General features: G+C 41.8%; 2 protein-coding genes and 1 long non-coding RNA gene across 4 annotated transcripts; 2 read left to right on the plus strand and 1 right to left on the minus strand.

Moving 5' to 3' along the window:
* Window positions 1-8,678: 8,678 nt before the first annotated feature.
* Window positions 8,679-34,763, minus strand: LOC112841980 (uncharacterized). The gene is made up of 2 exons (XR_003213495.1): window positions 34,291-34,763; window positions 8,679-8,937 (listed from the first exon to the last, which is right to left on the minus strand). It is a non-coding gene; the product is annotated as an uncharacterized LOC112841980 (long non-coding RNA).
* A 220-nt stretch (window positions 34,764-34,983) lies between these two features.
* LOC100697471 (leucine-rich repeat-containing protein 27) lies at window positions 34,984-45,023 on the plus strand. 2 transcript variants are annotated; one of them, XM_005463826.4, is made up of 11 exons: window positions 34,984-36,065; window positions 36,209-36,503; window positions 36,621-36,751; window positions 37,182-37,240; window positions 38,204-38,356; window positions 39,139-39,334; window positions 43,206-43,346; window positions 43,441-43,546; window positions 44,040-44,119; window positions 44,596-44,716; window positions 44,806-45,022. In XM_005463826.4, exons 2-11 carry the CDS (start codon window positions 36,291-36,293, stop codon window positions 44,917-44,919), a joined length of 1,314 nt encoding a protein of 437 aa, XP_005463883.1. In that variant the 5' UTR covers window positions 34,984-36,065; window positions 36,209-36,290; the 3' UTR covers window positions 44,920-45,022. The 2 variants fall into 2 exon arrangements, with proteins under 2 accessions (XP_005463883.1, XP_025753358.1); XM_025897573.1 differs by lacking the exon at window positions 34,984-36,065 and adding an exon at window positions 36,083-36,128 and having other exon boundaries at window positions 44,806-45,023.
* A 366-nt stretch (window positions 45,024-45,389) lies between these two features.
* On the plus strand, window positions 45,390-53,551 carry pwwp2b (PWWP domain containing 2B). The gene is made up of 4 exons (XM_005463822.4): window positions 45,390-45,702; window positions 45,823-46,067; window positions 48,235-49,963; window positions 51,660-53,551. Exons 2-3 carry the CDS (start codon window positions 45,928-45,930, stop codon window positions 49,961-49,963), a joined length of 1,869 nt encoding a protein of 622 aa, XP_005463879.1. The 5' UTR covers window positions 45,390-45,702; window positions 45,823-45,927; the 3' UTR covers window positions 51,660-53,551.
* The last annotated feature ends 18,538 nt before the right edge of the window (window positions 53,552-72,089 follow it).

Raw genomic sequence — 72,089 nt, forward strand, 5'->3', positions numbered from 1 at the left:
ATTTTGAACTCCTCGATCAAAGCCTGTGGGACTACATAGGGGGCTGGAATAACCAGGGTCTCCCAATAAGAGAACTCAGGCCAATTTTGCATCAGATCGCAAATGCTCTGTTCCACCTGGGTTCTGTGGGAATAGTGCATGCTGACCTCAAACCTGCCAACATAATGGTTGTGAATCGCCATGAGTCTCCCATCAAAGTCAAACTTATAGACTTTGGCCTCGCATGTCCCGCTTCTGCACTGATTCCTGGTTATCGTGTGGGGACGGTTGGTTATTGTGCACCCGAGGTTATGCTTGGCATTCCATATGATGAAGCAATTGACATGTGGGCTCTGGGGCTGGTAGCTGTGGAGCTTGCTACAGGGGTGCCTCTCTATCCTGGGAGAGACGATTATGATGTTTTGAAATTCATAATTGAAACTCAGGGTCAGCTACCAGATCATCTTCTAGAGTCTGGCTTGTACACTCATTACTATTTCATCGAAGATAACTACTACGAACAGCGCTGGACATTTAAGACCAAAGAACAATTTCAATACGAGACAAATTATCAATCCCAGGAAACTCGATATATAAAACTTAAGTGTCTCGATGACCTCGAACAACTACTGAAGGTAAGGCGAGGACCTGAAAATGGCCAACAATTATTTGTCAGGCTAATCAAACAGATGTTGGCCTTGGATGCAAATCAGCGCATAACACCTTTGGAGGTTCTGAAGCATCCCTTTTTTCAACCCTGGCCTCTCTAGGAGACCACCCTGCACTGACATGAATAGCACAGGGGTATGAAACCTTGTGCTTTCTCAGCAATCATCTGATTGTTGGGGTTGCCAAAACTCTAGGGAAGCTAGCAATTCTTTTTTTTAAAAAAGCCCAAAATAATAACAACAAAAACAACCAATGAATATGGTCTTAAAATTAGGCACAATTTGGCTTAAATTCCATTGATTAATCTGCGGAGCAGCAGTCAACTTACCATCACATCAGTCCTTCAATCAGACCTACAACAACTGTCTTCCTTCTCTCACCCCAACCGGTCGCAGCAGATGGCCGCCCCTCCCTGAGCCTGGTTCTGCTGGAGGTTTCTTCCTATTAAAAGGGAGTTTTTCCTCCCCACTGTCGCCAAAGTGCTTGCTCATAGGGGGTCATATGATTGTAGGGTTCTCTGTATGTATTATTGTAGGGTCTACCTTACAATAATACATACGGGGGTCATATGATTGTTGGGTTCTCTGTATGTATTATTATAGGGTCTACCTTACAATAATACATACAGCCTTGAAGTGACTGGTGGTGTGATTTGCTGCTATATCAATAAAATTTAATTTAATTGAATTCAAATATTGTTGTTTGTAATTCTTTATAAATATATATAAATATAGTGCTACTCTTCTACTGTTTAAATTGATACTGTTTAAAACTGACTCGTTTATTCATACACTTGAGCATAAAAACACACACACACACACACACACACACACACACACACTGTACAGTACCAGTCAGTGCTTACATACTAGTTCTTCCCCCTACTTTTTCATGCTCACTGGTACAAATGCTTGTTACTAGAGCTAAATGCTATCAATGTACTCTCACAGTTATTGAACTGTACAAATGCATATAAAATAACGCTCACGTAAACATAACTGTGCACTAGTTTGCCCTTATTGCTGCAGTGTGTTTCAAATCACTTTGAATAAAGCTCAGCTTCTCTCAAGATCTCTTTCACACACACACACACACACACACACACACACAGTGTAACGTTTCAGCATCTTGTCTTGTCAACTTTTAACCTGTCAGTCAAACCTGTTTTGAAGATGAATAGGTGTGCCACTTTCTTCTGTCCAGCAATGCATATTCCAAACTTAAAGTCTGAATTGCTCCTCCTCTTTCTAGGTTCTAACAATATCTCTTCTTAAGATCTTGATTAAGACCAGAGTAAACTAAATGGATGAATGGAAACTAGGAACAACTATTTAAACGACGTGGTGTCTGTTTTGTAAATCATCAACCTTTTACAGCTGAGAGGGAACAGTCAGCTGGAGGCTTCAGAAAGAGTCATCCCTACAGCTGCAACCCCCAATACCAGTATACCTGGGACTTCTGATCCTCTCCAGATACACAGGGAAGTACCTGATGCAGCTCATTTTGGGTACTACGATCACCAAGCATTTAAAAAAATCTATTAGAGGATAATAAAGTGTTTTCATCATCTTGACCAAGCAGAAAAACATATTTTAGCATATAAATTAGCAGTCTCTTCTCAAAACGTCCTTTAGCATGCTGATGTTAAAAATATAATAAAAAGCATTTATCAAATTGTTAAAAGTACTAATTACAGTGTATTTTAATTGTTTCTAGTACTTTAATTCAAGCGTATCACTGCATTGAGAAATGGGTGGTTATCTGTTGGATAATGGGATTAAGCAGTGTTTTTGTTGACGTTCATAAAAGATAAAATATGTAAAACAATTAATAATGAACGAGTCTGTTTAAACACTTTACGAAAGAGAAAAATTATCCAGCTGTAACTATAGCATGCATCAGCTCAGTAGTTGAGATCACAGCTCACTGCGAGGAAAGTCTTTATGCTCGTACACAAATGAGCCTCGAAACTGCAACTAAACTGTCACTGCGAGGCAGAGCTGTGGTGCTAATAAGGATAATGACAAGCACAATGAAACCTCTGCACAAGCATTTTCTTGACAAGAACAGATCCATTATTACTATTATTATAAGATTAGTTCATGTATCACAGATTATCATCACATATTACTCTTACTTCCTACATCCACCTTTGAAAGTACTAAAGAAGAAGCTGAAGGCTCCAAGATAAGCTCTTTGTCTATAGAAAGGATGTAGCCCTGAATTTATGAGACAGGTAAAGATACCAAAATACAATAACAGATATAAAAAACTGCACGAAAATGTAAATGTAACATATATATAAAATTATTTTAAAAAAATAAAAAAGTAAATAAACATAAAGATTCATAAAAATATGTACAAAAAACAAAATATGTAGCCAAAATACCAAAACCACAGAACAAAAGAGATATACGCACTTTTCTAAACTTTGTACACTGCCAGGTTTCCTGTTCAAGGTTAAGCCTGCATGTGCAGACTCCAGCTGTGGTAATGTGGGCGGATGAAGACGGTCACTGATGGACCTCCACCCCTGCCTTCTGGTCATCTGTGTTACTGATTAAGACTTACCTCTGCTCTGTGCATGTGCATGTGTGTGTGTGTGCATGTGTAACAGTGCCCCAAGCAGATTAGGGCACAGCAGGCGTGATGCCAACTCATGCAGCTTCTCCTTATAAGTCACTCAGCACCCTCTCCGTGTAGACAAAGAGCAATAATGGGAGAAAAAAGACACAGACTGGGCTCCTCCAGGCAGACCCATTGCTAACCAGCCTCTGAGTGCTGAATGAGAAGGCAGACCCCCGCCATGCCAGGTGATTTCAAAGACAAGGGTGTGTTTTCTGTAGTTTGTCTGGGAGACAGTTTGATACGCTCCCTCTGTACATGGCTAATCCCTTCATATGGCACGGCTCCGACTGCACCTCAGGGCCAAAACACAGAGGCACTGTAGCATGAATGTAGCTCTGTGCAATATTAAAAAGGATACAGAAAATGAAATAAAAATTAAATCTAGCGCAGTGTTTTCATAGATTCACCAGGTCTTTCTCCCAGCGAGAGCGATGATTCAGCTTCTCCTCTGGGTCCTGTGCCAGTATAGCATATACTAGCAGATGGATAAACAGGTTTGGAAATCCCCTCCCCGTACTAAGGTTTGTGACATCAGAAGTGAGGGGGATGTCTGGCAATTTTTGTGCCTTTACCAAAGTGACGTTCCAATATTCACACCTGCTTCACGGACTCATGGTCCAGGCCTGCAGAGGTGACAAAGTAAGTTGTGCTTGAACTTTTCTTTCGAGGTCTCTTCTTTGATTCTCAAACTTTTTCCTCCACACACATTCACGTGGCAACACAATGAGTGGCTTCCAGGAGAGACTCGCCCTTTCAAACTAATGATTCATCAATAATGTTTAGCCAGAATTGAAGCATCTGAATACACAGCATGTCTGTGCTCTGGCACTCCTTGAGTCAAAAGATCTAACAGCTCCAACCAGATGTTTTGGCTGTGCTCCAGTTGTTGTTTGTTGGGTAAAAACTGGTTAATTAAAGTTCATTATGAGTTTGTTTTGCTTTGTAGTTTTAATTGGCATGTTTATCTCTGTTTACTTCATACAGCGCATATCTTCTTAATAATAGTATGCAGGTTGAACGCCACAACTGGTTGTCTTAAGGTCGACTTAAAATAAAGAATACAAACCAAACTGTGAATGTTGGGAGTTAAATTAACTTTAAGGTGATTAGCTGATGACCAATGCACATCATAGTTTGGAACCATTTGCATGTGTATATGTCAGTATGACTGTATGGTTGATTTGAAAATGTAAAGTTATTTTTAACGCGTGGTTTTTATTCAAACTCTGAAGCACTTTGTAACTCTGCGTTTGGATTTGGTCTACAAATAAAAGTCCATCAAGTTATGAATCCATCAGCACATCCATGATTCCTATATCACCTTCCAAAGGTGCTCTATTAGACTGAGATCTGCTGACTACAGTGGCCATTAGAGTACACTGAACTCACTGTCATATTCAAGAAAACAGTTTAAGATGATCTAAGATTTGTGACATGGCACGCTGTTCTGCTGGAATCGGCCATCAGAGGAGAGGTACACTGTTCTCATAAAGAGATGGACATGTTCAGTATGTTAATACTAGTATTATTGCTACTCGGTTGGTACTAAGGGGCCCACACAGTGACACCACCACCGCTAGTCTGCACAGCTGGCATAAGGCAGGATGGATCCATCCTTTCATGCTATTTATGCCAAATTCTGACCATCTGCATGTCAGAGCAGAAATCGAGACTCATCAGACCAGTCAACATTTTTCCAACCTTCTCATGTCAGATTTTGAGAACTGTAGCTCCAGTTTCCTGTTCTTAGCTGACCGGCATGGCACATGGTGTGGTCTTCTGCTGCTGTAACGCATCTGCTTCAAGGTTCAACATGTTGTGCAAGATGCTCTTCTGCATTCTTTGGTTGTAACAAATGGTTGTATGAGTTACGATTGCCTTCCTATCAGACATTTTTTTCTGACCTTTGACATCAATAAGGCAGTTTTCCCAAGAGAACTGCTGTTCACTGGATATTTTCTCTTTTTGTCACCGAAAAGTCAACAGATCAGTTGTTTCTGAAATACTCAGTCAGCCCAGCATCAACAGCTATGCCATCTTTCTCGCCTATTCTGATGCTTGGTTTAAACTTCATCATGTCTACATGCCTAAATACACCAAGTTGCTCCCATGTGATTGGCTGATTAGATATTTGTCTTAACAAGCAGCTCCGTACATGTATCTAACAAAGTGGCTGGTAAATTTACCTTGTGTTATGGCTCCACACTAGTAAACTTGGGCTTTTTTCCAATTTAACATCAGTCATTAAATATGAAGGGGTATGAAAAGATTAAATCAACTGTGAACTTCTCCTCACAGGGTTCATGCTTTCACCGAAGACTTGAGTAAACCCTGAATATGCCTCCAATAAAAGGAGGCCAACCTTCACACAACACTGAGACACGCTGCTGGCGTGATGTGTCAGATGCTATTCACAAATGAAACCTAACAAATGTTCATTCAGCATCTTAAGAAATGATTTTACGCAGTTCACCATGACACAATCAAAATCATCCACCTCCACTGTTTTTCTTTTTAAGTTTGTTTTTTGGTAACCATCGATCTATGTACCCAGTATCACAGCACTTCCTCGAAGTATGAGTCACTGGGTAATGGGAAACGAAACAAAAGTCCCCCCTCCTCCTCCTTTTATCCAGCCTGGTGAAAGGAGCTGCTCTTTAGATAAAGGGGTAGGACTACAGGCCTTGCTCTATGCTGAGGGGCTAATTATTGTGGACATAGCCATTCCTGTAACCATCCCTTCATGCACAAGGCTGAGAGAAAAGAATTGTAGAAGCTATATAAGTCACTGAGGCTTTAAATCACAACATATAGAGGGCCACCACTACGCTGGCTAAGGTAAAGTGCCTGCAGTTCAGTCAATAAATGGCTATAGTATAAATATCCACCTTAACATTCATCAGGGAGCTTTTTATTTACTTGTGAAATGTAATCAAATTCTGTGTAACCAACTATTCTAATGTGATTTCAATGAAAGGACTTTCATACTACTCACAGTGAGTGTCCTGCACTTTTCTATGCACTCTTCAAGTGTTTGATTTCTACACAGCTCCCTCAGCGGGTGTTGAAGCAGATGATTAAAGGACAGAGGGCATCCATTCATTAAACAAACAAGGGAACTCTTCATGGTACATCCACACGAAACAAGAAAGGCTTCAATTACCTTCATCTACTCTATGATGACGCTTGTGAAAATTATCTTAAAATCGATAGAAGACTGCTGGTTGTATTTTCAATTTGTGCCACATCACAAGTGGTACAAGTGGTACTCCAGAGAAACAAGCAAGATGATGGTGAATGAGGCTGGATTTCTTTTTTTAAAGTATCTGCAGCAAACAGCATGCTGCCTCTATCTACTGCACTCAGTTTTCACTGGATGCTGCACAAAAGACAACGGCCCAACGCTGCAGTCTACACTGTTAGTGAATGGAATTACTATGGAGGTAATGGGAGAATGACAACATCTATTCCTCCTATGGGGGCTGTAAGCTCCTGAAACACAAGGATAATATGCTGAGCAGGCTCCACAGGGGTCCTCGATGGGGGGATTGGCTCCTGTGGAGGTGTTGATGTTGGCATAAAGCCCATGTCAGGTGACAGAGAAACTGAGAGTGTGTGGGTGTGTGTGGTCATATATACTACCATGCAAAGGTTTGGGATAGTTTTCCATCTCTCATGGAAAGTCATACTTTTATTAATGAGATTAAAAGTGACTAGAAAAATCAACATCAATAATTTCATTAGGTTTTTCTGCAAAAATCTCACTTTATATTCTGTAGTGCTTATACTTTGATCATATCAGCTGCCCCCTTGTCACAAGGAAGTCCCCACAGCAGACAGCGCCACATGTTTGATTTGGCAAAGTTTTATTTTGTACTGCTTGCACATGTTTTGCAAATTTGCCTTTGTACACTATCACAGTGGATTTTAATTCAACGCCTGTTTTGCATGAACTGATAAAGAATTGGAGCCATTTTCATACAAAGTCACGAATTTTCAGACAGGATGCCAGTTTCACAGGAAGGTGAGGCCTCCGGCATCGTCATTTCCAGACAAATTAAGCAGGTAAATGTAGCTGCTCAGTAAACTCTGAGAAAGTGAAGGCTGAAAGAACGAAACCTATCAATGACATAGAAATCTGATACATTTCAAAAAAGAAAGAAAGTACTGCCAATGAAAGAGAAGCTACCCGTGAAAAGAAAGGCTAGATTAATCTAAAAGTCTGGAAAAAAAATATTATTTGAGCAGATGAAACCAAGAAAAACTTGTACCACAATGGCGAGAAGAGTCTGGAGGAGGGAAAACAGGTCATGATCTGTCAAAGACTGGATGAAACGCTATGGCATGAGCACATATGGCTGCCAGTCTTAGTTTATCACTAGTGTTTTTTTGATGATGTGGCTGCTGATAGAAGTAGCAGGATGAAGGGTTTGCGTGTACAAAAAATGGCTGCAATTCTCTAAACAGTTAATGTAGCACTTTTGTTAAATCCCTGGAGTTACAGCTGAAAGCCTGCACGTCAATCACGTCCTAATTATTTGATCTCAAATTCACTGTTGATACGTACAGAGGCAAAATACCAAAAATGCGTCACTGTCCAAATACTTATGGAGCTAACTGCATATATGACAGGAAATAAGAAGCAGCATTATAGAAGCACTTTAAGATGCAGACTTTTCAGTTTAATGTCACAGTTAAACAGCATAACCCAGCTTCCACCACCTGTTAGCGGTGGACCTAATATAACTCTAAACTCTGCTAATGGATGTTTTTGGCAAATGCACCCTGACTCTTATGCTTTTATGCATCTAAGCTTGAAGCAGGCATTTTCTAACGCCGTTTTCTTTGCTTGTTTTCTTCTTAGCCCAAGCTGTGAAAGTGCTCCATCAGTCACCTCACGCTATATAAGGAGAAAATGAATATGATTTCAGCCTCCAGAACCAGAGCCGCTCCATATAGCTCATCTCAGTCCAGAAACACCATCTAATCATCCGTGAGCGTGTCTTTGCCTTTCCATCACAACTGATAACATTCAGAGAAACGCTGTATCGCTTACTACTCTGCAACAGGGAGCGTGGATCTGTTCTCGCACCTTTGTTGCTCTGGAGCAACTTCAAAACAAAAATGAACAGAAAAAAAAAATCCAATAACCTTGATGGTAGTAGCTCGGGGAGCTTCATACAAGCTCATGAAAGACTGCATTTGTTTCTATGATGCCTGCACTCAATAGAATCAACTGTAACACAGAGGATGATAAAAGCAAAAAGAGGGAAGGTGAAAAAGGTAAAAACGAGAAGGGCACCTTCCTGACCATGATGAAAAATACATTATGCAATTAGATCATTAACCTTGCTAATAACACACCGGGAAATAATGAATTAAAGAGACAACTTTCAAAACCATTTTCTTTAACTAGGGTTTTATTAAAGGGAAATCCAAAGCAAACTGAAGCTCAGTTAAATGCATAGTTTGTATTTAACACAGGAGAGGAGGAGGAATATGCTGAGGACCGCAAACATTTCTGTAAGAGCTAATATGACTTTAGTTTGCAACACGAAGGTTTTATAGTCATATTTGGACATTAATTATGAATCCTGAGATAATGTAATCTTCATCAGAGGTTCTTTATTCTTTATTAGTCACCATCACAGCTGCTGCTCCCTGCATGAAAGAAAGAAAAAAAAAAAGTTGTTGAGAGAAGGAGTGGTGGCAATCGATCCACAGTGATCAATTATGAGTTCCACTCATATGTAAGTAACCACAGATAAGAGACCTTTGACAGAATCAAGTACAAACAGATGCTGGGGGCTGTTTATCATGAAGGACGCGAGTTTGTGTTATTTATGAAATATTCTCTACTTGAGAAACATTAGCTGGGCTGGTTTCGTAGTTTCATCCTGGCATAGAAGTGTAATTTAAAAATGGGAAGACCTCCCTTGTTTTAGTCAAAAATTCCTGTTGTTTCATGTCTGTAATTATGAAAATGTTGAATAAATGATTATCTCCTCTAACCTTACACCCCAAGCTTTCTTCTGAGAAGCACTGTTAAATAGTAGAGAGAATAACTGAATCAGAGTTTGGCTCAAGGTACAACCACTGAGAGGACTGTTAGGTACCACTTAGGGTTTGTGTGTCCCATCATTTGTGTCTTGGATGCTGTTCAATATAACCCCAGTACCCCCAAAAAGTTGAGACTCTGGTAAAAAAAAAAATGTAAATAAAAGCTGAATGCAATGAATTGTGAAGGTAGAACATAGAAGACTTATCAAATGTTTAAACTGAGACAATGTATCATTTTAACAAAAAAATGAGGTTATTTTGAAATTGATGGAAATACACCTCAAAAATTGGGGACGGGGCCAACACGAGGCTAAAAAAGTAAATGGACTGATTCTTATATAGCGCTTTTCTACTCTCCCGGAGTACTCAAAGCGCTGTATACAACATGCCACATTCACCCAATCATTCCCATTCTCACAAGCACTTTCTCTATACTGAGTGCTTTCTAACTACATTCACACTCTGATGGATGCATCGGAGAGCAACTTGGGGTTAAGGTGTCGCGGATAAATGCAACAAAATAAAACCAGTACCGGTACCAAAAAAAATAAATAAAATTTATTCATAACACACGGAAAAAGACACAGGGAAACTGAGGTAACGATAAAAACAATAAATATTAACGATAAAAGCGAATAAAAACCCTGAAAACCATCAATTTCACACCTGAACCTCAACACTCACGGCCCGGTACCAAACGACTCACGGACCATGGCCCGGGGGTTGGGGACCGCTGCTCTAGGCTAAAAAGAAGAGGGACCATCCAGTTTGTTATCAGCACTCACTTTATAAGCCTACATTGTTGGTGTGGACATGCCTATTAATGCCTAAGGAACTGACAGCTTGCACCATCAGTGCTGAACGATATCTACAGGTTTTAGAGCAACTGGTCAGGGAAGGGCCCTAACTTTTTGGGGGTTTTTTTTGTTAGTGCCATCAAATCATTTTTTTTCTTAAATTGCTAGATTTTGTCTGCTTAAAGATTTCATGTGTTTTTTAGGTTTCCTTCTGAATAAACTGGGTTTATGATTTGCAACTCTCATAGTGCATTTTACAGAGCATCAGAACTTTTTTGGAATTGAAGTTGTACATTTTTATGGTTGAATTTTTACTTTTTAAAAGACCGTTCAGACTTTTTTCCCCCTGCTCCATGCAGGGAATAAATGTTTTTTAAAAAGAAATAAATAAAACACTGGTATCGACTTTGGTCAAAATGGGTATTTTAAAAATCTGTATCAGTATCCACTACAATTTCACAACTACTGCATTCCTTGAATAGATACATTCATCTGCACATATAAACACCAGATCTCATCTTTTACTATGAGGCCTCAGATTTCACCACGACTTCCCCAAAGAGGATATACCAAAGTGGAAGAGAATTATCACATAATCAATAAACTGGACTGTGATACTGTTCGACTATCATGGATCCAGCTGGGGTTGAATGTTACCAAGAACTGTGAAGGAGGCGAAGCACTACACTAATGGGGATGCAACATAATATATCTGATATCAGTAAAACTTGAACACATGAACACCAATGAAGGACAATCTCAGAGAGGGATTTACAATGGTCAGAGTGATCGCCAACAGCCTGGCGATCAAGCTCACTTTTCAGAATGTTTGCCCATTAATTCATCAAATCAGATTCAAATTTAATTGAATTAGCCTTACTACAGTTTCACGATAAAACTGTGGAGAAGACTATCCAACTCTAGACTCATCTATGTACCGCCACTTAATGCAAAGACGCTGAGCTGGTAATACTAGATCTCACTAAGAGTCAGTCATTTAGAATCTGTATCAGGAGGCATCATTCCCTTTCTAAACTACTACTTATTAGTTATTTAGGATAACTAGGGTTGGGGTCGGAGTTGGGTGGTTGCCTGTTTTTGTAGGGGTTTTGTTGCTAATTGTTGCTCACAAACTCTTAGGATTGAAAATTTTGTTCATTAAAAGCCTTTTAAACATCCCACATTACATAGTATCGAGGAATGCTCTCAGCAGGATTCAATACTGATTTCTCATTTTGGATACCACTGTGTTTGTAATCAAGCAGGAAAACTCAGAGGTGATTCACGTTGTGATAAATGACTGCCCAGTTTGCATGCCGATGTACCAGACATTCCCTCTGCTTAATAATGCAATATACTGATGGACAGTTTGCAGTTGCCCCGGGGTTTGTGCAAACAAATAAATCAAAATGGGAAAATGAGTTGTGAAATATCTGTAATAATGAACAAATATCAAGGTACGGCCGAGTCCCTTTTAGGATGTAAAGCAGCTCGCTGCAGAAAGTGAACCCTGAAATGTTAATACAGAACACATTTAGAGTATGACCCAGCCATCAAATCACACTGAGTGAATGCACGCTGTGTGGACAAGCCCATTGGAGTGGGATCAAAAAACCTCCTAGCATCGATCCCTTCCTGTTACATCTTTTGAGAATATGCTTCTGCTCCTAATCCAATCCTATGCTGTCTGCTCTGTGCTATGTTATCAGTGCATGTACAAGCCATTTCTCAGAGCTTTGCTGACAGGTTTCCATTTGCATAGACAGCGCACAGAACCAATATGCCATATGCTTGGAAGGTTTATTGCGCCTGCAGCACACACTGTTGGATGATGAAGGCTACGTGCTTTGTGCGACTTGTCATTGTGGTAGAAGAATCAGAGTGTGAGTGCATGTGACTCTTCGCTGTGCATGTGACACTACACAGTGCAACCAAGTAAGACCTGCTTGCTTCACAGCAGCTTCTTCTCCCACATGATTACTGAATATTTTATGGCAGTAGTAAGCCATATTTCACGGTCTGTAGTAGTAGAAGCTGCTGCTGGGACAACCCTACACTCTTTGATATTGAGCATCAAATTGAATGGAATTGAGAGGCCACAGGAGAAGACTGTACTACACAATTTCAGCACATTTTGAATCCGGGATTTCTCGAGCAATCTTGATCTTCCACTGATTTTCTTTATTGATGGGACTCTTTTGAACAGCAGAGGAAAAGCTGCATGTTATGAAAGGGCGATCGTTAAAGTTTGCTGCACGATTCATATCAAGGAGTTCCAGTTATTAGTCCGTGCTCAAAAGACGCCTTTGCACAACTTGAAGCGTATTTGGTAGTCTGTGAGAAATATGGGTCACAGATACATTACTTGTTTATACAGATGAGACTACTGCCTCTGAAAGGAGCTCCTTAAAGCTCGGTGTTTTCCTGTTTACTTAGGAGACTTGTATGCAGCAAAAGTTTACTCTAAAAGTACTGACACAAAAAGCAAGTGATCGCCTCCTTCAATTTCAAACTGACACGACAGGGAAGTGCATCCGCAGCCTGCTGAAGGCCACATTTGATGAATCTGTTTACTTAAATCACTATCATCACTGAGCAGCCATCATCATCATTTTCTCCTTGTACACTGGAGTGCTAATACAGCCTAATTGGAGGCTCTCTAAACAGAGCACCTTATGAATATTCACAAGCACAAAGGAGCTCATTGTCTTCACAGGCGTGACAATTTTAGCCATGGGTCTCAACTGATAATTGGACAAGGATATGGAGGTACATGCTGAGGGCGTGTCCGTGCAACCATGCACTGAATGGCCGCGTTAAGTCAATGCTTCCTGTGGGCATGAGTATCATTTGCTTATCATTTGAGTCTCCTCACATGTGCATTAATTTGTCGCGCTTTTCTGATCTTCATCTGCTGAACAGCTTTTATAACAACACAAAAGAGTCACACTGCTGGAAAATTAATGCAGCCATTAAGGCTTTTTTTTTTTTTTTTTTTCTTAACTCTGTGTGTGCGCATGCTTCGCTAATGTGATGAACCTCTATTCAAAAACAACTCCTAGAGCATGTGACTCATACACCATACCTAGTTCCTAAGGTTACTCATCAAATTAAAATGGAATTGACCAGCTGGTACGCTAAAGGAGATCAATGGAGGGAAAGATCAGGGATGTGCCTGTCAACTGCCAAAGTTTCACTGAGTGTTTCATTATCAGCTGATAGAAACTACTGTTTCGCTCCCTAAGCAGCCATGCCTGCTTATTTCTACATCCATTATTCACCTCCTACATTCTTCTCCCTGACTGGAGAGACTGGTCCGTACAGCTGGTGTACCACGTCTACCTCCTGAATGTGTCCAGACTTCTGTTCGTTCTGTTTCTCTTTTTTTGCTTTCTTTGCCTTGTAATTGCCTTCACATGAATGAGGCAATTACTCCGAAACCTGCGCATCTTATTCACATTTTCCTCTGAAGAGGGAAAAAACACAGTAATCTGGTAAATTGTTTCTGTCTAGCCTGCTTTTTGCAGAACAGTCCAATCAATATCCCGTTTACCAGTAGGGATGCTGTGATTCAAGTTTTTCTCCATTGATTTTGACTGTGGAAAGTTTGAAAGTGACATCAGTGTTTCCCACAGATTTATGGGCTATTTGTGGTATTAGTGGCGGGTGTGTGCCAAGAAAAATGTACACACTTCCCTAAATGAATTATTTAAAATGTCTGCAGATATTTTATCTGCCTAACAATTTATGACAATAATAACTGAGCAAACTGATCAGCTGCCGCTCTAGTAAGTTTTTTTGGTGAAGACAGTCTCCAGTGTTGACTGTTTGATGGAAGTACTGGTTCTGGCCTGTAGCCTCTGAAGTGTCATTTAAATATGACCGCAAAAGAAAGTCCATGCCTATAAACTGCTATGTTAAACTGCCCAATTTTACAGTATTAAAAGACATACATGCTGCCAGGTATAGAAAATGTAGGTGTCTTATGCTAGGCAGCATTCACTACTTTGAGCCATTAGTGCTAGTGTGTGTGTGTGTGTGTGTGTGTGTGTGTGTGTGTGTGTGTGTGTGTGTGTGTGTGTGTGTGTGTGTGTGTGTGTATTATTGGAGCCTTTGGAGCATTTTTAAGTTGATGATCTGACTAACATTACAGCTTACTGTGTGGTGCAAATCATCCCAGAGGTTTGTGGATTCTAGTGTCTTATATTAATCGATTAGCACTAATTAGCTAACATGCGTATCTCTGCATGGTACGCGTACAGTTAATGAAGCAACTTGCTAACCAGGCTAGCTAGCATTAGCACATACCTTAGCACTCCACCCTTTCATCCATGTAAAGATAATATTGTTTTAAAAAAAACACCAAAAAAACCCAAACAAAACTAAGCAACAACTAGCCAACCAATGAGTGGCTTCACAGTTGCTATGTTCATGTTTCACAGTCCAGTCTATAGATATGGTCTAAAGGTCTGTGAAGGTGCGATATAACTGAGAGATAAGATTCTTTCTGAGGGAGCAAATGAACAATATTAAGGTCTGCCACAACAACAAAAACCCAGAAAGCTGGTGAGCAGCAAATTAGCTTTCTTAACAAGAATGAACAGGCTATGCACTACTTGACTGATTGTGAAGGTCTCAGAGAAGAAGAAAAAGAAGAATAGATTTACTCAAATCTGTGAAGGACAATCAGAGAGAAAAAAAATATATAGTTGTTAAAAAAGAAAATTTTAATTACAGCAAATTAATAAAATCTTGGACAACTTGAGCAAAAACCACGCATGGAACAATCACTACAAATGGTTACAGCTTACAGAACAAGACAGAAAACTGTATTTAACCCGCAGCCAGCAAATTAGGTCACTGTTCTGTACCATTACAGATCCAGCTCTATTATCAAAGACAATGCAGTGGTAATGCAACTGTAGCATTTACACTACTTCTCTTATACAAAGGTGCATCTACAAGAGCTTTAATTTGAATGTGATATGAAGAACCCGCACAGATGTCGAGTAAATCTTTGTAAACAGGGAGCCATGCTGCAGAGAATGAAAAAGGAGATGTGAATTTGGACTCCCTGCATGAGGCTGCATCATACATCTTAAGGCAGTCAAGACGAAGAGGGTGCAAGATGAGAACACTTCAGATGATAATTCTGCACTGCAGCATGGGGACTCTCGCATGCACGGCACTGTCACAAAGAAACATCATCTGGACCGTGTGAAAACTTCTGAGGTTACCATGGCAATCAAGCCTTTTGTGTGTGTGTGTGTGTGTGTGTGTGTGTGTGTGTGTGTGTGTGTGTGTGTGTGTGTCTGTTACGTTACGGTGGTGGCACATCATGTAGTCCCTGCATTGGTACAATTAATTCTGTGTGATTCACAACTCCTGGGCCAGAATTTGCACGTTGTGCATTCATCTTGTCTTCTCTCATTAATAAAACACAGGGAAGGCATTGTGTTAGGTTTACTATCTATATCCAATAATTATGATTATCTGGAGCCAGACCACAAATATAGATTGTCTACACTTTAAGTCAATGTTAGTGTTCTCCTGCAGCATGGAGTCAAGTTTCTACTGTGAACGGGAAATGGATTTACTGAAAAGCCCTGCATGACTCCTCAAAGGTCATGAGGCCAAAGCAGCATCATGAAACCAGGTAAGCCTCTGTATAACCGCTTAAGGTGAAGTTACTGCAAAACTACAACCACTGCTTCTACAGCAGGATGCCTTTTAAAGCTTAAACTATTCTATAAACTACATTATTGGGATTTTCTGAAGTTCTTTGAGTTCTCAAAAATCATGAAGGACAACCATTTTACAGAAATTTGCAGATGGATTAATAATGAAAACACTCAGTTTTAACCTTGACATTTAAAAACAAACAAACAAGATAATTCAGGTTCTATTAAGTGACTCATATAAAATGTTACTGTGGTTGGGATTCTTTGCATTGCGACTGAGCAATAAGGAAACCAACATTTCTTAGCAAAGGTTCTGTTGCAACACAATCCTAAAAGATAAGATAAGATAAGATAAGATAAGATAAGATAAGATAAGATAAGATAAGATGACCTTTATTAGTCCCACAGGTGGGAAATTTGTTTTGTTACAGCAAAAGTGCAAAGTTATGTAGCAGAAATTAGAAAACACTGGAATGCAATAAAATACAATAAAATAAAATAAAATACCATATACAATAGAATAAAATAGAAATACAAATACTATATACACAACTGAGTAGGAAAATACAAAAATACAACTTCGTCAGAAGAAGAATTGCACAAGAATTGCACATATAGCAGTCTTATTGCACGTGTGGGTTTGTGTGTTTGATCAGCTGCAAAAGTCTTTATTGTGGAGTCTGACAGCAGTGGGGAGGAAAGACCTGCACCGTGGGTGCCGCAGTCTCCCACTGAAGGAGCTGCTCAGTACTGTCAGAGTCTCCTGCATGGGGTGGGAGATGTTGTCCAACAGGGATGACAGCTTAGCCGCCATTCTCCTGTCACTCACCACCTCCACTGGGTCCAGAGGGCATCCTAGAACAGAGCTGGCCCTTCGGATCAGCCTGTTCAGTCTCTTCCTGTCCCCAGCAGAGATGCTGCCTCCCCAGCAGACCGCACCATAGAAGATGGCTGAGGCCACCACAGAGTCATAGAAGGTCTTCAGGAGTGGGCCCTCCACTCCAAACGACCTGAGTCTCCGCAGCAGGTACAGTCTGCTCTGCCCTTTCCTGTAGAGGGCGTCTGAGTTATGAGTCCAGTCCAGTTTGCTGTTCAGATGAACACCAAGGTACCTGTAGCTGTCCACAGCCTCAATGTCCATACCTTGGATGTTCAGTGGTTGCAGTGGAGGATGCTTGTGCCTGCGGAAGTCTACCACCAGTTCCTTGGTTTTACTGGCATTGATCTGGAGGTAGTTCAGCTGGCACCAGTCCACAAAGTCCTGAGTCAGTCCTCTGTACTCCTTGTCGTCCCCATCAGTGATGAGGCCGACTATTGCAGAGTCATCAGAGAACTTCTGCAGGAAGCACTGGGTGGAGTTGTGGGAGAAGTCTGCAGTGTAGATGGTGAAGAGGAACGGAGCCAGAACCGTTCCCTGTGGGGCCCCCGTACTGCAGACGACCCTGTCCGACACACAGCCCTGAGTCCTCACATACTGTGGTCGGTCGGTGAGGTAGTCCAAAATCCAGGTAGTGAGGTGATGGTCCACTCCAGAGTTCTCCAGCTTGTCCTTCAGAACCGAGGGAAGAATAGTGTTGAAGGCACTGCAGAAATCAAAGAACATGATTCTCACAGTGCTCCCAGCGGTCTCCAGGTGCGCAAGGGAACGATGTAGGAGGTGAATGATGGCATCATCCGCTCCAATGCCAGGTTGGTAGGCAAACTGAAGTGGGTCCAGTGATGAGCTCACAAGGCGCCGAAGCTGAGCCAGGACCAACCGCTCCAGGGTCTTCATCAGGTGGGATGTCAGAGGCACTGGCCTGTAGCCGTTGAGGTCCTTGGGGCGTGAAGTCTTTGGCACTGGTACAACACAGGAGGTTTTCCAGAGCTGTGGGACTCTCCCCAGCCTCAGGCTCAGGTTGAAGAGGTGCTCCATCACCCCACACAGTCGGTCCGCGCAGGACCTGACGACCCTCGAGCTGATGCCATCTGGACCCGCTGCCTTCTTGCCATTAATCCTCCTCAGTTCCCTCCTAACCTGGGTGGTTGAGAGAGACAGGCTGGAGCCTTGTGTTGATTGTGTATTGGATGCTGTTGTTGGGGGTGGGGAGGAGTGAGCAGGGTGAATAGAGGAGGAGTGAAGTGTCAGAGGTGTCAGAGGTGGAACAGCAGCAGTGGGGGTGGGTGAGTCTGCAGCCGATGTTGGAGACTGCCTCATGGCTGAATCAAATCTGTTGAAGAAATGATTCAGTTCATTTGCCCACCTCACATCCCTCCCAGGCAGAGAGTTCTGATGTTTGTGGCCTGAGATGGTTCTGAGGCCTCTCCAGACTTCACCAACGTTATTTTGCTGAAGCTGGTTCTCCATCTTCTGCTTGTAGCTGTCCTTCCCATTCCTTATCAGTCCCCTCAGCTTTCTCTGCACCCTTTTCAACTCCTTGTCTCTGGATTTGAAGGCCCTCCTCTTCTGCTTGAGGACAGCTTTAATTTCTGAAGTAATCCAGGGTTTGTTGTTGGAGAAACACCGTACAGTCCTGGTAGGCACGGTGTTATCCACACAGAAATTAATATAGTCAGTAATGCATGTAGTAAGGCTGTCGATGTCCTCTCCGTAGTCGTCACAGATCACCTCCCACACAGTCGACTCAAAACAATCCTTAAGCGCCTCCTCGCTCTCCTCCGACCATCTCTGCACTGTGCGGGTGGCTGGTGGCTCCCTGCGCACTAAGGGCTCATACACAGGGACAAGGTGCACCAGGTTGTGATCAGATCTGCCCAGGGGAGGGAGAGGTGATGAACTGTATGCCTCTTCAGCATTGGCATACAGTAAGTCCAGTATTTTATTGTCTCTGGTTGGGCAGGTCACATACTGGGTGAAGGTGGGCAGTGTGGAGTTCAGTGAGGCATGATTAAAGTCCCCTGATATTATGAGAAGGGCTCTCGGAGATTGTAAAACTTGCTTTTAAAAGTAAAACTTGCTACCCAACAGCCCCTGGAGCAATGCATTAATACATTTATTTATCACAAGTTCCTAGAGCTGGGCGATAAAACGATAACGATATTTATTGCAAAATAACTTTTTCTCGATAGAAAAATTAAACTATTGTGATAGGCCTCATCTCTCTTGTCCTCTTAAAAAAAAGAAAAAAAAGAACAGCCAATCCAAATTAAGTAGCGCAGAGCCGAACCAATCACAGCTGCAGCGTCACGTCACGTGACTTGTTACGTACAGCACAAGCGCCAAGGCGCACATGTGTATTTGTTTTTGCAGCCATGCAGCCCGGGTAATGAAGGAAAGGAGTTTGCCGACTAGAGAAAAATCAACCGAGAGCGTGAGCGAAGGTTACCGAAGAAAAAACAGATGATGGTTCCAATGCTGGAGAGCTTGTCGAACGGAAGGGCCACAGAAGTTCCGTAGTGTGAAGGTATTTCGGCTATTTCAAGTCTGACAAAAAACAGAGTAGCGCGCACTGTAAATTGTGCTGAAAGCAAGTCTGGAAATACAATAAAGCGGTGCATGCTCAATCTCTGACTGAAAGCACTAATTCATCATTCGGCTTTTGTCAGACTAAAGTAACTGTTAAAACTGTTTGAAAAGCTAAGCTATACAACAAGGAGAGATTGAGAATTTCCTTTTAGTTCTCAGTTTATTTGATATTGACAAAAGTTAGTCAATTTTGTCTGTTCTTCTGTAAAACGACCTAAGATTTATTTTTAGAATTAATATTTTGTTTCTAAGTGGAATTGACAATTTAGTTTTGTCTGTTTTGTTTGTTCTATTTTGACACTTAAACGCTTTAGTGGCTGCCTTTTGTGTAGTTTGCAATATTTGCCTTTATTTATCTGAAACTGAAGTCTCATGTTCCTTAAGTACATCTGCCCTGTTGAACTTATTATGGGAAATAAATATTTTAATTAAAACAAGCTGCTAATTATTTCACATTTTACTTGTGAGCAACGGCACATTTAAATCTTACAAATATAGTTATTTGGCTTATATCGTGATATATATCGTTATCGCCTGAAATGAAAAAAACATATCGTGATATGAAAAAATCTTATATCGCCCAGCTCTACAAGTTCCCGTACAATAATCAGTGAGACATGAAAACAACATGTGCAGAATAACCATTCAAATCAATAGTTAGGGGATTTAGTCCCAAATAAAGGTTTAAAATGCTTCATTTAGAATAAAGATCACAGCAGGTTGTAGTTCTAACATGTATTATTGATATCTCTAGCTGATTCTCCCAAAGCACTGAACAAATACCATGCTAATTATATATGCAATTTACAATTACGCCTCAGACCAGCAGTAGTGAAATTGATCACTAAAGCCGCATTCACGCAGGCCTAAAGACCGTCAGAGACCCCATGGTAACCACCAGTCGCAGAGTTCACACTTTTCAATAGCAACCGGTGGTTCACGGTTTAGAAAGCAATTCATTACACTAGTTACCATATCAATTCTGCATTACTCTGTAAAACAAAACCCATTGTCACTTACCGGTTAACAACATAAACCTGGGAATTCGTGATCGCTGAAGAGTATAGTAACATGTTACACCTGCACTTGTTAGTGGAGGGCCACTGACTAGTCTTTAGGCATTGGGGTTGCTGCACTACAATTGCTTTAGTTGCTAGTAGGTTGCTCGAGTCACATACTTATTGGCAAAGTTGGCCAATGTTTTCTGGCAAAGCAGCATCTTCCATGCAAACTATGGTAACCAAAGTAATCACAATGCGGATTTAGTGCAGCAACACGTTTGCCTGTGTGGCTGCTGATTGGCTCTTTAGGGCCAGGGATCTTTGACACCACAAAACTCGCCAACTTTCTCCTCTTATTTGTAACTGATCTGGATATGTTAACAGCAACTTCATTATAAAAAAAATACTTTTTTCCCCTAGTATTTTACATAACACTTCAGGAAATGTTAAACTTTCCTACACTTTTGAGAGAGTTTCCACTATATTGTTAACACTTTACAAAAGCTGATGCATGAGTCAGTGTGTAGACAGCTGCTCCCTGCTCCTTGTAACCAGTCCCTATTAAGAGCCGTGTCTCAACAGCCAACCCCAACCACCATCTCCGTGCTTTTTCAGTGGGACCTGGTTTCACAAACCACTGGGCTGTGACACATTGTGGTGAAGAAATGGACCACGCTCTGGGGTTAAAATGCCATACTAACCTTTCAACTGTTAGCTGAGGGATACATTAGAGATCTATTTAAAGCACAGTGGGAAATGGAATGTAGTGGAGGGATAGGAAGAGGAAGAGCAGTCACAAAGAGCCTCTAAGATAAAGGACAAAAAAAAAAAAAAATGAGATATGTACTATAAATAGATCTTTATACTGTCCAGCAGTGTGATTTTTTTTTTTAAGGTAGATGTACTGATGTAGGAAAAAAAGATAACTAGACTCTTTATTTTCAGCCCCTGAAAGGTGAAAAGTACACAAAGGGCTGAAAAACACATGTTCACTTCCTATGCCAGCTGTCCTCACATTAACACATAAATGTATGTGCTTCAGTGGGATGGTGTGATTTCAGGAACTATTTAATATGCAGACATATGTTGCCTGCATGTATTAACTTAAAGAAAGAACCTGTATAAGTATACACTTACAGTGAAACAACAGAAGGCAATGAGATCTTAAAAAAGAAAGAAAGAAAAGAAACAGCCAAGCACAGACCAACTAATGCCAAGCGGGGCTTGAGGTGACTTATGACATGCATAGCGCCATATTTAAGGACACGGACACTGTGGCCCAGTTTTTTAGTTTTTTTTTTTTTTTTTTTTTCACCTTAGCAGCTCCGATTTGAGGTTGCAGCACGACACTTCATGCTTTGCCCCAGATACACCTGACTTCTGCAAGGCTTTACAGGTATATAGGACAGAGCTGTGTATTCAGTTCAACAGTCAGGTGTGTGCTCACGTGATGCCCAAACCAGATTTTCTAACTTCAAATAAACTCCTACACCTGTAAGTAGCACTGTGGCTGTTTATGCAAACCTCTGATTTGTGAAGTGAAGCAGGTTTGTTTGCATAAATCCTCCCCCTGGGGTATGTGGGGCAGCTGGAAGGGAGGAGCCTGTGTCAGATTTAATAGTGTCACAATTCAGTGGCCATTCAGTGAGGGGTATTTCAAGAATGGGAAAAGGGATGTGTGTTTTTGGGTGCCACTATAGCAGATCGGTGAATCTGCATGTGTGGAAACAAGCACTAGTAAATGAGAAACTTATTAATTAGGAATAAAAGATTAAGGGAAATATGGTTAAATATGTAGATCAGTGTAGGAGAAACCTGATTTTCAGCCATGTGTTGTGTAAAAGTGTTTCTTAGTGAGCTTTTATAAGAGCACGTGGCATGACAGACTTAAGACACGCAAAGTACTGCTTTGTGCAGCTGGATGAAAGGGAAGATTATTATGTTTAGTGTCCAAAATAATTAAACCCAAAGCCCTTGGGCTTGGGCTTTGGGTTGGGAAGAAATCTGATTACTGACAAACTGCATGTAAACCTGGGTTTTAGAGACATAAACAAGTTCTGATTTTCTGCCTTACCCCGATTTCCCTCAGTAAGTGTATTATGCGTATGCATGCAGTGTGACAAACTCTCTGCCAACACAACTGATCCCAAAACAGCAACACAAAGAAGAAGAGTGACGCTGGGTAGTCTGGTGTTCTGACAACAAAGAGACACACTTTACCATTTCACCATGCCCGTCCTGTCCTTTGTCAGTGATATTAAAAACAGTGTCACTTCCTCTGATCTCAATCAGCTACTTAAAAAACTGAGACTGTAAGAAACAGGTTGCCTTCACAGACTTTGTAAAACATGCTGACAATGAATCGATGAGGTTTATACTTCTGTTAAAACTCTTTCCCCCACAATAGCGTTTATATTGTACTAATCTTGTAATATCTCATTGTAGTGGTGGCAGTATTATTTGGCTTTTAAAGTTGTATTCATCTTTAATACACAGAAAAATCCTGATTTCTTGAGAGCCAATGGCTTTCAGATTTCACCAAAACAAGGATCTTTCCAAACCTTAATCAAAGTGCTTTTGGTGTCGAACGCCAGTCACAGACAGAACTGTGAATGCTAACGCTGGTGTCTGTCTTCAGCAGTTGTGTCCTTTGTACCACAACCACTTCCTGCCAAGAGTTTAACAGATGGTTTATGTTTTTAGATTTCTAGGGTTTAAAATAACCAATGGCACGATGGCCCCAGTAAAAAGGGTATTTTAGGCGAGCTGACAGGCCAGTAACTGGCCCGTTTGGTGTGCTTCCACCAATCACAGCTACAAGCTGACCTATGAAGCAAACTGGCTTAAGCAGCTCTCACTAATCAATTAATTCACATTAAGTAAAATAATTTTTCACAAACACTGAACAAAATAATGGATTCATTCAATTTGAAGACAAAAACAAATGGTCTTTTTTATTTAAGCAGATTTCTTTGAATTTCAATTACCATCCAAAATGAAGAAAGCAAACAAATAAATAAATGTGAACTGAACTAAATGTAGCACAGTCTGGGAAACAGTGAGCTTTTATGGAGATGCAAACGTAATGAAAAGGAACGTGCCAGAAGGCAAAACGAGTCAGTGATTACAAGACAGAACGCAGCACAATAAATATTCTGGTTTAACAACTACTGGAGGCCAAAATTGTAACTAAAATTAAAATTTAATTAATTGCATATCAGAAATAAAGGACTCAAGTGAAAGTGTTTCACTTGCATTTGTGAATAAAAAAAATTTTGATGCATGCAGACAAACCTCAAATGTTTCATTGCCATTTCTAAATTTACTGCACAACTATGAAATTCAAATTCACCATGCACAGTAAACGCATCTTTAAACATCACGAAACCAAATTAATTAGTTTCAGAGAGCTGATCCATACAGCTCCTTTATGCCTTTTGTCCTCCCCTCAAACCCTTCTCGGCACTTGGCTGCCCCTCCCAGAGCCTGGTTCTGTCTGAGGTTTCTTCCTGTTAGAATCTTAAGTCTCATATAAGACATCAGTGAAAGCTAAGCTCAAACTCTGGAACAAAGATTATACAGTGGATTTCAGTAGATTCCAGCTGTGTGTATTCTGACTGAACCTCTGTGTTCAATCTATTATTTTCTGCATTTTCTTACAGCTCTGTATTGTTAATGGCCTTAGGCACATTTCCATAGTTTTTACCACTTACTGAAACATCCTTTTCCAAAGTGTACATGTCTGCCAGGGTGTTTTCACTCTCTGGAATATCAGTACTTGGGTGTTTTTCACGCACTGCAGCATCAACAGTTTCCTCTGCGGTGGTCTCTGGATTATCCTGAGGCAAGTTTCTAAATAGTTTTCAGCTAAACACTTTCAAATCCTCAAGTAGTTTTTCAACTCTACCACATTACATTGCACTGCAGTAAATATGTATATGTATATATTAAGGCACTTTTATTTGTTTAATTACGATGAGCTACATTGTATGAGCTACAATGTCATTAATGAGGACACATGATGACATTTCATCAGAAACGTCATTTCTGATTTCTTTGCTTTTTGCATATTTCTCACACTGAAATGTTGCATATCATCAAAACACTCTGATATTATACAATGCTAACCTGAGGAAACACAAAATGCAGTTTTTAGATGGTTATTTCAATTATTACAGGAAGAAAAGCTATGCAAACCCAACTGTCCCTATAAGAAAAGGTTAAAAAACAAAGTAAACTTTTGCATTATGTGTTCACTCAGCTTCTCTTTGTCCAATATTAAAATTTATTTCAAGATCTGAAAAATGCAAGTGTCACAAATATGCAAAAATAAAATCAGGAACGAAGAAAATACTTTTTCACAGTACTGTGTGTCTATGCAGGTATGGCAATAGCTGATATTACACAGTGTTTGCAGAAGGGCAATTCCATTCCACAGGCGGACAAGTAGTCCTGCGCCAAGATGCAGACTGGAGTCTGGAGCCTTGGACTTGAACCTGCTTGGATTGTATGTGGCCATCCTGCAGACCAGTAAAGAGGACCAGAGCTGAAAAGTGGAGTGTGTAAAGCAGATGCTTGGAGCTTCTCCCCTGGTTCTTAGTTCAGCTATGGAGTTAGCTATTAATAAACATAGTCTAAAACGTGTCATTGGGTAATAATCCTCCCAAAGTCCATGTAAAATATGAACCATGTTGTAACTTGGAAGAAGCTGTTAAAAAGTAGGTATAGTTCATTAAAAGTAATTCCTGTATGTATGAATCGCAGCTTTGTCCAGAATTGACCTTTGTATGATGTTTCTATGAGATGTGCAAGCCCAGGGTTACTGCTGGGTCACTGGATGTCAAAAGAGCTTACTGCCGTAAGGACTGTGTGCGCCTGAGGCTGGGACATGTGCTGAACTGGACTACACTTAGGACAGACAGTGAAAATGTAGTGTGATGCTTAAAGAAGACTCAGAAGTTTTACTGCATTAATGTGGATTTAGACTTTTAGGTATTTGTACGGTGTGTAGCAGAATAACTGATGGAAAGTTATTCTCTGCTATAACAAATATCTGCTGACCTATTGATTAGCAGGGGTTAAAAATTCTGAAACCAAGCCAGCAAACAACAATTTTACCACAGTTCTTGCTTTTTTCTGCACTCTGATACTCATGTGCACATTTAAGGTCCACAAGGCTGATAAAAGGTGATCGTTCAGGTAACGAGTAATGTTGGGGCTGTTATTAAAAGAAAGCAAGATAGTAAGTTTGTTGTTTCCAAGCCAAGTGCTGTTGTTAGTACAGCTGATCACCCATTGTAATCATGGCCAAAATAGGAAACTATAATGGTCAAAGCTTACAGATGAGAGCACTTGAAATGGAAACATTAACTGTGAGCACAAAAGTCACTGTAGCAACCTCTGCATGATAAAACTGAATTGCGAAGATTAACATGGTAATCGTTTTGTCAAAAAATGTTAAATGATATCATCTTAGGCCAAGATGAAATGAATGCCACTGGCATTGACATTTCTACCATGAAACAAGCTGCGTCTGTGCTTTTGAACTTCATATGGAGCTTTTTAAAAAAGCCTTTCAAAAACGGCTTTAATCAAAAATATTTCAAGTCACTGAAAGATGAGCTTTACTGATCTCACACAATTATTTAAGATGCTTTGCCAAGTTTGTGCTACTTGTCACAAGTTCAGCTACTGGTGAAGGGCAGGAGCTGTGCTCTTGTCTGTCTGCAGAGTTGTGTGTCATCTGGAGGAGGCAAAGGTGACAATGTCGGCATCAGTAGTGTTGCAAATGAGTATTTAAGTAAGGTTATCAATTTTTTCACAGGTCTACTGAGTACATATGCTGCCTACTGTAATGACAAAGAAATTGAAAGGTACTATTAGTATGAATTCTGCTAAAATCCCTACCAGCCATCATTAAACTACTAAAACAATAAAGCTTTTTGCTACCAACTACCAAGCATCCGAGCTGGAAGGTGTATGTGCTGCTGTGAGATCAGAGCCACTGCACAAACAGGAGACGCATGCAAAGTCAAAGATAGCTACAGCCATCAAAAAGCTCCAAGTGGAAATCCTTCAAAGAAAATAAAAACGAGATCCTATCTTTGTTCCAATAGTTACAGCTAAAAATAAATAAATAAAAAAAATAAAAAAAATCAAGCAGTGCTTTTGCTTGAAATGTGATCTAGCTACATTATAACGGATGAAATGTGATAAAAACCATTTTAGCTGGAAAATATCTACCTCTTTCTAAAAATCAAGGAGCCATTGAGTTTTGAGTGTTAAATCTTCCACGGTCATTCTTGCAAACTGCATTTGTGCCTCAACAGAATGAAAAGCTCTACAAGCACAGCAACAGTAATGGAGGGCACTTCGTGAACAGTCAGTAATCCCCCTGTTGTTGTTGGGATATTTTTGAGTACTTAAAACAAAGGACAACACATACACACTTTAAGAGTTTTGTGTACACATCCAACCACCTTTCCTCTATAAAACAATGGAAATACACCTGACATAGAAACAATGCTCAGATCATCGGAAAACCTGTTTTAATTGGTTTCCATGGGCAATGACAGTTGAGCTGGCTGCTAAACAGTATGCTGGAACTTAGTCGCCGCACAGAGGCCTCACAACAGACGCAGTCAAATACAGCACACACACACACTGTCTAAGTAATGAATGGGATTACAAACTACAGAGAGTTTACATCAGTCAGTCTGTGTGGCGACTTGTGTTGACTTTGTGATTTGCGATCCGAGTCTATCTTCTCCGATCCTCTTCATTTGGTGTGCGGTTGCATGAGCAAGGGCACCGTGGAAATGTACTTACAGTTTCAATCAGGTTTCCCCCCGGAATTGGGTAGGAGAGTGCCGTTTCTGTTCCCTCTGTCATGAATTTAGCACAGCAATCGAAGCGGTGGGAATGAGCTGAATGCAGACTGGAAGCGGTAATATATTTCTCCATAAAAAGAGAGAACTGTATGACCTGAGTCAAATATTGAACTCCACCGACTCCTGCAAGGGTGCCCAGAGGTAACACTTTCTTGACTTTATTAGATGCTCCTTTTATCAATTCCCGTCTTTCATCTCCCTGTGACAAAGAAGAGCGACTTCGGGGTCAACAACACAGCTCTGTGTACTCGTTCTCCTTGTACAGGTCGGGAAAGAGCAAATTCAGTGTTTAAAAAGAAAGAAGAAAAACAGAACGCAAAGACAAAACTGTCAGCCGCTTTGACAGCCTGTTGCATTCCTCTTGTCCTAATCCTTCCTCCCCGCACAGACACATACACACACCTCGACAAGGAAGAGAGACCTTTATTCCCCCTGTTGCCACCTCAGCATCAAGCTGAGCTCATCTCTTTGAAGACTCCTTGGCTCAGGCACCAGGGCTGCTACAACTGTCATCGCCTGCGCATCACCTGAAGCAAACAAGATTACATAAGACCAGAGCGAGGGACAAAACAAGGCTGCTTTTATGAGCCCGTCTCCTGCAAAGAGGTCTCATCTTTAATGAAAAAGCAACCGTCTGGGAAAAGGTGACATGTAACGTTACAGTATGAGCTTAGAAATCCTTCTTGGGGGAGCCTACTTTGGTAAAAGTGCAAGTGTCAATAAATGAGGGCTGAATTCCAGGTAGCGTTCATGCTGGCTCATTGTTAACAGCGTCCCGGCCTGGCGAGACGATTAAAGACGCTAAAGGTATTAGTAACACCAGCGATTTTCCTACTATGACGAGTCAAAACGCTGCGAAAAAGGTCGACTGAGAGCTGTCAACGCGAACAGCAGGTGCAGTCAGCCGCACGTAAAAACACTGTTAGATGTGACACGCACAAGCAGTCTGTCATTGTTAACATAAGTGGAGCCAGCTATGCAACTGCAACAAAAAACACAGAAAACAAACAATCAAAAAAATATATATAACACCACATCTTAATGTGACAGATTCTATTCATATAGTGTAATAATCTAATCACGTAATGGCATTAAATGTGGTCTAAATTGGTCATTTTTTCTACACTTAATGGACAAAATACTGGGCCGTGTGTACATTACACCCACAGAAGCTTTTATGACATCCCATTCTAAATCCATAGTTATTAATACGGAGCTGGTTCCCCATTGCAATAGCAGCTCTCACTCTTCTTGGAAAGTCTTTATACAAGATTTCCGAGTGCGTTTGTGGGAATTTTTGTCCATTCATCCAGATAGCATTTGCGAGGTCAGACGATGATGTAGGCTTGGCTTGCGATCTCTAGTTTTATTACTTTACCAAACTCATCAAACCGTGTCTTTACTCTGGGACAGAGTGATCCTGCATCGGCCGTGAATGCCATGAAGGTCCTGGAACACAGTTATTATGCTGATGTTAATGCCGGATTTAGAAATAGGCAATTATTAATTCAGAGAGAAAGCTAAAACTAATTTTTTGGAATTCGTGGATAACAGCAGTAATTTTATATTGTTTATATTTATTTTAAAGAGCTTGCACTCTCTGCTGGATTAACCATTACAGATACATAAAAAGAATTTGGGGAATTACCATTAGTGTTAATTTAGGTCAGCTGTGGCATAAACCTTACATAAGGTGGTGGTGGTGTGATGAATTTGTTAAACACTGCAAGTACAGCTAGTTTGTGACAAATAAATAGCAGAGCTGTGAGGCTCTTGCAACAGAGTCTTGCAGACTGCTGATGGTAATGCTCGCTCTGCTCTGCAGCCTCAGTGAGTTCTGATTAGATTAGCCATCCAACTGCAATCCAAGATGCTGGAGTTTGAGTCTATCTAAGCATGGGACAAGACACTCACTGGAGGGGCAGCTAAATGAGATGCAGGACGGCCACGACAAAGAAAAACAGTGAAAAGCTAGTCAGCCTCGACTGGACTTTCAAAATAAGAGCAAGGCGATTGTTGATAAGTAAACTTATGTTAGATGGAATCAGTCTCTTTTTGTTTGTTTGTTTTTAAATAAATGCTACAAAGAGTTATGTTGGCACCTGTGTGATCCCTTCATTCCATGTTACCTTGTGAGTACATAGTAGTAGTTTGGAAATAAACTGATGTATGCATTTAATGATGGCCAGCCAAAAGAGATTAATTCAGTCTGAATACTACATGCTGAACAACGTCCGTGCTCAGCAGTCAGAAGACACTGCAATATGACCAGGACAGTCTTCCCACATCTTGCGTAACTTACTGCTGAGGCCAATTACAGTGGACTGCCACTGTGGCAAGAGGCCAGTAGCTGCAGGCAGCCATGAAGTTGAGTGGAATAAAAAGACAGTGAGAGAAATTGAGAGTCTGCAACCGAGATGAAACAAAGTGAGCGCCTCAGTATTCAGCGCAAGTAATCAGCCATCTCTCTCTGCATCTATCTTTATCCTAAACCAAATCTGCTTTCAGTGCCTCGTGCATTTATCCTTGATGGAAAAAGAAGCTGCAGACATGCGAGTGCGCACACACACACAAACACACACACACACACGTTCAGTGTCCACAGAAGTGGAAATTTGCCTGTGGCTTTACATGAATGATCAAACGGATACAACAATATAACACCACCACAAACAGACAACACAATTAACAGCATGTTCTGCAGTCATAATCACGAACGCAGTTTAAAGACTTTGTAGATGCTCTGGAGCGAAAATAACAAGTTCACCAACTCCGTGCTGATGCTGAACTGAAACAGGCATTTGCCAGTTCTGCACTTTTTCCCCAAGTACTGTAGCACATTCACAACAAGTGTCCTCTTTCAAAGCTACTCAACAGACTAGTTGAATGCTCCCAGTTCACATGAGGACTTGGAGAGAGTGAATTGAGTCGTTGTCTAGAGTCTGGCTAGCTGTCAGCTCCTACTGACTCGACAACTTTTAGCGCAATTACCCATTCTTGATTCTGTTGGTTTATTCAGCTATTACTGTATCCAATTGATTTGCCTCATTAATTGACTTAAAATCTTTAATATCTCCATGGTGTAGTGGTTAACACATTCACCTAATAAAAAAACATCTCTAGTAAAAACCTGCCAGATCAAATATGTGGAGTTATCTGCTGTGGTGGCACCTTGTGAATAAGGATTCAGCCAAAAGTAGCTTATTTTACTTAAAGTCTTTGTTTTTCTGATAAACAATGGCTCAGAGTTGTCATATTTGGATTCTGAATAACTGACACATTTTTTTAAATCCAGTAAACAATAAAAGAAAAATAACACCAGCATGTTTGTGTGTCTGTCTACATCTTGGCTAAATCTAAAGCTGCTATTTTAATGCTTGAGGTGTTGCAGTTTTTTCAACATGCAGACTTTACTTAGCCGAGCCGCCCAGTTATATTAATTCAATTCAGTTCAATGTTATTTATATAGCGCCAAAACACAACAACAGTCATCTCAAGGCGCTTTATATTGTAAATAAATACCCTAAAATAATAGAGAGAAAACCCCGACAATCAGATGACCCCCTGAACTCTGAGTGGGAAAGAAAAACTCCCCTTTAACAGGAAGAAACCTTGAGCAGAACCAACCTGCAGCCATCTGCTGTGAATTTGGGTATTATTGGGTACCCAAATATATTCAACAACTCCTTTTAGTACTTTTACTTTATGTTTTCATCTCTCCAAAACAACTTTTAGCAATCAATTTACATCTTATTACATCCCATTTTGAAAGTTCAGTAGCTGTTAAACCAGTTAGTCCCAAACATTCAACAGGATCTGAGAGACTCCACTGTCTTGGGCTATTTATAGAGATGATGTTCAGCTGGCTGGAGAGACACTCTAAGCAGACCCTGCAGCAGGAGGTGAGGAGTACCGCCTCGCCCAGCTTACCGAAGCTGAAGAGCAGAACGAGGACTACCAGCTACATTTCAGCTACAGTGGAGCCGACATTCAACCAGAGCATGAGAGACTCACTGAAGAGAGAGCTCATGAAACTGCTCAGTTATTTATGGTTGATTTAAAAAAGCATGTGCACCTCCTTTCATGGCACACTTTCACACACATCTCCACAGAATATAAATCTGTGAGAAATCCTGTGTCTGAGGCAGGCTCAGCAATTCCCCAATCTTTATGCCGAGCAGAGATAACTGGGCTGAGGGCGGCATCAATCTTCTCATCTAACTCTTGGCAAGAAACCAAATTATCGCCATTTTCCAAAATGTCAAACTTTTACTTTACAACTTCATGAGCCTAGCAGGTTGGCAAGGACAAGTTTCAAATGTAACAAGTTCTGCACGCTCATGAATAAGAAAGACTGCTCTCAAATGGTGATAAAATGCATGATTAAATGTCTGACGGAGCAGACTCCATCACCATTTCTCCAAACATCGACTTCTCTTATTTTTTCCTCACACTCTGTGCTGTTGTTAAAGAGCATTCGAGCAAGTCGCAAACTAGCAGGATGTGCACCTCAATCAATTCCACAGCCTCCCTTTGCTAATCAAACTACCTGCCAAAAAAGCCCTTCTGGCAGCTACGCTTCGACATCAACCTGACCGCCTGATTATGTTTGCAGCCTTCTGAGCCAAAAGTTGCTCTAATATTACTGCCTAATGTAAGCCATATGCTGTTTTCCAAGAAGCCAAAGGGATACTGTTTCTAAGAGACCTGACAGGCAGCAAGAGACATCTAGAGCCTAAGTCAGCATCCAGAAGGCAGCGCATCTTTTGCTTCGTTTGTTATCGAGGCTCGGGGTAAAAAAAAGAGAGCCAGCTGCTTCACGAAGGCGGTGCCGAATCAGCGCTCCGCAAATGTTCAAGGTGATCAGTTTGACATTAACAGTTGTCTCTCTTTAATGCATATGTGCCCTCCACCCACGATGCGTACTGCTCCCTTTGTGCTCAGCAGATCCCCGTAATGACAACATTGCATAATTAACATCGAATGCATCTTTGCCACCTAAGATCAGGCCTCGGTCTACGCTTCTACGCATAATGACAGCGGTGGTGACAAAGCCGGTGATTAAGACCACAGTTGATGGTGGCGGTGATACTCCACCAACTGAATTTTTCACTGCTGGTGTTTTGTAGGTCAAGCCTAAGTGACACCTGCGTTACACTGATGATGGGAGGATAAAGACGAAGCTGATCTCTAGTTTTTCCCCCTCTTTTCAAGCTCGGCATAAACAAATCACACATTAACACAGCAACACAGTCTTGAAGAGGTTCTGACCTCAGCCTTAAAGTTTCCCTTTAATCGCACAGAAAAGCTAAAGAAAGCCAAATGTGCACAGCCTGCTCGAGAACATCTCTCCTGGCTTTGATTAACTGCTGCAAGTGCGAACGCCGTAGGGCCACTCCAGTAACCACTCCCCTTGATAGTGATCTGAACTACAGCTGGACACTTTTCCTAAAGGCAAGAGCTGTAGACTTAATTGGGTTACCCTTGTGTGCAAAAGGGGAGTACTAACACACACATACACACACACAGAGCATATGACCATATCCCTGCAGTGAAATGACCTCATTTACTCAAGTTTTCCGGCCAAATAGTTCTGCAGCAACAGTGGATTTTTTTCCCCCCTCCTGCAGTCCATCATCAGAGATTCTGCAATCCAGTGCTGAGCTTAGTGGGCTCACTTCCAAGAGGCTTATATCCCCATACACTGACAAGACATTACTTAACATTACTTTCCACGCGTGACACTATAATCTTGTCTTAATTATGCAATTAGTTCTCCGTCTTTGAACACACAATATTTCCAAAGAGCTCGTTCAGTCATTAAAGTGTTTCCTCGCAGCGTGAGCATGGAGGTATATACTGCGCTTCAGTGGCAAGAGCTGCGTTTTTTGGGGTGGGGGGGTTTGTGCCTTGAGGGCTGTGGCTTTAGTGAGGCAACGGACCTCTCCAAATCTGTCACTCTTGCCTTTTGCCTTTATGATCTCGCCACATATGGCTACAGACACGCGTCTCCCTCTCCCCGCTTCTCCAACGTTAACGTCTGCCCTTTAAAATGGACAATGAAGAGGAAAAGGTGGAGGTATAAGGAGAAAGACGGAGAGATGCAGCTGGAAAATAAATGCAAGTTAAAGGCCAGGTCAGCGTAAAATACTAAAGCACATACATTTGGTCTGAGATTTGGATTTTTACAGCTTCATATTGAGTTTGGTGAATGTGCGTTTTAATTTCTTTTGACACTGATGCTAAAATATAAAGACATTCGTTTAAATCTGTAGGTTTGTTTTGTTTTTTTCAAGTGGGCATTATGATTGTTGGAATCCTAGTGAGGGATTTTTTAAGGTCTGACGTTTTTCTTTGATGATCATAGTGGACAAACTTCCACACTAAGGATGCCACTCTAGACCAGTGCTGAAGTTAAAGGTGATAAAATGACATACGGCTTAATGTCTTAAATAACTGTAACTGTTCTTAACTTTTATTCAGAGTGAAATTAATTACCCAAAAAAGAGAAAAAAAAGAAAAAGAAAATGACACTTAAAAAAAGACAATTCAGAAGAATCTGATTAACATTTCATTATTTAAAAGTTCCACACCAAATATCGCGATAATACAATTTAAGCGAGGTTAAAATGCCGACACTGTGAGCTATAAACAACACAGATAGCCCACAATATTAAAAGAGTGAAATGCCCAGACTAAGCTATAGTTTGATAGTACTGGTAAGATTCATTTCACCTGCTCGGGGTCTTTCCATGTATATGCAGTCAGCATCAGGTCATGTGATGAAAATGTACATTTAATCTCGCATTATTATTTTTATTATTATCATTATTATTGTTGCTGCTGCCTCCTGTAGTAGAAAGTTTGACTTCAAGCCTTGAAAATGTCCCACATGAACACTGTCTGTTCGCCGTGAGCAGCCAAACTCCGTCTAAACTCCTTTGACAGCGTTTAATTTCCTAACAGGAACTTTGATAACTGAGCCTGTGTACTGTGCCAAGCGGAGGGATACCGTGAAAAAAAAATGCCATCGTAAGTGAGACATACACAATAATAAGTTCCAAACTTGTTAGTGCCACTTTTTGCTAGAGATTTGGTGACACCTTTGCCTTCACTTACCATCTTCCTTTTCGTCGAAAACGGGTCTCTTTGAAGAACTGTTGGCTCCCATCCTCTTCTTCCACTTGCCCCAGTGAAACATTGATGCTCAGCTTGCATTCCTCGCCTTCTTGGAAGAGAAACTACAGCTCTGTGTCGGACACCCTCCTCCTCAAAAGACAGTAACAACAGCCGTGCATTTCAGCCGAGACGTGTCCGTTATTTCGTTTTATTTCTCCGTATTTGGTCTGCCGACAATTTGACCAGCGCGAGTTGAAGTCCTCAGAAGGAAGCGGAAAGCAAAGTGCAGCGCTTACCGACGGACAGGGATGATATTTAGAGCTAACACTGTTTGCTAAGTTGGAGGTTTGGGCTGGAATAACCACTCGCTGCTCGTAGTGTTCAGTTGCCTTGCGCAGCCAGACCGACGGACTCGTGTTTGATGGGGCTTGAAGAGTACAGGCTGCGCGGAGAGGCACTCAGTTAGAAAAGCCATAACCGGAAGTCAGTCAGTTAACTGTAAAGAAATAAAAGCTCAAAAGGACTTTTCAATCCCCTCAAAATTATTAGACGATGTATTTATAGTTTTATAATCCTCTTTTTTTGTTTTAATTTAGTGTTTTATTTTTTCTTTTAAATTGGAATTAGTTTCAGTTAGTTTTCAGTATTTTCAGTTATTTTTATTGTCAGCTATATCCCAGTCTAAATAAACAGAAGCACAAATATACATTTGTTATCTCATTTAGGTAGATTTATAAGTAAATTAAATCATTTCAATTATCTGTATTCTTTTCGGGGGGTTAAGTTTCCACTTTTATTTGAGATAAACACATTTTCCCACCCATTTTTTCTTGTATGTAGTTTATTATAATTAGCCAGAATAACTTTGTAGTAATGGTAGTGTCGTCAAATCCCTATAATTTGAGATTTTAAATTGCATACAGAAACTGAAGTGGCATTAATACATCAATATTATTCATCCAGTTCGACTCAGCAAATTTAGTTCGCAAGTGTAGGTAAATATGGCACAATGGCCATCAAAAGTAGCCTGCTGAACAAAATCTCGATAAAAAAAAATTTATTTATACTTGAATAAATGGGATACCACTTGCTTTTACCGCTTGCCCATTAGACCTTTATATTGAAAGCAATAACCGGAAACTACTAATTAGTATCCTCACTAACTTGACTCTTGCGAGAGTAGTGTGACAGTTGTTGGCTAATGAGTATATTCGACGTAACTCTGTATCACGGACTGTCGTGCAAATCAATACATTAGGAGCGATGTGTGGACGTAAAGCCAGGATGGCTCAGGACAGAGTGGAGGCTTCCCGGCTCGCGTTCACAACAGAGGGAAGCCGTGTTTATCCTGCCGCCCAAATGAACCTCAGTGAATTATTCCACAATCTCATTAGAAAATGGATGGGTGGAGTCGGTTCACTGACTGGGGAAGGGGATTAACACGTTATCTACAGAGTGTGCACATTAGGTCATTTGCGCTTCTTTCTTCTCTGCATATAATAAAGTATATAAACATTTAACTTAAAACAAATATACATACAAAAATTTTACTGAAGAAATGTCAAGTTAGTCGCATTGTTCTTGCTGTGCACGTGGACAGCTGCCAGCTTGTGTTGACCCCGTTGCTATGGTTACAGCGTCAGGTCGCGAGACGTGTCTAAAAGTTAGCATAAAATTTTTCAGTTTCTTAGTTTTTTCCGACCTATAAAGTCTTTGTTTTTAGAGAACACTGAGCCGTGTTCACGTTGGTAGTAGTGTGTGTGCTGAAATAGCAGGTAAGCTAACACAGTTACTGAACAGTTACTTAATGGTGGGCTAATGTTGTCCTTTGGTTGTGGGTAAGTTAGTTTAGCTCGTACCCAAGTTAGACGACGTCTCTTCATTTATTTAAAACTTGGACGGTTTTCTTATATTACAGACAAACGACGAGAAATTTCTCTGCCAAAAGACACTCGTGTATTTTGAGTATACCGGTAAAGCGTCTCGGCCTCCTTTGTGCAATGACTTCCCCGGAGAAGGAGGCTGAGCTTCCTGGTGCGCAGCTTAGCTTTGTCTTTGGGAGCAGTGTTGTCAGAGCGCCGATCCCCCGCACTCCTCCCGAGGATGCCGATCCACAGGAGCCCGCTGAATGTTATTCAACAGAGACGCTATGTCTGAGCAGATCTCAGCTGAAACATGTTCCAGACAGTCTTTTGAGAAATAGCAAGCTAAAGGTCAGTGTGGACTCTAAACACACACCAGCTACATGATGTATGCTCCAGTGGCTTTCAAGCAGAAAAAAATGTTTCTACCACTGCATCATTACTAACTGCTCCCTCTGTCATCTTCAGTATCTGAGTCTTGAAGGCAACCAGATATGCAGTATTCCAGGCTCAATGTTCATCAGCTTGCCCAACCTACTGTGGTTAGATCTCAGGAAAAACCTAATTGAGTCACTACCACCTGAAATTGGCTCACACAGGTACTGTTATGCAACATTTTTTTTTAATAATTATAGACCAGTCTAATGTGCACGTGTGTTCATTTGAACTTATCTGGACAACTTTGAACTTACACTTTACTCTTAAACCAAGACATAGACCAATATGGGACTATGAGAATGTCATATTTTGGAACATTTTCTGATCACCGTTAACATTTTCAAAGCTATTAACATAAGTTGAACACTTTATGATAAGCACACAAGTGCTACAGTTGTAAATCTAAATGTAGCAAAATGAGATTCCCAGGCGCTAAAAAGCATTTCAGGATATTTATACAATATGACTTTAGAGTGGCCTGTACACTTTCCTCCTGTCCGTGTACATTATACAAGTTTGAGAGAAAAGATGCTTTATGACGAAGGCCTAACCCCTTTAATCATTTCATAATCTGTGTTTTTATGGATGTAGGTGCTTGAAAACAGTGCTGTTAGAAGGGAATCCTATCTCTGAACTTCCACCTGAACTGGGTGAGTGGTCCCTCCTTATTAAAAAAAAAAGTTGTCATTTTCAGGAAGTTATAAATATTGACATGTGAATAACATGTATGCAGTAACTACAGAATTTTAAAGGGGACCTATTTTGCTTGTTTAAAGCTACAGAATTTAAGTCCTTGGACACCACTAGTGTCGCTTTGCATGATTCACAGTTCAAAATAATCATTTATCTTACACTGGGTCATTGAACAGCTCTTTGTTGATCATTTGTCCTAAATAAACAGTTTTGTTTTTGTTTTGTTTTGTTTTTGGGGGGTTTTTTGGGGGGGGGGTATGTTTTCATTGCAATCAGTTTCTTAAGAGTTACTTAAGATAGTTATGTGGAACCACTTGACATAACTTTTTTAAGTCAATTCAACAAGGAAATTTTTTCCTGAATATAATGTCACTTCCATAACAATGAACATGTTGCATTGATGCAGCCAGCAACTACTGTGATTGGCCTGCTCAGTGCCATTGATTCTTTCTTGTCTATTTCCAGTTGCTTTTTCACCACATTTTTTGACTTTAGCAGTGAGAATAATAATCATTGCCTCATAATGGTCGTGAGGGGAAGCACAAAGATGTGGAAAAACTATGTATGCTTCTAAAAAAATCTGACCATAAGAGAGGACAGGGATCCAGGAGGGAAAAAAGTCCTGGCATTTTATTTGTTTTTGTCATGTCTGGCACTGCATGTAAAAAGCCGGGAGACGACTACACAGTAATTAGCACGTAATGCACCAGACACAATCATAAACAGCACAAACGACATTGTCCACTTACGCTCAAAAAATAAGTATTTAACTGAACATTAAAAAATCATGGACATGACAGAAAATAAGGAAACACATAATGGATCTCTTTTAACAGGTAGCTGATACAATATGAGTAATGTAAGCCTCTTCATTATTCAGTACACTTCTTTATGAATGAGTCATTTTTTGCCTTTTTCAGGAAATGTGATTACCCTCAAAGGTCTGAACCTGAGGGACTGCCCAATCCACTTTCCTCCACAAGAGATTGTGCAGCAGGGACTCCAGTCCATCCTCCAGTACCTGAGGAGTGCTCTGGCTCACCGGCCAGTCAGCGCAAGGAAGACCCCTCCAGGTGAGTCAAAGGCACTTTACCTTTGAACAACACAAGCAGCATGCACGTGCATCCTAGCCATCTGCTCTTTTTGTCAAAGGCAGGACAGCACGCTCACAAAAATAGCTCCTTGCCCTGGTACCGCTTCTCTAGTGTGACTCCTGTTCCCTTGGAGACGGCGCGTGCAGCTCAGCCGACTCCCCACCACCACCACCATCATGCGCCTCCTCCCTTTTCACTGTTCCAGCTCTGTAATATTTTTAGCCCGATGGAAATGATCGATAACCTGTGGGCTCTAATCAGGAGCTCTCTGTCACTAAGCCCTGTCTGGAGATAATCACTGTGAGAAGGCTGAAACAGGAGAGGCTGCTGCTACTGCACAATAAGCAGAGACAGAACCCTCAATCAAATTATTTATCTCCCTGCTTACAAGGTTATTAACAAAGATAGGATCCCGAGTTTCAGATGTAAATCTCTTCTCATTTAATTGGCCAAGAGAAGGAGTGTAGTGGGTTTGAATTTCCACATTGTATTGTTATCCACCTTTAGCTGTGTTAAAACTGAACATTTATTCTTGTTAGAAGTTACTTTTTTATAAAATTAGTAAAAATTTGGTGGTCACATTCTCCTCCACAGTCCACACAGATATTTAAAGGAGTGGATTTACCTGTGTGAATTAGCTTCTTAAATGCTGGTAAATCTTTGCCTCCTGCCAGCCACTGCAGCTGCAGACATCATTGATTGTTGCAGTATCTGTTGCCCCCACACCGTACTAGTAGCTGCCATTGTTGTTTCATTCCCAGAGTTGCCAGCAGTGGAGAAACTCCAGCTGTCAGAGCTGAGGGGTATGGAGGAGCAGGAAGAGTCAGGGGATGTGGAGGAGCTGCAGAGGTTCAAGGAACTCAAGCATCAGTTGATCCTACTGGACAGAGCTGAGCTGGGCTCAATACCACAATGTGATAAAAACCTAAACTCCAAACTTCTCCTTTCTGACAGGAGGTAAGAAAAGACGTTTGGGTGGGAAAAAATGCCCCATAATGACACAGAGAAAAAAATGCGCTTGAAATTCTTGCAAATGTATTAAAAATAAAGAAATGAAAATGTAAATAAGTATTACCAGCCTTTTCTCAAAACTTTGTTGAAGCACCTTTTGTAGCGATTACAGCCTCAAGTCTTTTTGAGTATGATGCTGCAAGCTTGGCACACCTATTTTTGGGAAGTTTCCCCCATTCTTCTTCTCTCAGGCTCTATCAGAGTGGATCAGGTTGGATGGGGAGCGTCAGTGCACAGTCATTTTCAGATCGCTATAAAGATGTTCAATCAGGTTTGAATTTGGTCTGTGGCTTGGCCACTCAAAGGCACTCAAAGAGTGGTCCTGAAGTGGTCCTTTGTTATCTTGGCTCTGTGCTTAGGTTTGTTGTCCTCATGGAAGATGAACCTTCGCCCCCAGGTTTTCTTCAAGGATTTCTCTGTAAATTAATGCATTCATCTTTCCCTTGACCCTGACTAGTCTCCCATATTCTGATGCTGAAAAACATTCCTGCAGCATGATGCTGCCACGACCACACATCACTGTAGGGATGGTATTGGCCAGTTGATGATCACTGCCTGGTTTCCTCTAGAAATCATGTTTGACATTGAGGCCAAAGAGTTCAGTACCAGTTGTTGTTTTGTTTCTCTTGGTCTGAGAGTCCTTCATGTGCCTTTTGGCAAACTCCAAGTGGGCTGTCGTGTGCCTTTTACTGAGGAGTGCCTTCTGTCTGGCCACTCTAGCATGATTCTCCTCTCTCCACAGAGCAATGCTGGAGCTCTGTCAGAGTAGCCTCCCTGACTAAAGCTCTTCTACCCCGATAGCTCAGATTGGCCGGGTGGCTAGCTCTAGGAAGAGTCCTGGTGGTTCCAAACTTCTTCCATTTACAGATGATGGAGGCAACTGTGCTCACTGGAACCTTCAATGCTGCACACATTTTTCTGCACCCTTCCCCTGATCTGTACCTCAATACAATCCCGTCTCGGTCTACAGACAATTCCTTGGTACTGGGCATGGCTTGGTTTGTGCTTTGACATGCACTGTCAGTTATGGGACCTTGCACAGACAGGTGTGTGCCTTTCCAAATCATGTCCAAACAACTGAATTTACCACAGGTGGACTCCAGCTGTAGAAGCATCTGACAGATGAGCAGTGTAAACAGGGTGCACCTGAGCCCATGTTGAGTGTCATGGCAAAGCCTGTGAATACTTATGTGAATGTTATTGTCGTGTTTTTTATTTTTAATACATTTGCAAGAATTTCAAGAAAATGTTTTTCACTTTATCATTATGGGGTATTGTATGTAGAATGTTGAGGTGGAAAATGAATTAAATTAATTTTGGAATAAGGCTGTATCATGACAAAATGTTGAACAAGGCTGTAAATACTTTCTGGGTGCATAGTATGTGCTTATTTACTTTTTTTCAAAGAGTTAGTGGAGAAGGTCGGTACCTGTGTAAGATTTGTAAATTACCTATGAGGCTAGAGCCAACAGAGAGTTTCTTCTAGCAAAGAGCAAGAAACAGATGGAATCACACTGGTTCTCTCCAAAGGTTGAAATATCTGCCTTCCACCAATTAGCTGATGAACTAATTGATAGAAATTCAAATTTTCTGGTAATTTACTCTTAAATATCTCCTGGATTAGTTCTGTAGAAGACATATACTCTGTCCAGGGAGCACCATGCCTCTTGAAAGCTGGGATAGATTTCAGAGATGGCTCTCTTGGCTCTTAAGGCCTATAACCTTCTGCGTTCTTCTCTGGTTGCACGATAATAGTCACATACAACCGGCTTGTAAAATAGCTTATTGTCTCGTTACACTGTAGTTTTTAAACAGATATAACATGATAACTAGTGGACTTTGGTGCTGCTGCTCCATGTATTAGTGCAGGACATTGCTAACTTAGCTGTTTCCAGTCTTAATACTGTTCCTGATGTTAACTGGCTGATGTGTTTATCCATGTATCCATGTAATGGATCCATTAGACACATTTCTCTTTCCATATGTTTATTCTCAGACTGAACTCAAGTAGCCTTTTATCATGAAAACATCTGAAAACAAAACTTTTTAGCTCTCTTCTCCCTCCCTTTTCTTCTAATTGGCTGCTCCCCAAAAACATGCCCACTCAATGACATCAGAGTAGATAAATGTCCTGAAACAGATTGTTCAGAACAGTCTGGTTCACAGGAATTAATTACATATGCACTGACCTCATTATTTGAAAATTTGGCCATGTTTAAAATGAACATCCACCACTTTAACAGTTTAATAAAACATACCAGGGTTCAATTTAATTGTCAAATAAGACAGGGGTTTTGATCTTTCCCTCTAACTCGATACACTAGAAACTGAACACATGCATTTACCAAAATGTCACACTGTGGTTTCATAAGAGGGATGAAACATGTGCATCAGACATGCATTTGTTAAATATTTTCATTGGGATTTTAAAACTGTATATCATACCGTTCACGGTAATACCGGTGTAATTTTGGGCAACGATAGGAAAATGAAATATCGCGATAGAATATGGGTAAAACGCGCGTGGCAAGTGCCTATGTTTACATACGCACATGGTGGCGACGCAGAATGAGAAGAGCGAAAGTGGATCGTTAAATGAAACGGATGAACCAGAATTGGTTTGTAAAAATGCTGCAACTTCAGTGGTGTGGAACTGGTTTAGCTTTCGTCAGTCAGATACACAACAAAGCACTATTTTTGGTAGCGCATGCTAGCGGGCTGTCTTTATTACCGTGTTGTTTGGAAAATACGGCACACTTAAAATCAATCCTTTGATTTTTCTGAAAATCGACAGTGTCCCTTATAATCCCGTGTGCCTTATGTATGAATTCTGGTTGTGTTTACTGACCTCGAAACGATTTTATGTGGTACACGGCGCTCGAAAATCTGTCAAATGTTTCAGTACGACTTTGCTAAGCTACGAAGCCGCACCACTTGATGGATTGTCGGAGCATTACGGCTATCGTAGGCAGGCGCCTCGCGGAGTGATACGTACTGTGCTTCAACATAATATTACCGTATTGTGTGTGTATAACCTCTTTTTAAGTTTTGTGGATATTATACATGGTTTTGCTGAGGATATGTCGGCCAATTTCCACTGGAAATGCCTTTTGGTTAAACTGTCAGCAAGGAATTTGCACTGTTACATTTTTATATAACTTTAATGCACATAAAAAAACAGCTGCTTGTTTAAGTGAAAATACATTGATGGGGTTTTTTGCACTAATAAAGTTGAGGAGTTGTAAAGTATTTTGTCTAGTGTCAATTATATCGTCAGTTATATCGTTATCGCAAATTTTCAAATGTATATCGTGATAAATATTTTTGGTCATATCGCCCTGCTCTACTGTACGCACCTAATTAATCATACCTTTGTTTCTGTATAGTGTACCCAGATAGCAAATATCTGTTGGGGCCCAAGTCATTTTCACCCACTCAGTTATCAAAGGTAAAATTTGAATCTGAATTATTATGGTCAATACTGAGTGTTTTTTTAACAAGATTATTCATAGGCTTTGGAAACAGTTGGACTGGAAAATTAATGTGAAGTTGAGGCTTTAAGGGAGCAACTGCTGTAAAACTGAGAACATCTTTAATAATCACTTAATCTCAGTTACCATTATAACATTATTTTACTCCCTGGCCCTCCGTGGAGTGGAGGGCAGAGTTTGTGGCCGTGTGCTTTGTAAAATTATGGCAAAACAACTTTTTAATATCATTCTCTGTGGAGGAAACCAGGTGATAAAAATCTAAGCTGAGAGCCCAGAGCTCAGACGAGCCATAAAAATGAAGCAGTTTGTTTGAATTTATTCTTTAGAAAAAAGACAGCCACCAAGGCCGGCATGATTCCCCAGCTCCCCCTTTTTGACTCGGCTCACTGGAAGAGGCCAGAGGAAAGGAAGCAGGCTGCAATGAAGGAGTTGAATGAGAAGAAGGCTATTCTCGAGCAGAAGAGAAAGTGAGCAGATTTTGGCCTGGAGAACAAGAGTTCTTTTGTTTTTTTCTTGTCTCTGATCTGTTACAGAGTGTATTGTTATCTGACTCTCCTGTAGAAGCCAAGTGTCTCTTCAGAAGTGCTGCACACAAGCCAGAGTCTCACAAGACAAGAAAATGTCTGAGCACAAAGAGAAGAAGCATGAAAGACAAAGAAGGCGTGAGGTTTGTGTGTGCTTGGGTTTTCAGCTGTCATCCTGCCCACCACCAGAGGGCAGTAGAGCACCACCTCTGACACACTGGTTAAAGGAGAGAGGCCATAAATATATTGCCATTAAATGAATCATTTTGATGTGAGTGAATGGGTTTTCAGACAGTAGCACCACCATGGTGGTGATGAGACATCAACAGCTTCCACTGGCGGTAATGGAGCATGCTGGAGGAGCCATCAGTGCTGATATACACAGGGAGACACATTATAAATCTATCATTTGACTCTCAGCTCCATTTTCATACATATGTATAGTGAGGAAAGGGTGCCCATTATGTTTGCACGGGATCAGCCCGACATAAGGGAAAATTTATTGTAAAGGAAAAAGTATTTTTTCTTTTTTTTTTAACTGAACACAGTGCGGCTGCAGGCTACATCTTTGTAGGATGCATTGAGTTGTATCGCTTCACAGGTAAATGTAACAAGCACTTCCTTACCCTGTTTCAGGAAGCAGAAGTAGATTCAAAACCTGGTTTTGAGGACACCAGTGGTGCTCCTCGGACGTCTGGCGGATGTGAAGGGAACAGGTAATGACGAGCTCTGGGTCTGCTGTTAGTTCTGCCAGTATTACTCTAAGCTTTAACAGTGACTGCATTTGTCTCTGTGAAGAGTACTTGTCCTACTTGTGGTTTAAACTTATAATCATCTCATCAATGAGCCTAACGAGAACTCCACAAGTACCCACTAAATGGCATTTTGCATGGTTTAACAGATGCGAGTTGTGCTACTAAAGATGTAAAGCTAGAGACACCTAGTGGACAAAGAAAGACTACACACATTATAGAACATAAGCAGATTTCTTTGTTCCTTTTAAACAATGTTATGTCTTTGCAAAAACAGATAAACCAGATAAGACAGTGCCACTTTTCTTATTTTATTTTCACTGATACAAGGAAACAGAGAAAGTAACCCTTTGGGTTATATCTATAAAGGCTATAATACTTAAACGCCTGTATAGTGTTGTATATATAGATTTTGACCTTTGAACTGCATGGCCCTAAAGATCGTCCCGGGACCTGGAACGGCAGATTTGTGCCCGTGCCGAGAAGATACAGGAGAGGTGCAGGAATCCCAGGGGCACAGCAAGCGAGCAGATGGCAGCAGCGATGGAGGATGTGGAAACGGTCTGACCTATAATTCCCCATTCATTGTGCAACTCATTATATAGGTTAATATAGATTATTGATCTAAACTCCACTTTTCTGACTGACAGATGAGGAAGTTACAGATGCGGCTCCTGGAGAGGAAGAGAACTCAAGGACGAGATCTGGAAAAAACTTTCATGATCTTTACTGGGGACACCTGGCCTAGTTTCCTCGATAAGTGACAGAGACAACACACCTGCTGTTTGAGTTTTTGTGATATTTAATTGATATGGAAATAAATAAATAAAGCGACTAAATCCTTTTGAATGCCTGTTGTATTGCACAAGTCTTTAAGGTAAACATTTCAAATCCTAACTGGGCAAGGGAGTGTTTAGAAAGTTTCCACTTCACAGCTCGTGTTTCTATTTTTCTTTTAACTTCTGCAAAATGCTCTCTCCGCTAAGCAAAGTAATCATGTTAACTTTAACTTACATAAAAGAAATACTTTATTGTGTCAAAATAAGCTTTTCAATTGTTAAAAGCATTATTGGCTCACTGGGCATGTATTACTGCAGCCAGTAAAGCCAGTCTTTTAATAGATCATTTTAAAGGGGAACTGGACGTTTTCAGCTCCAAATAGATACTAATATCCTCATTAATGTAATTTACAACAAGATACATTTAAAGTAAAGTGGCAGGTTTTTGTCAAATAGCACATTAAATGTTTTGTTTTGTTTTATTTATTTGTGTGCGTGTGTGTGACATTATATATAATCGTTGTCAGCTGGCTCTGCATCTTGTGATTATTATTTAATTTCCATTTTTGTCATCGTCAGTTTTAATTTTTAAATACGTTATTTTAAAATGCTTGTATGTGTTTTCAGTTTTCATGTGTAATTGTGGTATTTGATTTGAAGACGGACGCCATAAATCTGCCGCTGAGTTTAAAAGAGGGGAAAAAAAGCGAAAAGTGCCGTGGCATCAAGTGAATGGCATCAAGCAGTACAAAGTGAGACAGAGAAAGGGTAGGCCTTGTCTTGAGAGATTTTCTGCTCCTGTAGCACAGAGAGCGTGATGTCAGCGGTGGCAGTACTGTTGTAATTGACTTGGTGGGGGTGATGGCGTCATTTTATGCCCTGGTGTAGCCTCCTGCTCCAATAGCGAAGGGGAGACGGATCTTTGGCCGACGCGACCGTGGCTCCCTTGGCCGGGATCGAGCACCGCCGAGCCGGACAACTCACCCGGGAAACATGGAGGCTGTGGCCGAGGAGCTGCGGGCCGGCTCTCGGGTACCTGTCACTATCGATCAAATAGTTAACGATACACTGGTGGTGACGCTGACCTATCGAGAAAGGATCTACACGGGGATTTTACTCGATTGCAACAAAAAGTGAGCACTATTTTTTTAAAACTTCTTTTATATATTATCGTCTAAAAATTACTTGCTAAATACTGCTAACGGCTAATTTACCTTGGATGCTAAGTCAAAGCTAACTATTAGCGACCTAGGCCTTTATACAAAAGGCTTGCAGGTTATTGTAGCTGACAAGGTGGCTATCTGCTAGCTTCTCGGCTAATGTTAAAGTGATGTCATTTACCATTTTTGCCTATAATAAGATGGCGAAATACTCGATTTTACGATGGAGGAAAACTATATAAAGGCATTAGCTCAGTCTGTAAAGACTGTTAGTGACTTCTGTTGAAAAATATCTACTGTCAGTGGGTTCAGCTATAGCTTATTGTTAGCCTAATCAAGGGAAGAGCAGCTAAAGCGTATCCAGTAAAACAGCCAGGCCTTAGCTACACACTATTTATTGTGTCAGTTTTATTATCATGCAATTGTACACAAATGTGAATGTGCACTATTTTTGTAGGCAAATGTCTGAGTACAGTAAGCTGAAATTTATTCAAAGGCAGCAACATTATAACCTGTCACTTCTGACCAGCAGAAACAATAGAAAATTATTGAAATACATTTGAATGATCACAACTGTGTCTCATTTTCAGTAAATCAAGCTTTGGTCTTATCTGTGTCCATTTTAGCCTCTGACAAAACAAAACAAAAAAATGGGGCTATTGATAGAAAGCACAGTCTGTTCAAAAGAGAACCATGCAAGTATAATTTGACATGTATCAGTGTCATGTCTTATCAGGCCCTCTTGTTGTGTGTCACATGTATAAGCCTTGTGTTCCTCCTGGTGCTGTGCACCTTAAAAGCCACTGGCTTTAGACTATTTATAGACAAGCAGAATCAGAACCTGACCAGCTTTTCCCCTTAGTATGCTTAGATGGTTTTTCATGCAAGAGCTCATGCTGTACTGAAAATAACCCACCCAAATGGGAAAAGGTCGGCCTTGGAATAACTTAAAATAGGCCTTTATTTTAGGCCTTGTCACTGACAAAATTTGACTAATTCCTCCTTTTCAGCTCATGGCAGTACACTTCCTGTCATTGTCCGATGCAAACAGATTGTTGCATTATTTTTTTTAATCTTATTGTCTAGTCCTATCATTCTGACAGATCTCCACCACAGCATAAAAAGGCAACAGTGTGGTGAATCATGCCTGGCCATATTCTGCGTCCTTGTACTGCGCTTAACTATTACTGTGTGTTCCCTACTACATACGGCCTCGTTTGTGCTGCGTTAATCAGAGTAAAGACTGATATTCAGCAGCTATAGGGGCGCATATTTTGTTATGGGAGCCTAAATGTTTATAGCTAAGGGGAACAAGCCTCACCAGGAGACTATTATTTGGAGATGCCTGCCAACTACTTCTCTTGGGGAGGAAAGCAGGCTCCCCAAATGTGCACTAATTAATAATCTTACCGCACATAAGCCCCAAGTAGACACGGATGCAAAAACAAACTGAAATCTCCTGGCTCCTTCCCTACCTCTCTGAATCCCGAGTGATTCATGGGATTGTTTTTGTTCAGTCAGATGTTGGGGAGGAGGGGGTGGTCTCGGGCATCCTGTAGTCTCTTTGTCTGTTGTCTCCTGACTAAGGCAGCACAGCTATGTTACTGTTGCTTGCCAGCCACCTCTCAAAGACTTTCTTGGCAGTTAGGACCTCACTGGACATGTTTGCTGATCCCAGTGTGTTTAAAAAAAGCACACACACACAGAAATCACATTAAAATCACTTAGGGAAAATTCAGCAGCACTGTTGCTTCTGTGGCCTGAGGCTGAGGCACAGATAACTGTCTGTCTGCTTGCACAACAAACCCCAACCCCCACATGTTAAGAAACTTCAGCACCCAGGTGACAGGGAGAGTGACATCAATGTCTCGCGTCAAAGTAAAACCAAAACTAGTTATGTGTTATTTTTCTTTTTTTCAACAAGACGAACAGTTTTGGCTGTTCTTTTATTGTTTCAGTGCTGTCCTACTTGCCTCAGGTTGTGTCACATGTTGCAATCCAGGCATATTGTTCTAATGGAGGGGATTGTTGAAGCAAAAACTCTCAGGGTTTAGCACGACTGTACCATCTTTGCTGTATAAAGCTTAACAAGATCCACAGCTATTTATACACTGTTTCTTTTTTCTCTCGTTTATTTTAGGAGTGGGCTATTTTGTCTACCAGATTTCACAGCAAAACTCGGGGACTGCCAAGAATCTAAACCTGCTTCTGAAATCCCAGAAGTTCTGAGCGAGGACTCGGTTTCCAAATCTCCCAGCCAGGTTTCACACAGACCAAAGGATGAAAACACTCTCCCTGAAAGCAGCATACCTACACCTCCTCTACCCTGCCCTGTTCCCACACCAGTGCCAGCTGGACAGACTCCTTATCCTCCTTATTTTGAAGGAGCCCCCTTCCCCCAGCCCTTATGGGTGCGCCACACCTACAGCCAATGGGTACCTCAACCCCCTCCGCGACCAATCAAGAGAAAGAAGAGGCGAACGCGAGAGCCCGGCCGTATGACCATAAGTACTATCCGTCTGCGGCCTCGGCAGGTACTGTGTGAAAAGTGCAAGAACACGCTAAATAGTGACGAGGACAGCAAAGATGGCATGAGCAACACCAAGACCTCTAGAAAAGAAAATTCACTACAGAGTGACGATGACGGCTACGACAAGGATACCCCTAATAAGTTGTCGAGAAAAGAGGACGCAGTCACAGCCAAGGACACTAAAAGACGGGAAAATGGCACCAGCCTTGATAGTAAGCGTCTCAGAAAGGACAAAAGGTGCGAGGCTGATGGGGAGAAGTACCCTGGAACTGATGTTATTCCCCACAGTCCCGTCATAAAGATCTCCTACAGCACTCCACAGGGCAAGGGGGAGGTTATGAAGATCCCGGCGCGAGTCCACGGTTCAGTCAAACCATTCTGCCCCAAACAGCTGGTGCAGAATGGCGTGGGGGAAAACGACAAGACGACTTCTGATGTCACCAAGGAACAGCGGCACATTCTAGATGCCACAAGGTCTGGCCTCACTGTGTCCATTCCCAAACTCAAACTAACAAGACCTTTTGCAAATGTAGGTCAGGACACACCTTCTCCAAAGATCCGTTTGAGACCCCCTCAGAGGGACACTGAGGAGAGCGTGGTCGAGTATGATGCGGAACTTGTTGGAGGCACCAGGAGACGGAGCCCTAGGGGGCCCGGGCCGTGTCTCCCACACTCTGAAGACTCAGGAGAAGGCAAGAACTCTCTGGAATTGTGGTCAGGGAGTTCAGGTGAGGAGGCGGATCGTGGCCACGGCGACCTCACCCTTCTCATTAACTTCCGTAAGCGTAAAGCGGATTCTTCTAGCTTGTCGGTGTGCAGCAGCGACAGCCTGGACGAATCAAAGTCCTTCAGCTCGGACGGCACCTCACCAGAGCTGTGCGATCTGGCGCCTGGTGAAGACCTCTCTGTAACCTCATCTTCTGTACCTTCACGGGACGACTGCAAGACGGTGCCGCCTCTCACAGTGCGGCTTCACACCCGCAGCATGACAAAGTGCGTGACAGAAGAAGGTCACGCCATAGCGGTGGGTGACATCGTGTGGGGGAAAATCCACGGCTTCCCCTGGTGGCCCGCACGTGTCCTGAGCATCAGCGGCACTCGCAAGCAGGAGACAGCCAGTTGCGAGGCCCAGTGGCCCCAAGCCAAGGTGGCGTGGTTCGGTTCACCCACAACCTCCCAGCTTTCTGTTGCCAAACTGTCGCCCTTCAGAGAGCTCTTCAGGTCCCGCTTCAACCGGAAGAAGAAAGGGATGTACCGGAGAGCTATCCTGGAGGCAGCCAAGGCCGTGGGTCACATGAGCCCGGAGATTACGTCGCTGCTTTCTCACTGCGACACGTAGGTGAGTTCATAGCACTTACATGCACCTGTATCACTTCTTACTACAAACAGAATATTACAGAAATCATTACCGAGCACCTGCATTTTTCAAACAATGTCTACATGGTAGATGAAGTAAACGCTTTAAGTGAACCAAAGAGGATAATACAAGCATCCAGTTGGTGTTGTCGTGGTGTGCTCCCCCCCCACACAAAAAAACAAAACAAAAAAACAAGGCCCACACAAAGACACGGACCAACACCAACTGGCTGCTTGTATTTTAGATTGTTGTTGGGTTTTTTTAGATAACAAAAAAAAAACTCAGTCTAGTCATCAGTGGCCCAACTGGTAGTTTTAGTCACAATGATTGACTATGAGAAACAAGTCTGACTCAGCAAGAACAAATGTTGGGAAAATTACAGCACAGAGCTGGTGCGGATGAGCAAGAGCCGCCAGTGTAGAAATGTTGGCTGTGCAGACACAATACGAGCTGCACGCATGAGTCAGTTGATTGACAGTAAGTCGGCACGTTTCTCAGTTTTTGGCATTTTTTGATTTTGTTTTGTTTCTTAATATGAACCTTTTCTTTCTTAAACTGTTAGAAATTGAGTAACTTTGATATTTGCATTGATTCTATGATTTGACCCAAAAAAAGTGCACACACCAGAAAGAATGTATAGCTAAGCTAAAAGTGTATGTTTTGAATTTATTTCAATTGTTTCCCTCTTGATTGTATACATTTCTCCTGTTTGCTATTTATTCCTTTATATTTTATGCCGGCACAGTTGGTATAGAGCCCCACAATTTTGTAGTACAAGTACAATGACAATAAAGGGGTACTATTATAAAGTCATTTGTTAAATATTCCCCATGCCTCTCAGGCTTTATTCACCAGCTCTTCCCTCAAATATCTGTGAAACGTGTAATTTGACGATCATGTTAAACTTTAGGGCTGAGCTAAAAGAAAAAGAGCTTCTGCTCCAACCCGCTCTAGTACCAAACACTTTGAGCTGTGTCGTGCCAGCCTCGCTGCATTCACGTCCTGAAACAGGTGCTGTGTTTGAGGCAGCAGAGCAAACATTAACACAAGCTCTAATGAAGGCACAGGCTGTGTGGCTGCCTGTCAACAGGGACGGTTTGTTTAAAAGACTCATTTCAGAAAGGAACTCGCATCAGGCTGTACTGCTTCAATTCAAGCAATCGGAGTGCATGACCATAAGTTGTTTCTTTTTTTTAAAGTCATCTCCCATTTTGGTTGTTGTCCAAGTGCGGTGACCTAGCCTGGGTAGCCAAGCAGCAGGTTCCTCAACATACACTCAAATGTTAAATATTGTCTTTGAGTGATAGAAGGGGCAAACAGACCATTTCCAACCCCACTGTTTACTCTGTTACGAGCTCAGCAGCCAAGAGGGAATTGGTTATAGCAGAGGATAAACAGTAAGGGGTTAAGGCAAGCCTATATTTGGTGCCTTTTCCAGACCTCATAAAGGAAGCGTTTTTCTTCCTCTGTCAGCTACACAGAGGTTTGGAAAGTAGTTAACATTCTGCTAACAGCGCTCTGCAATTTTCACATGACTGATATAACATGTTGAGCGCCACACCAAATGCACTGCTGATTCTTGCAGACTCAGTTAAAAATTACCTGCACCAGATGCATGACCTGCCTTGTTTGCTCATTGTCTATCCCCCTTTTGCCTCTCTCTCTCTTTTTTGCATAGAGCCTGAGGACTGAAGACAAGTCTCCGAGGTTTTTCTGAATTCTCAGACTATGTCATCAAGACCCAGGAGGGAGTACGTGTGGTTGCCACGGCTACTATTTATACGCCCTCTCATTTTTTTTAAATTTTTTTTTTTTTCTCACAAGGCTGGTGGAAAATGGCCGCCAAGGTGGAGTGTTCTTGAGACCGGATAAGGGAGCAAAAAATATAAAGGCCTGGCATCTCATGGTCTTCTATGAACTATAAACTATTCCTCCTTTTTTTCTTTTTTTTTTTTTTCTTTTTTTTTTCTTTCCTAGATTTAATCATATTTCAATAGAGCCGAATAACAACACTACAAGGACCTGAATGTATTTATTGTCTGTAATGTTTTATTATGATCCAGTAAGTTCACCCTTTCTACTACAGTCTCGCAAAAACCTCCCAATCTGCTGCTGTCATTATCGCGGGCCTTGCCGCCGTCGTTTGGCTCCAAGGTTCCCCTCCTCCAGCCAAGAAGGAGCCTCCCATCTCCCTTCTCTTCCTCCTCCATCCCTCGGACACAAGTTTAAAAAAAAAAAAAAAAAAAAGTCTTACCCCGAAACATCTTTTCCTCTGAAAATGTGAACAGCTCCATCCAGAGACAGTAGTGACTGTTTCCAGCTAGCGATCACAGTGTTTCATCCTCGTAGCCTTCCACGACATTAGTTGGATTTGTGGATGTATTTATACTGAACTCTGTTCCTCTCCTGATTCATGTCGTGTCTCTTTTCCATTTCATTTTCTAACGTTACGAGTGTCACGTCGGCGTACTCTACCCCTCCCAACGCTTTTGTTTTGTTTTTTTTCCCTGAGAACCATTATTAATTATTTAAAAGCGTCACGTTTAAGAAAAAAAGCACTTTATCTGTACCTTGGTGGCCTGCTGTAAGCTCACTGTCTGAAACACTTTTGCGAGATACAGCCCTGTTAGGCTGCAGGGGAATTCAAAAGTCTTTGTGGTTGACTATCCATGGCCTTGGAGATACAAAACAACTTTTTTTTTTTTTTTTTTTTTTTTTTTTTTTTTGTCTTTTTAGTCGTACAATTTCGGGGACACCAGACACAGATGGTTGTGTACACTGTATTCTCGCATTTTGACTTGGGTGCGTTTCTCTCTCACTACAAAAAAAATCTCCATGTTTTAACATTTCCACTGGATAAACATGGACGAACAAGCGCATCAAAAGTCCCCTATGCATTATCAGTTAAAGCTTTATGAGTGACTTTGGGAGAAGAAGAAAAAATAACATGCTGTAAGAATACTGTGAATTCAACTGCTGAGTGTGCTGAAGATAAAAGAAAAAAAACCTGCTTGCTACTAGTTGTAGCAGTTATATTGAGACATCAGGCAAAAGCAGACTGCGCCACTGACCTTTAGTGACCTTTTGTGTTGAAAGCAGCACGGTTGGATTTAGAGGGGAAGGGAGGGAAAAGGCGAGGCGGCCCCGTCGGTGTTTAAAAACGTAACTTAAGGTTTCGCGCGGTCACACTCAGCAGACCGCTCCGTCTGCTTTCTGTCCGCCTGGAAACGATTCGTTCCCATCGAGGCTCGCTGTCAGCGAAGCGTATTTTTAAAGGGGAGCAGTTTAATGCACTCTTCCTTTTTTCTTTTTTTTTTCCTTTTTTGATAATCTGCAGTTTGACGGTTTGTAGTCAAGCGCAGCGAGGTCCCAGGCAGCCTTACAGTCTAAGAGTCTATACGTACGTATGCCTGAGAGGGGAAGTGGTCGACAGGATTTTTTTCCCCACATATGAGCAACATGGCTGTCTACTGTTGCCCACATTGGTCAATGATATTAGCTACTTTTTTTTTTTTCTTTTTTTTCTTTTTTTTACATGTACTGTACATAAAATAAAATATACAAGCAATACTTGTCACTTTGTCATTGATGATCAAAAGGGCTCCTGTTTTTGTCGTACCTCGTGTTAGTGTAGTCCATTAATTGACTTCAGAAGGGGAGGAGTGACGTCTGATATTGTAGCAATATTATCAGAGTTATTTCAGCTTGAGGCTTGAAATTTTAGACAAAATTCCCTTGATCTGATAAGTGTTTTGTGGGAAAGTGTGTGGATCTTGTTAAGTCGGATTCTAGAGTCTTTTTCTGTCTCGCAGGATTGGTCCTATATTTCAGTCCTTTGTTTTGTTTTTAAGCTGGCTCAAATCCAGTGTGCATCAACCAGCTTGTTGTCTCGAGGAAAAAAAACACAAAGTTCAATAAAAATGTCTAAGTTTTTATTGATTTATAAAATGATTTGCTTTCAGTTTGTTACAAAGTGGAGTCCAAAAAGACACCGAACAAGTTAAACGTGCACAGAGGCAGGGACTAAATTTTTAATATAACCTCCTGCAGGGTTCACGTGGATTTCCTTATTATGAAAAGCAGAATCGATGATTTGTCTTAACACGTATTAAACGGAACCAGCGGGTTTCCGTCATGTTCTTTTGTCCAATTTCACACCACCTGAGACGGCTGCTAGTAATTTGATCTTTTCCTTTAAAGCTCAGTTTTGTGGGTTGAAGGAGCTGTGCAGTTTATTCATTTAGTTCAGCAAAGTCGAAATTTTGCAGCAGTGTGAAAATTAAGAATACATTTAATAAGTAATGACGATTCAACACAGTTCCTATATGAACTTTCATGGTGCGTGCTGCTAGTATGTGAAGGGCAAAAGGTGAATGTATTGCTTCTGTTCTTTGCTAATTGGAATAATAAAGTAATGCATTCATCAGCACAACTGTAACCAGTATACAGTGAATTCGAAGCAGAACAAAGTGGATGGATGGTTATGGCTTCTATCCACTGGCATCCATTGTTCAGTGTGTCAGATTTACATGTTTAAAAGAATAGCTTGACATTGTGTGAAATCAGAAGATTCATAACTACATTTATTTCCAGCTGCTGCTCTTAATATTTCTGAGCTGTCAGCCTCAACAAGGCCTCAGTTCTGTTTCAGGTTGTAACTCGACACCCTATCCGTAGATTCCTCGGTGGTCTGTGCTCAGGTTTGGCAACACCTTGTGCTGCTAAAAATGGTGTTACAGCCTTTGGTTCGTTCTTTTTTTCTCCTTGCGTAACAGAGGAATAATTTCAAACCCGTTTAAACCCCTGAAAATAAACTGAGGCTTGTATTAGGTTTGAGTGGAAAGACATGTAATGCCTGAATGGTGAAACTTTAAACACTGTCTTATTGTTCTCACTGTACGATAGGCTCTCTCTGTGGTCTCCTCAGTCTTCCTTCCTGTCTGCCCTCCTCAGTTATTATCATATGATGCCTGTTTAATTTAGAGCCTCCGTGTCATAAATAGGAGGGTTTATATATAGGGTTTATGTATGTTTGTTGCATAACTAGTGCATGCGGGTCACCTCACATTGACCAGCCGATCTCCTGATCAGATCATTTTACTATAGAGGATCAGCTGTACATGTCCCCTTCCCCCCCCACTCCTGCTCTTATTTCATACCTCTAAACTTGCTGTGTCTAATGCCAAACATTTCATAACTCTATTCCCCGGGACCTAAGCTCCTCCAAGTAAACTCACTGACTGAACAAGAAGAGGTCGGAGGTATGAAAGGTCAATTCAAGAAGCAGACTGATGGGTGTAAAAGGTCATTAGCTGGCACGAGACGGAAAATTGCACAAGTGCCTGACAGAGTCCCACAGATCTGCTTTTGACCAGGATTTTGACCCATACCTGTTCTTTTAAATATACCGCTATTGGACATTTGAATTACTTTATCATATCGACCATAGTCCACTACCCCGTTTGTATTAGTAACTCTAAAAATCACAAAGTAATGCATCGTATCCTGTTGGATGTTGTTCAGTCCCCCATGCACTGACCCAGTTGGCTGCTGGTGATAGATGGGGTTTTTTTGAGGCGTTGTGAAAATCAAACAAATATTTGGTAATTTGTGAGTTTCAGAGACCCCTCTCTCAGCTTCATATTTAAAAGTTGACATCAGTCTAACCTGACAATGAACAGTCCATTTACCTTTGTAATATATTTTATAGAAAATGTATATTGCAACATTTCGTAGTGAACATACGGTTAGGTCCATTGCTATTTGAAAAATTAAAAGTTTATTCTATTTGTTTTTTTGTTAAAAAACAAGAAATGGATTTTAAATCAGTCAAAATGGTTTGAGGGAATTATTGTAAAAGTAATTGGACTAACAAGAGGTTAGAGGTTGAGGACTGGTCCCCCATTGTTTTCATTCTAATGTCAGCAGGTAAAGGTGATTCAGTTCAGTTGATTACCAGTGTAGAACTATTTGCTGATACAAGTGAAAGAACGCATCATTAGGCTGGAAAAAAAAACCCTAAAACCCAGGACGGGTCAAATCTACAGTCTGGTACATTCTTGAAAGGCCACAGAAAACGACTGAAGTGGCTGATCGCAGAATTATTTCCATGGTTAAGGAAAACAATATCCAGTCAAGTCAAGAACACTCTCGTGCTGTTATCGAAGTGTACAATCAAGACACCGTTTCATGAGTGGAAATGCAGAAAGGTGGAAACTGGAGGTTACACTTAAGAATAAGATTAGAGTTGGCAGAAAACATCAAAAAGAGCCTGTTCTGAAGTGAAAACAGCTAGGGTTAGTTACTGCTATGTTTCTGTTAAATTAAATTAAGGAATTGAAGCTGAAAGCCTTAATGTCACTTACAAATCCACTGAGATGGTGTGAACAGACAACATTACTGAAACTGTGTCATTATAGTGTTTCTCACTTTCTGTCTGACATTCAGTGAGATCGCTCGCTGCTGTTGTCATGCAAAAACAAAGGATTGATTGGTTGCTAATCAAAATCCATTGACTTCTTCGTTTAGCAACATGAAACAAAAACATAAAACCCTGATATACCGTTTACCCGAAACCATGTGGCCTTTCCTCTGTTTATTATAGCTGCGGCATCTCTGTGGGCTTTTCAAGTTTGTCTTAAGTCTGCTTTTTCCTGCAGGCAGGTCTGAGGCTGCCTTTGGCTCAGTGGCAGTTGCTTATTGTTGAACTCTGTGCAGGTGAGGCACTAGCGACAAATGCATGCAGGCATTTTTCCGAGCCTGAACTACACACACGTTTCTGTGCGCAAAACGTGTCTAACAAAGATGTGTGTGTTTGCCGGGTGGAACCTGCAGGCAGAGCAGCAGTGACCGCTGTGGAGAGATTTGTCAGGGTGGGGGTGGTTTCCATTGAAGTGCAGCCAATATCGCCTTTCAGTGTGGATCACATGGATCTGAATGGGAATATGTCTCCTCTAATATATTCACAATTAGCAGTTTGGCATGCATCTTCCAATATTATCGGAAATTCCCCTTTTTCTCCAGGATTTGACTGTTCAGGAAAATCCATGCATATAAACATGTTCAACATGCCTAACCTGAGTTAAAACTGTACCTGTGGCCCTGAGAACTCAAAGGAAAAACAAAAGCAATCAGCACAAACGTGCATGTGTGCAACTTTGCACATGGACATCTAACCCTAACTCAGCCAGATAAAGAACTGCTCCGCAGCAGTAATGAACTTGCCTGAAAATGCATGTGATTCATACCATTACTCACGCCCTGATGACTAATCAGAGTACACATGCTGTGTGAGTATGTGTACTCTGTGTACTTGCTGACATGCAACAAATAACTGCAGTAGTGCTGGATGTTAAAATAGCTCCTGTTTAATGCTTATTTGGGTGCTAATCTTTAGTATTTGCATGTTTCTATATTTGGTTGTCACTTTTCAGTTCGAAGCATATTCGTGTCATGCTGTTTATGTTGTCTGATTTGGTGAATGCTTTTCTGTCACACCTTTTTAAAGGTGTCAAGTTGTTTTAAAAAGCACACAGTGCACACAATTACGCAACTTTACAGGCTTAGGTTATGAAGGTGTGACTGCCCTAACCACTCCTTTTAATGCCTGTTTTTCACTAACCAACATTAGTATTTCATTTTTCACTGTGATATATTTTGCTAACCGAGCTAGCCAGCTATGGTTAGATTAGCTACATAAGCTATACATAATGGTCCGTCTTTATTCTGCAGTTTGAGTGTATTTAAGTCAGACTGAGTGGCTCCATAGTGTGTAGTAGTTTACACATTCACCCAACAAGTGATAGATCACAAGCCCGTCTAAGGTTGCACTGAGACCGAAAAATTAAATTCAGTTTCATTTATATAGTCAAAGATCTACAAGACCGTAGTGCGCCCTGTGGCCCTTTATGATCAGAGTGTTGGCCGGCCACCACAAAGCACGAACAGACCCTACACACAATGGAAATGCGAATGCTGCGATGGTGCCTGGGCCTGACACGATGGGACCACGTCATGAACACCGACATCCGAAAGCAGCTGGGCATCGCGCCGATCACGGAGAAGATGCAAGGAGCGCGACTGCAATGGTATGGGCACGTAGTCAGAAGTGACAAAAACTCGGTGGCAAGAATAGTACTGCGACTCAGCCCCTAAGGCCGGCGACCAAGGGGCAGACCAAAAACGCGACAGATGAACTGAGTCAAAGACGAGGTGAAGAAGATCGGCACCAACCTGAACGACGCCCTTTATCGTGCTGAATGGAGGCGGCTTTGCAGAAAAGCGAGCCCCGCGGGAAAAACGCTAGGGGGGAGAAGTTTCATTTATATAGTAAGAGCTACGAAAGTCAAAAACCCCAACAATCAAATGTCTCCCCTACACCCATGAGCAAACACTTGGTGACAGTGGGAAGGAAAAACTACTTTTAACACATAGAAACCTCTGGCTGAACCACACTCGGGGAGGTGCAACCACCGGTTGGGGCTGAGTGTAGGGAGAAATGACAAAATCAAAATCAAACGTACGTAAGGTCAGACTGAATATTGAGCCTGAAAATTGGTGTGGTCCAATCAATGAGGACTCAAATAAGCATTAAACAGGAGTAAAGAGTGTCAGAAGTAAAGCCAGATGGGCCCACTGAGTCCTCACTCCTTGGCTGCAGATTGTTTTTCATTTTCAAATTCCAGAGATGAGGTATCTTCCTGTTCAATACATTTGAAGATGATTATAATCCAAGAACCTGTTGGCACCACAGCAGGTGTCAACGCATCGCAAATTGGTATCAAACCTCTTTACATCCTTGTGCATATTTACATTTCTTAAGCAGCACTCTGTGTATTTCCAGAGTCTATTGTGCACTATCCTGTATAATACAATAGCGGGTTTAACATAACCCCAGAACCTCATCTTTCAGATGGAGCATGGCAGCACACGGGCAGTGTGATCTACAACATGAGCCTCAGTCATCTCCCTGCACTGCACAGATGAAATAGGCTAATTGCATTTAGATTTGCTTATTATGTTCCAAGCAGTTTCACAACCAGAGCAGTTGGGAACAGCATTCCCCCTGTTATTATGGAAACACATATACCTATACACATGCGTGTGCTTACACAACAAACGCTGCCTCTCAGTAATCCTCTGTATTTCCTAGACTTTACATAAAACTGCACAACCCATCTACATGAGCCATTTTACCACAGCCTATTTGAAACCCAGCTTTAGACCCTGATTTCCTCCGTTGACTAGCGTGAGCCAACAGTGAGCACATGCTCGTGCACAGAGTGATCTCCAGTCGCATCATTTTTGCCCTCTCCGTGCACCCATTCCCAGTTTGTGGAACGGTGTGCTGCTCATTCATGGATCAGTGCGACATAAATCTAGGACAAAAAAAAAAAAAATGCGAGGCACATGGCAGTGGGATGCTGGGTGCAATTACTGCTAATGATATGCCTCCATGCAAGCTGTGGCCATAATTAACTTTGGAGAAAGGCTGGCCTGTCAGAGCTGTGTGTGAGGGGATGTTCGCAGGAGCAGACCCAGAACTTAGAGGCAAGGCTAAGAAAGCAAACCTGCTTTGACATTGTTCAGACAACATGTCTGCTACCGCAGATTAGGCACGCTGGGTGGTCTCGTGCTCGGTAACATGATGCGGATGTTAATGGAATTGTCCTCCGGAACTTAGTGAAAACTTGGGCTTACTCGGGAGAGATTGTGGCAAGGCGTAGGTCAACAAGGAGCTGTGGAAGTGGATGTTGTCTAATGTCGATGTCCTTGTCAGCAAATAAGGGGGGAAGAAGTAAAAGCAGTCCTTATACTACTACCACTAAAACAAAATTAATGCTAAGGCTTCCATAGAAAGGGGACCTATGAAACAATCCATACGTATTTTACCCTTCCCTCGGACTGATTACACAAATAAAAAGTCGACATTTTATGTAACACAGAACACACCTTTGCTCTCAGCACAGATGCAGATGTGTTCTTCTAAATTTACACCCTTGAAAAAATGATAACCATCCTGCCTGACATGTCTTCTGTGTTTATTTGACACGTCCCACCTGTCCCTGGTGCTGCGAGGCAAATGGCACGGTGGTTTCAAAAACAGGCCTTGGCACGTCTCCAGAGCAATGCACAGGAGAGCTGTCGCCTCCTTTGTCCTTGATGCCCCGGAGTCATTTCTCACTTCTGTCATCCGTATTGACGGCCCGGAAAGTTTGCTGGCCAGGCTTTTTTTTCCCTCTCCCTTCTTTAAATTGAGTCGTTTTTATTGATCCAGCTTAATCATTTGGGCTTTGATCACTTCAGTGTCTTATTTGCATTCGGTAGCAGCTTGCCCCTCATTCTCCCCCGCACTCACCCATACCTCCTGCTCTGCCTTCAATAAATGGAATAATAAACCGCACATATGGGTCATTTTCTACAATTTATTTGTACTCATTTAGCTCAAAGGTGGAAGGGAGGATTGAAATTTCAGTGCTGGCTATGAAAGCTATTAACATTTTCTTTAACAATAGCACCGTTACGCAATTTTTGAATTTCTCTCTGCTTGCAGTTGCCAAATATGCAGCCTTTCCCAAAACTTGCCTAATGCAGTTCCAGGAAGACACTAGATACATTACTCAAGGATCTGGGTGCGGTTCCACTTGATGATTTGCATGACAGCCCGAGGGTCAAACCATGCGACCTGGGTAATCACAGCTCAGGCATTGGCAGGAAGCGCCCGTCACTTATGATGGACTTTAAACAGCGGTGTCACGTCTCCCTCCCGTTCCATCAGACGCACAGGGTTTCCTCAAATATTAACACAGGCAGACAGACTGAGTAAACACCAGGACTTCTTTTGTCAAGGCCTCTTTTTTTAAATTTCAGGTTCACCCAGTTCGCGGCCGTGAGCACGCATGACTTCTTCACTGAGTCTTCCAGGATGCGGCCGGGGCTCTGCTCAGCCATGGGCAGCAGCTCCAGGCCTCCCTGAGCAGCTGTCGACGGGCTCCAGAGACAGAAAGGAAGGGAGAGGGAGTCGCCCTGCCCCCAACTTCACCAGCCTGCCTTCTCTCACTGCAGGGAACTAAAAGAGGGGGATGGGCATTCATACGGAGAGATAAAACATGGACAAATCCTGAGGCATTCTTTAGCACAGCGGTCCCCAACCCCCGGGCCACGGACCGGTACCGGTCCGTGAGTCATTTGGTACCGGGCCGCGAGAGTTGAGGCTCGGGTGTGAAATGTGTGGTTTTCAGGGTTTTTATCGGTTTTTAGCGTTATTTTGTTATCGTTTTTATCGTTAACTTGGTTTTCCTGGGTCTTTTCACGTGTGTTATGAATAAATCTTCTTTTTTTCAGTACCGGTACTAGTTTTATTTTGTTGTATTTATCCGCAAACAAACCGGTCTGTGGCGCAAAAAAGGTTGGGGACCGCTGCTTTAGCATCTCTACATAATTCTGCTTAAAGGACGTTGACTTAATTATTAATCATGATCATCCCGATGATTCACATGTCTTGTTTCCTGCACTCGGCCTTGTGCTTTTCCCGTCTGTCCTTGTCTTTCTTTTCTTTCTCAACCTCCTGTTAATCACCTCCTCCATTGTCCTCAGACTGTACTGGTTTTCTGTACTGAAACCACAGCCGGGCAAACATCCTCAGGGGGCTTAAACCACTGGCGTGCCAGTGTCACCATAGGAAGGAAGAGAGTCTGTGGCATCTGTGTGAAAAACAAAATGACAGGATAATCTAGACTATACCATGAGTAATGATTGCATAACAGCCCTCTGGGGGCAGCTGAGCATATCAAGAATGCTTTATCAAGGAAATGCAGCTAAAAATATAGAGTAGTGAAAAGGTCACGCCTGATTCACGAATAGCTAAAGCTGCATCTTAAATGTTAAAAGCATTGGGCGTGAGCGGCGTGCAACCTGAGTGGTGGCAAGCACAAGCTCGGGCTTCTGATCACACATTTGTTGGGTTTAATCAGTACGCTTTGCCATTTGAAATCGGAAATCTGAGTCTGATTTGTTGCTTTAGACCACTTTCAAAGTGTTTTTTATTCGCTGTCAGTGCAAAAAGACTCAAGGTTTTTTAAAACAAAAAAGGAGGAATGAGATGCAGTTGTAGTTATGACTCATGTTAGACATCTCATGCCTGCAACAGAAGAGATCTTTATTGCCGTTACACAGTGCAAAGAAATTTAGACTGGCATCTTCCCTATGCCCATCAGAAAAGAACAAATAGCTTTAAAACATCCATTCATTCATCCAGACCTCCCTCTCCCGAGCCAACTCCTCCAGCTTGGCCGGGGGAACATCAGGCGTTCCCAGGCCAGCCGAGATATATAATCTCTCCAGCATGTCCTGGGTCTGCCCCGGGGCCTCCTCCTGGTGGAACATGCTCGGAACACCTAATCCACGAGGCACCCAGGAGGCATCCTTGTCAGATTCCCGAACCACCTCAACTGGCTCCTTTCGATATGGAAGACCAGCGGCTCTACTCTGAGCCCCTCCCGGATGGCTGAACTCCTCACTCTATTTCTAAGGGAGAGGACAGCCACCCTTCGGAGGAAGCTCATTTCTGCCGCTTGTATCTGCGATCTCGTTCTTTCAGTCACTACCCACAGCTCGTGGCCATAGGTGAGGGTAGGGACGTAGATCGACCAGTAAATTGAGAGCTTCGCTTTTACACTCAGCTCTCTCTTCACCACAACAGACCGGTGCAGTGTCCGCATCACTGCGGCCGCAGCACCAATCCATCTGTCGATCTCCTGCTCCCTTCTCCTGTCACTCGTGCACAAGACCCCGAGATACTTAAACTCCTTCACTTGGGGCAGGAACTCATCCCTGACCCTGGGAGGGCACTCCACCCTTTTATGGCCTCAGATTTGGAGCTGCTGATCCTCATTCTCACCGAGCTGGAGGCCATCACCCAATGAAACCAACAGAACCACATCATCCGCGAAAAGCAGAGATGAGATTCTGAGAACAACCAAGTGAAAGCCTTTAAACATCAAACAACAAATCTGTTGTTTAAAAACAACAAATAAATAAATAGGAGATAATGAATGGGCTATTATAGCCCAGAGAGTGATTAGTTAGGGTGCAATGGTAGTCATGAAAGTGTGAGAGGGGATGGAGGCCACAGCTCGGGGGGGGGGAGCTGTTCCTCGGTATATTAACTCTGAATCACTGGGGCACTTACTGAGCATCTGTACCACAGCAAATACAGAACACACTATGAGTGTGAACAGAGGGGGAAACAAGTTTCTAATTACAATAGTTTTACAATAACTTGACATTTATCGGTACTATAAGATAAGCAAAAGGGCATTATGCAGAGTCAAGTTAATAGAATGAATGATTATGTCCTCTCGCTGTAAAATCAGTACCCTAGTTGTAATGTAATGCTTCTGTTAGGGGTGGTTTAAAGGTCCAGTGTAAGATCTAGCTAAAGGTCAGAACAGTGTAATTAAGTACTGAGGTAATTCTTCTGTTTTGTTTTTCTGATAGTCCGCATGTAGAAAAAGTCATTCTAAAGCACTCTGGTCCAGTGTTTCTGGCTTTTATGTCCATATGTAGCATAATAATACAGAATATGTTTTGAGGAAGTCATTGTGATGCTGAGAGCTCTTTCTTTTAAACCCAGATGGAAATTTTCTGCCTGTCTTCTTTTGCACAGTAAGTAAAAGTTGTCCCTTTTTCAGCACTGGAACAACATCATGTGAGCGAGCGTGCTCTGCAAACAGGAAATTCAACGAGACACCGAATCTACCACACCCCTGTGTTTGCTAAATAAAACTCTCCTGCCTCCCAAGAGCCAGAACACGGTCACATCAGTGGTCACAGAACTCGTCATTAGGTCCAGACTGACACACACTGGCAGAAAATAATATGCACTGCCATTAATCTTTGCAAGCGCTTTTCCTCTCCCCAGCCCCCTCCATCTCGTTTGAGTCCTCTGAAATCTTTTTCTAGCCCCGTTTGGTCAATACCTTTGCTCATCAGATTGATACACGGACACATCAGCTCAAAGCGTACCGTTCCCATCAGCCTCACTTGCATTTTGTGTGACACTTTATCATGCAAATCAAGGGTGTTGTCATGTCAGGACATCAAATGCTTCCTTTCTGTTTGTCAGATGGCGCTGGCGTCTCCGCTCATGTGGCGACCTTCTGCAGCAGAGGTGCCAGAGGAGAGAATTAGAGTTAGAAACCTTTTGTTGCCATTATACAGTTTATATCAGCATACATAGCAGAGCAGGTAAAACAAAGAACATTTACACAGTAATTATAAAAAGTAATTAAAACTGCTAAATATGATAAAAGTGTGGTAACAAATCGCAGCCATGCTAGGGAGTAGCATGTCCGCTCAGTGATTTTACCAGTAATATACAACACTGCACAGAGTTTCTAGTAATATGAGATCAATGTTGCTCATTAAGGGAGTATTGCATTTTTCTGTGAAATTACACAAGCCAGAAATTGCTGGTGTGTTGATGATCTGGTGAACCCTGTTCTCTGTTTCAGCACTGCTCCTGTATCACACTGTGATGCAATATGTCAGCAGTAAAGGGTCACCAGCAGCTTTTAACCCAGCTTGTTCTTCCCAAGCACTCAGGAAGTGAAGTCACTGCTGCGCCTATGTGGTGACCGCTGAGGTATATTCGCAGTCCAGGATAGGTCAGCAGAGATGAAGGTACCCAGGAATTCGAGGGCTTGAACCCTCGCCATACAGTTGCAATTGATGTAGCGAGAGGCCGGGGTTTCGCTGTTCTTCCTGAAGTCAAAGATGATTTCTTTTCTCTTCAGTGTGAGGTTGTTTGTTGAACTTCAGGCTGACACTTTCAGGATTTCTTCTCTTCTCTGGCAGACTCATCCCCTTCTGCTGATGAGTACAGTGGCCATGGTGTCATTTGAAATTTGATGATGGTGTTACTAGGATGGCCTGAGTTGCAGTCATGGGTGTAAAGGCCAATAGCAGTGGATTCAGCACTCAGCCATCTGAGGGTGATTTGTGAGAAAGTCTTTGAAAGTACTTTTTCCAGGTTGGATCATCTCTGATCCACTCAGGGTAAAAATTCTGGATTGATAATTCTGGATATATATTTGACCACTGTTCTTGGCAGAATTGATATTCATTTAAACTAGTTGGTTTCCTGGCACTGATGTGGTTCTTAAGCAAAGTCCACAATATTTCGATTGGGTTGAGGTTGGGGCTTTGGGCAGGCCATCCCAGAAGCCAGCCTGCTTTGGTTTTGAGACGTGTTTAAGATCATTGTTCTGTTGAAATACGTAATTGTGTCCATGTTTCAACTGTCTGTCTGTTGAACCGATGTGAATTTGAAGCATTTGGAGTCTTCTCTCTTCATTATTCCACACACTTTGTGCAGTGCATCAGTACCACTGGCCAAACATCTCATTTGTCTGACCATAAAACTTTTCTCCACAGGCCATTTGGCTTGTCCACGTGGGCAGCTGCAAGTTTCAGTCGAGCTTGAAGGTTTCGATTTTGGAGCAGGGCCTACTTTCTTGGTTGGAACTCTCTCAGTCCATAGCGATGTAAAATTCACTTTACTGTGGACACAAATTGAGTTTTACTGGTGTTTTACTGGAGTTTTACTACTAGGATTCCAGCAGTTTCCAGTTCATGGCAGACTTGAGCCTTGGTGGTCCCATCCTAACTAATTTTCTTTCATCACATGATGACATTTTGTGTCTCCTTCCAGACCATCCATGACTTGTACTTACATACAGTTTGAACTGATGAGTCTACAGTTGTTTAGACGAAATGGCTCCAAGAGATCTTCACAGCGTATATTAATAAATACAAATATTCTTCTTAGATCTTCACTGAGTTCCTTTGACTTTTTCATTATGTTGAGTATTGGCCAATCCAATGAATCCTGTCAAGTAAATCCTTTTTACACTGGTAAAGAGAAAGTACTAGTTGTAGTCAATCATGATCACTAACGGGAAGTTAATCAGTCTTGGCCTTAAAGATCAGTATAACTTAAAGAACTGAATGAATGTGAGTGCATATATTTGACCCTTGTGAACAGGAGAAAATCTAAAATAAATTCAACCTTGTGCATCCAATTTTTGTTTTCTAAAGTCATTGAAGATGTATGCTGTGCATTCATCTTGACATTCATGTCCACAATGAGTTCATGTAAACCTCTCAATGCAACTGTAAGTCAGACAGTTTGTTGTTCGGGATGGTTTTGTTGAAGGCTGAGCTACAGTCATCCAAAGCCATGCTCATGTAGGCCCTCACATGAAAGCTTTGCCTATAGCATCCTTAGTGGACCTGTTTGCTGTACAGGCAAGTTGCTGTGTGTTAAAGGTGAGAGGAAGACAGGCTTTGATATGATCACAAAGCATTTCATTACAGGACATGTAAGTGCTGTTGGGCAGCAGACACTGAGATGATCAGGGGCTGATCAGATTTGTTGTGAGTGCAGCTACATGGGTTGCAGACTTCAGACAGGGTGGGATGAAGGCCTGTGACAGAGTTGTTGAATATACTGGTGAAGACATGTGACGACTGGTCTGCACACGCTTTTAGAACCTTGCCTGGAATCCTGTCGGGCCCGTCTTCGTGTATTTGTAGTTTTAGTGTGTGGGCTCTGGAGTCGCGGGGGGGTTATCATTATCGAGTTTCAATAAGGGCAGTTTTTATTTTCGTGAAGGAGTCGCTCTCATGACTCATCGAGTGACACCACTGACTCTCCAATCGTTGGCATCCAGTCTGTGGCAAACCAGTCGAGTCGAGTAGGTACTAGTAGGAAAGAGCTAAATGTGTACAAAGAAGCAATTAACTTTCTCTACCAGTGTGCCCCTCCACCCCCAACTTCCCAAGTCCACAAATGTTGTATTTCAGCCCCTGTACTCAGCAATATCCTGTATTCCCTGCCACACTCATTGAGGGTCTTGTTCTCTAGAGGGGTGGGAGGGTGATCACAAGTTTGTCAGCTAGGAGGCCATAATTTGTGTCCCATGTAGAGGCGCTTTACTTTTTAAAAACATTTTTTAGGTTTTTACTGGCTCATATCATGGGTTAGGTTTACACACTGTAACTTACTTGTTGCTGGTTAGGCTCTAAAAACAAACTGATTAAAACTGACAGACGATTGTGATTCTCATCACATTCCTCCTGATCACTGAAAAGCAAAGCTTACCCAGTGCATTTAAGGCTACGTCCACACTAATGTGTTTTCGTTTGAAAACGCATCGTTTTCTCTCCATTTTGGCCTCCCGTCCACACTGAGACGGCGTTTTCCCCAAGGAAAAACGCAGCGTTTTGAAAACGTTGCAGTGTGGACACTCGAAAATGCAGACTTTCGAAAACGATGACGCATGTTGGTCATATGATGCAGTCATGTGACCACTTAAACCAAGATGGCAGACGGCATCGGACATTTGTTTTGTTTGCTCACAATTTTGGTAGTCGAGTCATCTTGTGTTTCACGCATGCGCGGAACTGCAACGTCAGCGTTTTCGGCCGTTTTAGTGTGGACGCGCAACTCTTTGAAAACAACTGAAAACACTGGTGTGGACGCGGAGTGTTTTCAGACGAAAACGCCGTTTTCAAATCTATCCGGGCTAGTGTGGACGTAGACTACGTCCACACTAGCGTATATTAAAAATGACGAGAAGCGAGAGTTAAGTAAACCTGCCCAGTCGTTTTCACAGAGTTGTGCGTCCACATTAAAATGGCCGAAAACGCTCACGTTCCAGTACTGCGCATGCATGAAACGCAAGAAGATTCGACCTGCCTTATTTCTGTCTGCCCTTTATTTACTTTCCGGCTCTTTGAAACGTTCGGGCAGAATGTTGAGGAAAAGAACCGAGTTTTTTAAATGGACTAACAATGAGGTGGAGTTGTTGCTGCGAGTAACACAAAAGTACAAAGTTGCAAAAGCAAGTGAGAGTTAAAGAATTTGAAGAAAAGCTATCTGGAGCATGTACAGACTGATATTAATCTTTAATAGGGCTGTCAAAACGGAGAGCAAACAAAACAACTGCTGTGTAATGCCCTCAGCTATCTTAGTTTGGTCACATGACTGCACATGACTAAAATGCATCATCGTTTTAGAAAGTCTCCGTTTTCACTGTCCACACTGCGACACAAACGCACCGTCTTCAAATGTGTGTTTTCGAGAGCGTTTTCAAAACGCTGCATTTTCCTTGGGGAAAACACCGTCTCAGTGTGGACGGGAGGCCAAAACGGAGAGAAAACGATGCATTTTCAAACGAAAGCGCATTAGTGTGGACGTAGCCTAAGTGTGACGCCCAGGGGTGCATTAGTGTGTCAGTATGTGAGAAACAGGGAGTGAGACATATCTCACTGTGCTCAAAGCACCTGTGCCCAAGGACACCTTTGATACACCAGCAGCAGTATTTGACACCGTGGGAACGACAAATTTGCTTTCAGTTTGCTGGTTTAAGCTTTTAAGCCTGTGTATATTTTAATTTAAATACTACGGTACATGATATATGGCTTTAACTATGTTCTACAGGCGTCAAAGCTACTACTTGCTGTCAGGCATGCCTTTGAATACGGCAAGAGCAGCCAATGACAGCAATATGATCACAATTCCTTTGTGAAATGATCTGTTTGTGTCATTTTATAATGAGGCACACCTAACCCTGCTGTTTATGCAGCCCAATAAAACCCCAAAGGCTCATTTGTAAATATATTTTAACCGCATTTGATTATAAATTCACCAGCTGCTGGGTGCAGGGTAACTCATGATTAAAGTCTGTGCGCCAATCAAATTACCCTTTAGAAAGCTGTGCCAGCGCTGAAACAGGCTGACACGTATTAGACAGACATGCGTGAGAAGGTGTCGTGTACGTTGTGGGTTGAGGCTGGTGGATTTCTTCTTTTTCTTTGGGCACGCAGCATGATCAGCATGTTGTAATAATATCTCGCCATCTTTCATCTGTCATTTTTCTGGTCCACGGTCACACATTCCTTACATGTGCTAGTATTTACAGCATCGCTTATCTGCTGGTATCTCTTTCTGTTTGGCTTTTCAAAGTTTATCCTTCAATAGTTGTGTGCCCTCAGGCTGCTCTAGTCCTACTTTATCTGTCGATTATTTTGAACCACAGCGTGTTGGCAACATCAAAAGCATCTGGCACCATAGAAAAGGACATTCCAAGATCATCGACTCACCCGCAGTGAGTCAGGCACACACACACACACACACACACACACACACACATAGAGTGTTCTCAGTGAACTGTACAGATTGAGGTTGGAGTTTAGCTTAAGGATGTTACATCAGGAACGGTTTCTGTCTGCGATTGCGCAATGTGATAATGCGATACCTGACAATGGAGCTGGTGTCTGTAAAGAATGGATTAGATAACATATGTGTGTACATCTGGGTGTGTGTTAGAGCCTATAACAATTTTATCTGTGATTCAGTAACGTGGCGCTGTGATTGATGCTAGCTTAAATGTGCAAAAACAGAAACAGCAGTGTGTGCTGTGGGTGTAGATTTTTCATATCTAGCATTGAGACTGAACTCGTGTCCTTTGTGAGTGCATCGGTGTGTGTGCAGCCCAGCCCCGCAGCTATGCTGATCCCATCTGTGAACTCTGCCTCCTCACAGCTTGATACCAGCACCACCTCCATTGTCTCACTAATCCAGGACTATTAACATTGCAGCGCCACAACAGGCGCTTACTGGAGCTCCGGATGGCTCTTAAAAACTCTCTCCACTAAACAGACTGCAATCTAATTAACTTGGCCAGGGGTTCAGGATGGGTGGGGGCGTATGTGTATGTGTGTGTGTGTGGGTGTAAGGTTAACAGGATCCACTGGGATTAACTGGCTTTCGATTATCGGGTAAGCCTGTGCTGCTACAGGTGTTAATATGAAAATGGCTGCAGTCAGGATCGACCGCATTAATGTGTAATATCAGTCACTGATTCAGGCGGCCCACAGCTTCTTTATATGATCTCACTGACTGTCAGATTGATGCTTTGATGTGTGATGAATGACAGGAAACAGCACCACCAAATGAGACCTATGAGAGTGTGTTGGTGTGAAAATCCCACCCTCAATCAGTCCCTGTTATCCAGGTAATGATAGTGATCTTATACTTCATCGGGCCACATTATTAAAGAAAACCCATCATTAGTGAATTTAAGAATGACAGAGTAGAGCTACTTTCAGCTTATTCACAAGCATTCGCCACAGCGTGTGGCGTGTTTGGTTTGGCAGATTTTCACACTGGATGTCCGTCCCAGAATCAAACCGGGAAGCTAGATGTGTAAACCACTACACAACAGAGCCACCAAGGATTACAGACTACACTTCAATTCATTTTGCAATAAAGCGTTGTAGTCTCAGGGTTTACTGGCTCAGCCAAACCCTTACTGGTCAGATGTGTAACTGGAGTGGCCTTTTGAAATGACATTTATACAGTGCTTTTCTGTTTCCACTGAGCACTCGAAGCTAAGCTACAGGCTACATTTAATAATACATTTATACAGTGCCTTAATATACTTTAAGCACTAGATATCCTGGCTGGACTCACAGCCACTGTTTATACAACAATGTATAAACCGTGGCTGTGAATTTCTGTGTTTGTGGACTGCAACAGATTTGTGTGTTGTTAGCTTGTAGCCAGCTAGTGTTGTGTAGCCGGCTCGTTGTTAGCTATCCAGAGACATGTCTGATCTGCTGACAATTAGTAACTGCGACAATATCGGGAATAAACAAGCATGTTTATGCACGTTTGAGCCCTGACTTGAGTTTACAAGATGAGGCTTGAGGTGAGGAGGAAGTGGTGGAGGAGGTGAAAGATGAGAATAAGATAATGACAATAAACATCTACAAACGTGCAAGTTTTTAAGGGTTTGCGTATCCTACGTGTCCATTTTAAATGCTCTGGCCAAAGCACAAAAATAATTAAGCCAGTTAATATTGAATATGTCCCTATTTAAGAAAGAACTGCAATAAAAGTACATCAAATGAAACCTTACATTTGACATATTTAGTTTATATTTTGGAGGACAGATTGGAGCCTCTTGGCCATGATGTTGCGATGTTTTGCATTTCTTTGAGCAGATGATGCTTTTCAGCTGTTATTTCCTGGAGGGTTTTTTTTGTTGTTGTGCTGCCTTCCGCTTTAACATACTCCCATCATCTTTGATTTAAATCATATTAGGGAACATGCCCGTTCACATCACAGCTATCTCTGTTTTCTTCTTTAAAGCTCTCATGTGACTGTTGCTGTAGGGTCAAGCTTGTTGAGACTTAAAGTCATCTTTTCATCCAGTATGAGACTTATTTATATAAATCCCACATTTTGCCTTCATGCGCTCCATGTTTCACGGTGGGCTCTATGCACACCCTTTAGCAGATTGGTGCTAGTACCAGTTATGGTGGTGCTAGCTCCTATATGGCCATCACAAACTTCATGGTGTGCAAGAACCCTTTGAAAGAACTGGGTTCAGAGTATTGCTTTAATCTGGTTCTAATTTGACCGCTTCAGCTCTTGGCTATTTTTACTTCAGCCTCAAACATCTCCAAATTCTGTCCATAGCAGACCCACAAGTGTAAAGCCAAACTAAACAACTTTAAGCTCTTTGCCCAGGAGACACTTGGCTGAGCTTTCACAAAGAGTAAATCTCTCCGTCCTCAGATAGAGATCTGAGAAATGGCAGGAAAAGGTCTTATCAAATCAAAATTTAAAAATAGAGAGCCTCTTCAGAATTAAACACAAAAGCACTGAAGCATCCAGTCCAGTCTTACGAGGTCTAGGTGGACCGCTTATCTAAAACCTGCATGAACAGAAAGACTGATTGCAGCAAACAAAAGAGCTTCAGTCTATACATAAGGAAATCATTAACATTTGGACTAGTCTGTGTGTGTGTGTGTGTGTGTGTGTGTGTGTGTGTGTGTGTGTGTGTGTGTGTTTTGTTCCATCCTTTGCATGGCTTCATATCACACTGGGAGAGTTTCACAAGCTGACTGTTTCGTCTGTTCGAGTCTTTTATTTAGAAAATTGACCAGAGCCTGTTTCAATAAGACGGTGTTTGACTGTGGCTTAGATAAACCAAATGGTCGGACTGCAGATAAATCCAATAATCCATCTGTTGCA

This window comes from Oreochromis niloticus, linkage group LG13 (genome assembly GCF_001858045.2).
Source record: "Oreochromis niloticus isolate F11D_XX linkage group LG13, O_niloticus_UMD_NMBU, whole genome shotgun sequence".
In the NCBI taxonomy this organism is placed as follows: domain Eukaryota; kingdom Metazoa; phylum Chordata; class Actinopteri; order Cichliformes; family Cichlidae; genus Oreochromis; species Oreochromis niloticus.

Excerpts from the sequence above, each read along its gene's own strand:
- LOC100697471 (XM_025897573.1), top strand. The coding sequence starts at position 36,109 with ATGTTGTCCTTTGGTTGTGG. Across the intron at positions 36,752-37,181 it reads CCTGAAATTGGCTCACACAG|GTGCTTGAAAACAGTGCTGT; the intron begins GTACTGTTATGC and ends TTATGGATGTAG. Across the intron at positions 39,335-43,205 it reads CTTCTCCTTTCTGACAGGAG|AAAAAAGACAGCCACCAAGG; the intron begins GTAAGAAAAGAC and ends TTTATTCTTTAG.
- pwwp2b (XM_005463822.4), top strand. The coding sequence starts at position 45,928 with ATGGAGGCTGTGGCCGAGGAGCTGCGGGCCGGCTCTCGGGTACCTGTC. Across the intron at positions 46,068-48,234 it reads TTACTCGATTGCAACAAAAA|GAGTGGGCTATTTTGTCTAC; the intron begins GTGAGCACTATT and ends CGTTTATTTTAG.